The 72089-nt window shown below is 33.3% G+C and overlaps 7 protein-coding genes across 7 annotated transcripts in view; 2 read left to right on the forward strand and 5 right to left on the reverse strand.

The window, feature by feature from the left end:
• Window positions 1-672, reverse strand: part of LOTGIDRAFT_84378 (hypothetical protein) — a gene marked incomplete at both ends in the record, with an annotated part of 735 nt that extends 63 nt beyond the window's left edge. The window contains one exon of the mRNA XM_009062868.1: window positions 1-672. This exon is cut by the window's left edge and continues 63 nt beyond it. Within this exon, the coding sequence (XP_009061116.1) occupies window positions 1-672 (672 nt within the window).
• Window positions 673-1980: 1308 nt separating this feature from the next.
• Window positions 1981-5393, forward strand: LOTGIDRAFT_206941 (hypothetical protein; the record flags this gene model as incomplete). Its single annotated transcript, XM_009062967.1, has 7 exons — window positions 1981-2137; window positions 2327-2361; window positions 2762-2879; window positions 3393-3540; window positions 4264-4370; window positions 5090-5178; window positions 5372-5393. The coding sequence occupies exons 1-7, from the start codon at window positions 2087-2089 to the stop codon at window positions 5391-5393; spliced, it is 570 nt and encodes a 189-aa protein (XP_009061215.1). The 5' UTR covers window positions 1981-2086.
• A 2277-nt stretch (window positions 5394-7670) lies between these two features.
• On the reverse strand, window positions 7671-16081 carry LOTGIDRAFT_126471 (hypothetical protein; the record flags this gene model as incomplete). The annotated part of the gene is made up of 8 exons (XM_009062968.1): window positions 7671-7887; window positions 8414-8548; window positions 9007-9201; window positions 9433-9666; window positions 9931-10129; window positions 11254-11308; window positions 11618-11660; window positions 15672-16081. 8 exons carry the CDS (start codon window positions 16079-16081, stop codon window positions 7671-7673), a joined length of 1488 nt encoding a protein of 495 aa, XP_009061216.1.
• A 6022-nt stretch (window positions 16082-22103) lies between these two features.
• On the reverse strand, window positions 22104-32014 carry LOTGIDRAFT_71933 (hypothetical protein; the record flags this gene model as incomplete). Its single annotated transcript, XM_009062862.1, has 8 exons — window positions 22104-22239; window positions 22577-22711; window positions 23182-23376; window positions 23609-23842; window positions 24783-24972; window positions 25548-25617; window positions 25813-25855; window positions 31605-32014. Coding segments are annotated over 8 exons (1413 nt in total), but the record flags the coding sequence as incomplete, so codon positions are not given.
• Window positions 32015-39318: 7304 nt separating this feature from the next.
• LOTGIDRAFT_234736 (hypothetical protein) lies at window positions 39319-40717 on the reverse strand. Its single transcript, XM_009062969.1, has 2 exons — window positions 40045-40717; window positions 39319-39547 (listed from the first exon to the last, which is right to left on the reverse strand). The coding sequence occupies exons 1-2, from the start codon at window positions 40624-40626 to the stop codon at window positions 39431-39433; spliced, it is 699 nt and encodes a 232-aa protein (XP_009061217.1). The 5' UTR covers window positions 40627-40717; the 3' UTR covers window positions 39319-39430.
• Window positions 40718-40859: 142 nt separating this feature from the next.
• Window positions 40860-41804, forward strand: LOTGIDRAFT_234737 (hypothetical protein; the record flags this gene model as incomplete). Its single annotated transcript, XM_009062970.1, has 2 exons — window positions 40860-40958; window positions 41403-41804. A coding segment is annotated over exon 2 (375 nt), but the record flags the coding sequence as incomplete, so codon positions are not given.
• A 5463-nt stretch (window positions 41805-47267) lies between these two features.
• LOTGIDRAFT_206942 (hypothetical protein) lies at window positions 47268-52227 on the reverse strand. Its single transcript, XM_009062971.1, has 10 exons — window positions 52125-52227; window positions 51538-51703; window positions 51005-51175; window positions 50434-50819; window positions 49857-49999; window positions 49108-49240; window positions 48811-48890; window positions 48258-48430; window positions 47803-47868; window positions 47268-47505 (listed from the first exon to the last, which is right to left on the reverse strand). The coding sequence occupies exons 2-10, from the start codon at window positions 51697-51699 to the stop codon at window positions 47281-47283; spliced, it is 1539 nt and encodes a 512-aa protein (XP_009061219.1). The 5' UTR covers window positions 51700-51703; window positions 52125-52227; the 3' UTR covers window positions 47268-47280.
• Between the last annotated feature and the right edge of the window lie 19862 nt (window positions 52228-72089).

Here is a 72089-nt window from a genome sequence, read left to right on the forward strand (position 1 = left end):
AACTTCATTTGGTGAAAGTTGGGTCTTACAATTACTTGATTTAGACCACGTGTTTATCTTAATTTGGATCACATCTTTCAACGACCACCCCAATAGGCGACGCATATATATGATAGATTCTTCAAAACGTTCAGCAACTAACACAAAATCGAAGAATTGGCCTATATGTTGAAGGTAATCTTTGAAAAAGTCAAGGTCATTGAAATATCTCGTCGGGTATCCAAAATCGCCTGTCATTCTGTTACGAGTATCTGATAGTAACTCTTTATCATAGCTCTTGATATTTTGTAGAAAATTATGAACGAGTTCTGATCCTTTACCACTGACCATGTTCAAGTAATAATTCTTGTCGCCTGCGAATAGTTCTCTATAGTAACAAAACGCCGACATAAACCTGGTGACCGGATTACGTACAGATGCAATATACACCGTGTCGGCAGGTAAGAGAGTTTGAAAAATCTTGTCATTGAAAGTACAGTGGTAGAACAACATGTCGAATGTCTTATTTCCAGGTGGAGGTAAAACGTGCCAGATTGGCTTACCAGAATAATCTGACAGATAATTTCCTCGTGAAGGTAACAATTCTGTCAAGTTGTGATGTAATACATATCTGTTAAAAATGTTTTGAATCGTTGTACTTCCGGTTTTATGAACTTTTAAATACCCCACGTGATTCTTTACTTCCGCTTCTCGATGCTTCATTAATTGATAACGGAATGGATTCTGTAACGGTTGGTTTGTATCTGCGATGGTTAAATGAAAGAGGTATCCAAGTGAATCTCGTTGTCTGCTGTAAATTAATCTAAAAAAAAAGCATGAATTGAAATAACTCGTGGACATGATTTTAATTTTTTTTAGATAAGTTTATTGCGTTAGCACGTGCATGTATAAAACATCCTGCAGTAGCATTATTTACTGACCTATGTAGATAAAATAAAGTAATAAATAAATATATATTATATAAATACAACGATGAACATATTTAATGTAAAAATACACTTTTTATCCAGTAAATTAAATGATTAAGATAGGGCCTACAATTATACGGTGAAATCAAAGTTCTCATTGCAAAAAACAATTCCCAACCTAGCTCTACACCAACATTGGATTCAAATGATTCAAATTCAGACTATCCGAATGAAAAATTGTATTGTGATACCTCTGCAAATTTGCAGACGATTTAAATTGCAGCGAGGCTTTTAAAGATATTGAAAGCTACTTTCTATGCCGATCTATATTTTTGTTGGGAAATTTAAATTTAAATGAAATAACTTACAAGCTACAAAAACATACTACAACTGTCAAAATCAGGAAAATTTTCTTCTTTCCTGAAGCAATTTGACTGACCGTACCTGTAACCATTGTCTGACATGTTCTGGTATTACAAATGATAAAGTCACTATATCGATATTTTAATGAAGCTTCAATGTTTGTTTTTGAATAAATCAACACTTTCGTGCTTCTCTTAATTGCCATTTCCATTTATAGTTTAAATATTAAGTTCATTTAGGCCCTACCTAATGGTATGTTTGTGATATCAACAGCTGGGTTTTAAATAACTTTCTGATATACTGTCAAAGTCAGTCTTCCCTGGAGTAATTAAAGTGTAGCACTGTTAAAGACCACCATTATGATGTTACTATGGATCCATATATTTGGAGAGCGATTTTAAATCCCCTAATTCGAAGCTTAGACCGTTGATTATGTTGTGACCCTTTATTTATATGAACACCGTATAGCCGTACCCTTTCACTTGGCATCATTGTTTTGTACCAAGACACCATTGTGTATGCTATGCAGTCACCTCTACTCACTCTTTGACAAAATATCGTGTAGTTCTGTTGTTGAAGTGAATCGTGGAAATATCTCAAGAACGCCAAGAGCGAATAGATTTCTTTTTCATCGGGTAACTACACTGTTGTACATTTATCAATTACCGTGCAATTATTTCACTGGAAAATAGAGTCTACTTGCTCGTGACAAGATACTGGAAGTAAACAAAAATATTACGTTCACAGTCATTTTTATTAGACTTTTAACTTCGTACAAGCCTTAATTGATAAAGTGGTCAGGTTTTGGAAACAATATGGGAAATAAAGTCACAACTTTTACTGAAGATCAGCTTGAAGCCTATCAGGTAGGTCCCAGGTGTCGAGGAAATTTACTTTCTAAAGGGTGCGTCTTCGTTGTCGAAAATACTCAAATGGGTAGCATGTTGATGTAATGAAAAACAGTATGCTTATTGCCATTTCTTTTCTGCCTTACTGGTTTCTTACTTTTGCCCCCAATAATCACAATTAAAAGGTGATTTCATTTGTTATTTCAGGATTGCACATTTTTCACCAGGAAAGAAATTTTGAGGTAAGATATTAGCCTATTGGCCTATTGAGTATATTTTTAAAGAAATATGTAATCTGTGGATTTCACTTATTCTGTGTGCATTTTGTTAGTCAGTGGTATTGGAATATATATTAGAGATGTGAACTAAACTAACTGAGGCATAATAATTCAATAACTGTACACAAGCTGGGACAATTTAACATCTAAAAAGCATCAAAATTTGGGTTGGCTCCAGGTGGTGTTCTGAAATTATGATTTATTATTATTCCTGTGGTTAAAGATATTATTCTCATGTCCATACTTCGAGACAAGTTCGGAATGTTTGTTTAAAGACATGTGCTTAGGGGTCTGTCTGTTGTTATATTTCTACCTCTATGCACATGCCAATGTTTTATACAATTTACTTACTGATTATCATTAGAGTATTTAAAAGATATCAAGAATTATCACCAGATTTGATACCATTCAATATGACTGGAGATGAAAGTAGAAAAATCAAACTTCCTAGTGATGTGATAGAACAAATGGCAGAATTAAGTGTAAGTATTGAAGTGAAATAAGAATAGAGCTCATAAAAAATCATGGGCCTATGTCAGAATATGTGGGTATAGATCTTATTAGGACTGTTATGTACTTTAGTCAATATTTTTATCCATATCTGTCATGAATATGTAAGGAATCCACGAGAATTAAGAAGAAAGTTCATCATGCATCATGATGTCTTCATGAGGAGAATGAATTCAACTAAAACCCCTAAAAATTTTGTTTGAGGGATGAACATTTTTTTTGTATGGAAAATGACTTCCAAAGCTTCTTAAAATGGTAAAATCTCCCCCTGTACCTCACATGGCCCCCATCATCAGCTGATATTTTACACTTCCTCTATTTTTTATATCACTACTGAGACATAGTACAAAAGTTTTATTACAATAAGTACTGCAAGTACTGTGATGCCAGCTGGGTGTCACTAATGACTTGGAACATGCTCAATTTTCTGGAACAATGGATAGCTATTAATGTCATGTGTTTATTTACACATGTTCTCATTACAGGAGAATCCATTTAAGAGTAGAATTTGCCAAGTATTTTCTGAAGATGGAAATGGTAGCTTGTCCTTTGATGACTTTCTGGACATGTTTTCTGTGTTCTGTGAAGCTGCACCAAGAGATATCAAAACTGCTTACAGTTTCAGAATCTATGGTCAGTTGAAAAACATTGGTTTTATTTCATTTTTGTCTGCATAAAATAATGAATATACCAAAGTCGAATTGTTGTTGATTCATGTTTTTACTAATATTTTCATATCAATGTAAAACTTTCAGTAATGAAATAAACAAATGGGTGCTTGAATTAATTTGTGTGATGAAAAAACAAAATCTGATTTTCTGATAATGTAATAGTTGTAAGAACAGAGTCTGTCTTTGTTCATGAGAATGTGATTTCTTAGTTTAATTATATTAAGAATATGGCTCAGCACATTAGACATCTGTTGACAGAACTTTGAAATATTTACAAATCAATACGTCAGTTGTAAAGTTATAACTTATTGCTATTATTATGATTCTTTCATTATCATACAAGTTCAAGTTAAAGGGATTGTTAAGCTGTTTTCTAAATTTTTTAAGGTCATGGGGACACTGATAGCAACAAATACACCATTCCAATTTTCAATCAGATGTCTCTGGTTTCTGCAATTCCACTAAAACTTAGTGTTTGATGACATCATTAAACACAGAATTTTGCAATTAGTGACGTCATCAAACACTTTATTTTAGTCTTATTGTCACAGACATCTTCTAATAAAAAACTGGAATGGTGCAAATTGATGCTATCAGTGTCCCTGATACACATACAACTTTCAGAAAAACACTTTACAATCCCTTTAAGTATAATAATTATCATATTTTTTTCCAAAATAACCAGATTTTGATGGTGATAGCTATTTGAATAAAGAAGATTTAGAGAAAACCTTAAAGAATTTAACTAGAGATGAGTTAACTACAGATGAAGTTAATTTTGTTGTGGATAAGGTAGGATAAAATAAAGAATATTGCTTGATTTATTATACCCCCTCCCTATATATGGTTGATATATATATCTGCTAGGTTTTACATATCTGTTAAATTATATATATATGACCAAATTTGTTTCTGCTAGGTTTAATTATATTATGACTTGACTTGTATCTCCTAGGGTCTTATAAAATAAAGCCTCATTTATATCTGCTAGGTTTTATATGTTATATAATGACTTGACTTGTATCTCCTAGGTTCTTATAAGATAAACCCTCATTTATATCTGCTAAGTTTTATATGTTATATAATGACTTGACTTGTATCTCCTAGGTTCATAAAAAAAAACCCTCGTTTATATCTGCTAGGTTTTATATGTTATATAATGACTTGACTTGTATCTCCTAGGTTCTTATAAGATAAACCCTCATTTATATCTGCTAGGTTTTATATGTTATATAATGACTTGTATCTCCTAGCTTCTTATAAAATAAACCCTCATTTATATCTGCTAGGTTTTATAATTAATTAGACCTGATTGATATATTCTAGGTTTTATATTTAATTAGACCTGATTGATATATTCTAGGTTTTATATTTAATTAGACCTGATTGACATATTCTAGGTTTTATATTTAATTAGACCTGATTGATATATTCTAGGTTTTATATTTAATTAGACCTGATTGATATATTCTAGGTTTTATATTTAATTAGACCTGATTGATATATTCTAGGTTTTAGAAGAAGCTGATCTAGATGATGATGGCATGTTGTCTTATATTGAATTTGAACATGTGATTTCTCGAGCTCCTGATTTTCTCAAGTAAGTATATAGATTAGGGTTTTGTCTATTGAAATTTCTGAAATTCCCTTCAATACATTAATTCTCGCAAAGTTACCAAATAACATGACTTGCATAATAAACTCTCCCTACCTTTTTTTTTATTGAGAAAGTGTGGCATCAATACTGATGTTTTTCTTTTTCATAATTAATTTTTTGTTATTTTCTATTTCAGCACGTTCCATATAAGGATATAGTTTTTTTACCAACTTGGTTGTTTTGTCTAGTCCCTCCTTTTTTTCCTATGCAATTTATTATTACATATCTTATTAAAGTTGTGTGAAACAGTGCTATTGATAACCAAACAAAGATATTTATGCTCATCAGAGAACAATTTTAAACATGAACAGAAAAAGTCCAGTTTGGCTAGAAATAGTTTAAGTAGTGTATCTGGATTATTTGGTTTCAATTATTATTTATTCTACCCAGAAATATCATAGACTGATAGTTTATATATATATACAAATCACAGAAAAAAATTAGACACAATTAGCATTTCAAGAAGATTGGGGAAACCAAAAAGATGTTCATAGATATCTTCGTCTGACTAAAGCTGTTATATTTTATGATCATGTAATTTGTTACAGGATCCTTCTAGTGATAAACTCTTGGTATTTTTGTCCATTCTCTGCTATTTTATCTTTAAACTGAGATCAGGTCATTATCCCCACATGTATTTGTTATAATATACAATATAATGCTTTCTTAGTGATATCACAGATTCTACAAAAAAGAAGAAATCCATATACAGAGAAATCTATAATTGCTCTTAAACCTAGACCTAAACTGGCCTTTAAACTTGGGTGTTTTGTATTGATCATTTCTTTCTTTAACACAAACTTTCATATATATGTAAAGATGAGGTTCATTTGTTTTTTTTTTTCAATTGTTTTGTATTGTTTATTTTTTCACTATTATTGTTCAGAACTAGTCACACTAAGCATATCACTTGTTTATTTCATAGATATATATATGTGTATTTGTATATTTTGTTTATTCATTTCACCTTGTTGATATTATGGTGAAAGTTGAATTGTGTGCTATCAGCTTTTTCTTCCCCTTAGAGTTGGCAGCTATTCTCCTGGCAGATGTCTTTCCAAGTTATTTCCCTTGAGAGACATCAAGATGGGATACAAACCATTTGACCATTTTCCAACAGGGAATTATGGATTAGCATTGTCTTTGAAACTACGCCATTTAATACCATGCCAAATAACGTCTCTTTGCCATAGACTCATTAGTGTAAGGGTCACCGGTTGGTTATGTCATGTGAACAGTTATCTGGAAAGGAATATCAGTCGTTTTGTCTCAATTTTCTTGTGGTCACATGTTTCCCAATACTAAAAAGTACTAGTCCTTTTAAGCATTGGCAATGTTATTATTTGTTATTAGTTGTTATTACTGTATATTCCAATTGTTATCTTTATTTCTTTTACATCCCAATAAAGAATTCCTCGAGTCCTTTGTTTTTATTTATTTTATTAGCGTATCGTTCGTATCCTCCCGTAGCTGGGGGTACAAACTGTGCGGCCACTGATTCCAACATCCCGGAGTCCAGTTAAGTATATCTAGTAATTAATTTGAATCCCAAAATGGTTCATCTTTTTATTGATATCAATGGCGATATAAAATACAATCAGAGTCTTAATGGATACAGTGTTCTTAACAACCGTTGTGCAAGCTGATAAACCCCAAATTCAGCTATCCATATTTCTTTCTGGAATTTAATCAAGTCATCCAACCAATAGCAATTCGATATGTACCGTGGACATCTTCACATCAAGACCGATATGATCAATGTTAATAAGATCCCCTTGTGATATCGCTGATATTTAGGCTACTATAGACCTGTTAATGCACAGGGTGTCTTGCTCATTGAGCACTTTCAGCTGGTAAGGGGAATATTTAAGCTGCTATACACCCCTTCATGTACAGGATGTCTTGCACATTGAGCACTTTCAGTTGATAAAGCGGATATTTAGGCTACTTTACACCGCTTTATGGACAGGGTGTTTGGCACATCCACTGGTAAAGCGTTTAACAAGGTTTTCAACATATCTCATGATTCATTTTCTGATGTAAGAGAAAATATTCACAGAGAAACAGGTGTTTGAAATCTGCCAGGTAGTTTAGTATTTATATAGGGTACTATATTCCACCAGACATGATTATTTCCAAAAACTATTTATTACAAAAATTAACAATTTCTAAATAAATAAACCTGTTTATAAAAACGTTAGTATGTTATTAAAATCATTGCTGACGATATGGTGATAAGTGGTGGATATGCTCTGATATTTCTTGGATCCGGGATGCAGTGGCGAATCTAGTCCCCCCCCCCCCCCCCCCACCTCCTCCTCCGTCTCAAATTCAATACCATACGTGCGTGGTGCTGTTGGCTTCCCTTGACAATTATGTGTCCCCCACTTGCCCCCTCCACCTAATGCCTTATAGAAACGCCACTGACGGGATGCTCAAAGTTTGGTGGATGGTTCGGAGGTGTATTCTGGGTTGTCTATCCCTGATTTTGCTTTACCATTAGTTACTGGCTTTTTTTCGTCCATTTCCAAATCCAGCGTCTCGTTAATCTGTACCTCTGTTAGGTTATTGAAGTAGTTTCTGAAAACATGACTGAGAATACCAGCCCCAATCGAGTCACCAATAACGTTGATAGCAGTTCTAAATCGATCTCTGAAAATAAAGTCGTATTCATTTAAATAGGCCTATAACAAAAATATCATTTATACCTAATGTGCATCGTATCACGAATACGGGTTTTGCCATGGTCTTAGTAACCCGAGGAAGTATGACGAATGGGGTGTGGTTTGGACACGATGCCTGATGGTAGAACTACATACAGAAAAGTCACCCATGTTTTTGAGCTGACTGATCTACAAACACTTACTGATACAATCCACAAATGTGACAACGGTTCCATGGTAAAACTTTTATGCGAGCACAAGAACAAGTTTACTCAGAATTTCGGGGCATTATTAGTGAACATTCTCTTTATGGACATGCACATTTATCTAGACAGAAAATTTCGATACCGGCGTTTCTAGTGGAGTAGAATATTTCTTAAATTCAATATTATAATATCATATTTTAATATGGATCGCGAAGCTTCTAAAATACTGATACCAAGCCACGATATGACCAGCAGTTGATGCTGAAGTCGCAGAACAAACGACACAGTAAGTAACCAATTTATACTTACAGCAGCCAGTCGATGGCTAGGATGAGCGTGACATCTTTAGTTGGTAAACCAACGGCAGTGAGAACGATTAACATTGTAACTAAACCAGCTTGTGGTACACCTGCTGCTCCGATAGCTGCGGCTGTGGACGTTAAACTATAACAGAGTAAAACAATACATCAGACAGATTTCCTAGGTTTGGTCATGATTGATCATTGATGTTCGACTGCTTATATACCCCACAACTTTTCAGAATGAAAATGTGATCGGTCAGCAAGTATACAGGTGGGAATGGTCAATAGTCATTATTTGCAGGCTGTAATATTCATTAAATTCAGGATTTGATGACTTTAACAATGTCTAAGCTGCTTAAATAATTATTTGTGAAACGTGATCTCAAATGCTCAAAAGCCTGGTCAACATTGTCGGTTGAAGAACTTGGTGTCTGATAAGTGTCCAAATGCCTTTAAGCGATATACGATATGCATTTTATGGAACAACAATCAATGGTTAGTTTTATGCAACGTTTGACTTGTTTCCCTCGTTGTCCCCAGGCACACTGTGGCCATATATTTGTGCCAGATGTCCAGAGGGCGGGGTCATCTTTAACTCACCTAACAATGATAATATCGGCTATCCCTAACGTGATACCATTGGCCTGAGCTATAAATATAGCTGCCACTGCTTCATAAAGTGCTGTTCCATCCATGTTAATAGTAGCACCAATAGGAGCTACAAACTTAGCCACGAGAGGGTTCACACCATTCTTATTGATCAAACAATCCATGGTAATAGGCAATGTTGCTGAACTGTAATAGAGCAATGAAATGTTTCTAATATCAAATACACGTACGTATACCAAAATAATTACTATATATAACATATGGGCTCGAAGAAAAAGACGTGGATTTGGAACTGCAAGGATAGCTGTAAATAACACAAATGTGACCTAGGCCAATGCTTTTATCTAACAAATATCTTAGAATTCATCTTTTGACAATGACATCCCCGATGAGTTGCAGAGACTCCCAACAACTTACCTGGAAGCTGTACCCCAGGCGGTAATAATAGCTCGTAACATTCGGTATAAAAACACGAAGGGATTTTTTCTGGTGGCAACGAAATAGATGAGTGGAAGAATAATAGCACCATGTATAAACAGTCCAGCTATGACAGTACCAAAATACAATCCTAACTGAGTAAACGTCTTCTCTGGACTTTCCATGGCAACAAACTTAGCGGCAATCAAAAACATGATACCAATTGGTGAAAACCTGGGGAAAAAAACAAAAAGATAAAGTAGTCTGTGATTATCTATTTGCCCAGATAGTAAAGTCAATTTCAAATGTCCATTGCAGCATAAAAAGGCTTGAAATCCAATGTAGAAAAAATTCTAAATCGCTCTACAATAACGCTAAATTGAGTACTATTTTAACAGTGAAAATATTTTGTTATGAAACTCATATATACGTTTGCATGTTTACATGCTGCTGTGATTCCTGTGAATACGAATTTTACAACTGGAAGTGACATCTTACCAGATAACAAGTCGAACTAGCACCATAATAACGTCATTTATAGCTTCAAACAGATCACGTAATGGTTTGGCTTTTTCACCAACGTGATTGATGGTACTACCAAAAAATACAGAGAAAACAACCAGCCCCAAGATATTCATTCCACTTTGGCTCACTATCTTTACACTTTGTGTTGTTTCATCTACAACAGTGAAATAAACTTTGTTTTAAGCTAGTTACTATAGTTACTCCACTGATATCCATCCACATCAAATCAAATCGACAATAAACTAGGATAATGTGGCAAATTGCAATAAAGTCCAATCATTCTTGAACGAACAGTCTGATTTTTTTTCGTATGCTGGGAAAGATAGACCAACATCTAAAGCAAAAAGATTCAACTACTAATAACTCAAAAATTATTTAAATGGTTAACCTTAGTAGGTATTGCTAATGCGCGTATTAAAAGAAAATAAACGCCAAATTGTCAAAAAAATACGTTTTCGACTTCTGCTGAAGCTCATAACACCAAAAACCGAATAATAACTTTACTATTGATTAACAGTACGTTTTCAAAACAGATTGATCGAGTATATACATAAAAGTTTAAAGCAGAGAAACCTCTCAGGTATAATTTACAACATTTTTGACAATAAAAACTTTGAATACTTCCTCATACAATGTCATGCATTTGGGCATTGATATGTTTCAAGCTTTGCAAATATAGCCTTTCGTATTTTAACAATTCCGATTGCTATAAAACTTAATACAATATATTTTGTTAAACAGTGCACATATAACATTATATTATGGTTTTGGACAACATTATGTTTCTAATAAAACTTTGAACATGTATTTGAGGGTAATCCTTTGATAGCATTATTATTTGAAGAGGTGTATATAGAAATAATCATATCATATCCTCTCACAAGAAGTAGGGACTAAAATTAGTGGGGAATTTTTTTACTTTCCCTGATAGAAACTAACCAAATAGAAGGAATGAAATAAAACTGATATTGTGCACCAATGTGCTCTGACGTACAATATCCGTCGTATGCAATAAGTGAAAAATCACATATATATCAATGCCCAGTGTATTTTGTCCCTTCAGAATTACTAACAACTTTTATCAAGACATTCCCTCAGAAGTGGAAGTTTTTATCATTTTTTCAATCATCTGTAATAGAAAATTGTAAACCAATTCCACTTTTTTGTAGGTTAACAACTATTCAGCTTCATACGTATACAAGCACCTGGCTAAAAATCTCAATAAATTAAAAAAAAGGTTGAATTAGGATCGTACGTAGAAATACGTACTTTGATAGACTGTTATATTCTCAGTACCATTAGTTATAATTTTTTTAACTTCTTCAGTAGTTTCTGTGTATTGAGTTTCTAACTGAAAAATACATTGAAATAAATTAGAAAGTGTTAGATCTTTCCCCAGTTAGTGTTGAAATTTCCAACGCAGACTCGCTTCTACCACTATTTGAGTGGCAGTCATCGGTTTGTCTGAGTGTTATCAGTGGCGGCGCCCGTCTATGGTACTGGGGGTATATATGGAAGGGGGCAGAGTGACCTAACGGGAGGAGAGGGGGGGAGGGGGAGGGGGGACAACTGTCGATGTTGAGATTCAATATTCGGCAACTACCAGGAAGTGCAAAGACGATCGATGTAATACGATGATCAATAAAGCGAAAGCACCCACCTTACTAAAGCAAGCTTCAATGATGTTTGGTGGAAAACAGTTTCTGTAAGAAAAAAGAGGGAAGGTTATATGAAGAGTTCCGTTGTCGACATTCTTACGTTTAGTAAATGTCAATGCATGACATCAGTGGTAATAATCTAACGTGAGTATGTTTTCTTTTTTAATTCTTTGCGTCCAGACATTTCTGTCAGCAATTCAGTTGTATCAGTCGGTGAAGTATATATTTAGATGGTCATAACCCATAAAGTGTTTTGATTTATAGATTACATTTTTTGTTTAATTCTTTGGAACCAGACAGTTTCAGTTCTGAAATCCAGTTATATCAGACGGTTAGGATATATTTTAATGATCCACAAATATTATATCTTGTTTGTTTATTATCGAAAAGGGAATTCGGTGGATTAGGATTAGTAAAGAGATTAATTTATTGTTTGATCACTGACCCACGATATACATTAATGGTATTTTTGAATCGGTCAGACGGAATGCTCAGTATGGCCAAAAACAAAGTGGTTTTACTTCAACCGGATTATACTTCAATGACCTATAAAAACTGAAGTAGATTTTACGACATGCGGCTCGTGCCCAAATGAACAACTGTATGAAATGGCCAATAACCCGCATAAAACGTATGAGGTCTTTCATCCAAATGGGCTACTGACAATGGGACAATATATTCATTCGACACTTCACTGGGATACTGATATGGGTCTAAAGATTACCAGGTATACTTTCCCATGGGCTAGTGAACCCCTCCCCCCCCCCTCCCACTCGTATTAATCTACCACCTAATAATACGAGGCTAACTAGTGTAGACTGATATAAAAAGCCTCCTTTATTGGTTGGTTGGTTGTTGGTTGGAAGATTACGGTTAAAGTCCGCTTCCAGCACGTGCTGATATCGCAGATTTGATATGAAGGGAGGTTTCGTGGCTATTGATATATATGTACCAAATTGGCTACTGTTATGAAAAGATGATCTGCGACAAACTACACTATAAAGACTGAAATTGCATGAGAGTTATACTTAAGGGGATAATACACAATCTCTTCTTTCGAAATATACACCATCTAGGATGAAAAGATAATATTGTTATTTTCGGTATACAAGACACATTGCATGATATGCGGGATTAAACTATTATCTATATCATTTTAATTTTTGATGCATACAAGAAGGCGAAACTTGCGTGTGAAGGGGATTTTTTTCTTATTATTTAGTAGTAGTACTTGAAACTGATTAGATATAAAGTAAATTGATTCGTGATAGGCGCGGAGAGACCAGGTACGGGTCCGAACACGTGGCGGACATGTGTGACTACATTTTCTATCGATAATACCCCAACGTAGTTCAGATACAGTATACATCCACCTTTGACATGTCCGATACACTGGTACATTGTACAGAGCAAAATTATAGATGCAGTAGAAAATTGTGTCCGCATCGTTACCGAAACCGTTGATCTGTATAGATAATCCAACACCACCCGCTTACTGTATATCTACGTCTACGGACATTTAAGCATTGTCTAACCAAGAATGTGTACGGAGCAATCGATGATTGGTACAATGGGCTGGAATTGGAATCTCCACGAGACAAACATTTTCAGATCCTAAAATTCTGGGTTCGCCTTGTGTTAGCTCTCAACCCTATCATAGCTTTCATTAATTTAATGTCTAATGCCTTTACGTGGTATAGTCAATGACGATACAATTTGGGCAAAAATTGAACTTGATTTCTTATATTTGATATATTGACAGCATTTACTGATGCATGAATCAAGTGACAACAGTTGGATTTAAAATGACCACGGTCATACAGCTCTATCAATTAGAAAATTGCTTATGTTCTACTTGAGTTTTTATAATGAATTGCTGTACCATCCACTGGGCGTCAGAATGAAATCAGTTTCAAATCGGTTCAGTGATCATTAAATTAAATTATGACTGCGTTCATTATGTTTGACCCAAATAATTTCTTTTATCAAAAACTGTAGGTATTTACTAGCAAATTGAAGGGTGTTATCGTATGTAAAAGCAACAAAAGCAAGATCTAATTCATATCAAAGTGACAGACGACGTAGCCTTGACCTAGTGTATATACAAGCATAATATATTCAGTCAACCACGAACACGTATTATATACTGTGTATACCTTGATACTCTTATTATGGATGAAATTGCGCCAAAATGAATCAATTATACAAAGCAGTGTTTCTGAACTGGGGTTGAGATTTACCCCCGGTGGTGAATAAGCCTTTGACGTGGGTGAAAAAAAAGTCTGGTTAATTGAGGGTGAATGGTCAGAAAAGTCATATGATTCGCTCATTGCGTTCACCATTAACCATTGATTCTGATTTCTCAGGTGTTGTGGGCTCACACTAAGAACTATACCAAAATCTGACGATATCGTAATATAAAATTATATTCAATAAATGTGACTTGAATTATTTACTTGATAATTGAAAGGGGTAGTGCAGAGGTAGGTGAACAGGGTAAAAAAAGTTGAGAAGCATTGGTATAGAGCCTATTAAATGAATATTACATCAACCTGTTCTACAACAAGAGCAGGTCGATATTGCGATCAACAGATTCTGGAAGCAACTAGATTTCCATCGACTGTTAGTGACTGGTGGTATCTGGGATATCTGAGTAATCGCTTCATGACGTCGTCAGGGGAGCACAGAGCACACCAGTTGCTCATGTTTAATTTTCTACAGAAATTAGATCTTATCGTCGACATAGCTTATGTGGTCGAAATCTAAGACCATTCATTTGATCGCAGTTGCTAGTTGGTCAACTTCTACATAGTTTCTACACATGTAACAGACTGTAACAGATCTGAGTTTGTCAGTTGACCTTGGATAGTTCGTTTCTTAATTTCACAGAACCATTATGGTGATATACATTTGAAAATGCCCTGAGGAAAAAGGCACGAGCCAAATTTGACTTCTGTGGGTCTTTGCCAAATACAATGAATTATTCCAATCCACAGAATCCAACCCGAAACGCTTGGACCACCCGAGGATTCATATATCCTTAAGATCTTCTACAAGCAACGCCCCACACTTTATTCGGCTCATAAAATAAATGAGTTTTCAAGCTTTACAATTATTCACTTTGAAGAGCTTTTGAAAGAAATTTGGTTTTTGACTTTTTAAACCTAACTGACTTATTAAAACTTAATGTAGTCGTTGCACTGAAATGACTACATTGCATATTCTGCACATAAAACTTAAATTTGTGATGCACAAAAAGAAGATTGTGATCTATAGTTATTTGGAAAATTATTTTAAATTTTAGATGTTAAGATGAAAACATATTATATAAACTGTGAGTGTGTTGGTTAATCGCCCATGCAATTAAAATTGTTAAAAAATGTTTTTTGTTAACAAAAACCAGAGAAACGTGTAACCAAAGATAATATTGTCCTCGGGCAACGGTAAAGTAGCTATCTTATAATCTAGGTTTATTTCATATATCATAAACTATTTCAGTTTAAAGGTTAATAACCAAGCGATGTTTACAAAATAGTTAATTTGAATGTTTTCATGCAATCAACATGAAAACGTAACTACATGGTATGGGGCAAGATATCACAAAACTATTCAACGGCTCAACTAGATGTGTGGGGGTTCGTGGACCTAAGTGGGTTGGGGCCCCCACTCGTTAACATATACTCCCCTGAAGTTTTTTTCTGGGAGTTGGTGTATCCCTTGAGGTTGCGGTAGTTAAGCCACTGAAATTCTGTTTTATAAACGAAAGAAATAGTATTTTCGAATTACTTTAGTATTGAAACTTGATGGACGACCAGAGCCATGAACTAGTCCAGTCGATCCAGTAGTGAAAGGGGTTCGCATACTTAAGGAAAGATCTTTGCCAAGGTGTTTGATTCCACCGATTAGACACTTGTTGAGTTCCAGGAGACCAAATATTATCACTTGACCGACTGTTTTAACAATAGAAAATAAATTCAATATTTTAGTTTAATCTTTAATTTGAAAAATAAAAAAAAAGTAAAAAGAATTTGAAATGCGAAAATAGAATAATATTACCTGATCAGATCTAGCAGAGAATCCAGAGGATTGCTGTCACGTGATGAACCAGCTCTGTCCAACTCATCTGACGAAAAGCCAGGCTGTATAGATACCACCAGAATAATTCCCAGAATGACAGCAATCAGAGTAGTGGTGAGATAGTATACTATAGCACCTAATCCAATCCGACCAGACGATTTGTTATCCATGGTGGCCAAGGCGGTGATGATACTGGACACAATCAGAGGCAGGATCAACAGCTTCAACATACTCAAGAGCAGCTGACCCGGGAACTCCAGATAGAAGATCTTTCGCTTCTCAGACGGTTCCCATACATCTCGTAATCCGAATCCCAATCCAATACCAATTATTACTGCTATTATCATAAAGATGACAATCAGATTATCCAGCAACACCTCCTTGATCATGGACTGTCGTTTAGTCGCCGCCATTTTGATTTTGAAATTTGTTCCTTATGCTTTAATCACCTGAAATGTAAAGTTTGTATTTCCGATACAGATACATTGTACAACCGTTTTCTTGTTTAGTTTTCTCCTGCTTAGATTACCGTAAAAGACCAACCATTGTGATGTTTGGTATTAAAAAAAAATCTGTACATACAAGACAATAGATATGGACTCCTCCAAAGAGAAGTACCATCAGGGGTTTCGAAAAGAGTAAGCATGGTCTGCTTCGCGCACGACACGCGCCACAACCACAATAGTAAAAATCATGAGATACAACCAGATCAATCATGCCTGACCAAACAAATTTTGTTCAGCCCTTGTTGATGAAGCTTTAAAAAGAAGGAGAATGGGCGCTGTTGGCGTAGCAACATCAGTGTGAGTGTCCTATATGGCGTTTATGGTAGTTGCTTGCGTAAGTGTCTGCAACCATTTCTGTTAAACCGAGCACCATGCTTTGGATTAACGATAATTGCAACAAAATTTAATAGCCACTCTTCACCATGTTTCTTAATCGTATCCTGATGTCCTTTTGAAACAAAAGCCATTGGGGTGTTTGACACAGATACGTGTTCCAAGGTCTGTGAGGACCATCGACTGACAGCTCTGGGGAATACCTGATCATGATATTCTTCTTCCAAAAGCAGTAGCAGAGCAGATCTACACAGTAGCGAATATAGGGCTACCCCCCCCCCCCCCCCCGCCTCCTCACCTCGAAGAGACACCTCTCATTTTTTGGCCACCCCCTCAGGAATTTTCTAGATCTTTCTGGATCTTCGCCTCATTATCAGAGAACTGATCTGGCAATTTTATATTAGGGTTTCCTGTTTATCACACTTCGCGAAATGCACGATATATTACTTCTTGGTTTTACATATCATTTAACAATGATTTAACAATTTTCCTTGATATTATAAAACAACTGTTAGAAATTTGGTATTATCATCTATACAACTATAATTATGGTAATTCGAACAGAAAAAATATCCTTTTCAAGTGACAAGCTCGCATTGCTTCTATGCGTCACTAAGAAAACAAATTTGTTGTAATCTAGTCGAGTGAGTTATCTACAATCTCATAAAAGGAAGAAAAATAAATAAACGAATAAGAATTAATTCTAAAAAATGATAAAAAAAAAGAATAAAAACGACTTGTTAGTTTGATGTAAGAGCTTTTCTTGATAGCGTTTCCCAAGTTTTAATAATAATTATATATATTCAGAAGACGTTTTGATAAAGTTCTTAGTCTATTTTCTAAACAGCCTATTGAAGTTATTATAAGGATAAACGAAGGTTGAAGTGTTCTATTAATGATTTACGAAGCGATAAGTGATGGCCCGTACACAGGATAAATGTTTTGTGGTTATATATAACCTTTTCATTTGCTCGAAGCTGGTTTTTTAATTTTATCAAAATTGTATAATTGGAATAACCATCCTCCCAATGTCAGGCCATTACGAACTTCGTCTTATACTTCGATTACAATAGCCCCATTTAAGTTTGTAATAGCTTCACATTCCGAAGATGCCCCTAGCTAGACTTGGTAAACATTTGATATCTCCACTCGTATAAATTTGACTTTTATGCTCAAGGTTACTGCAATTAAATCAAACGCAGTCTGCAATGGAAAAACAGACATTATAAAACTTTCTCTCTCCTCTTCTCTCTTCTAGAGCACGAGATGTACAAAAATATCGTCAGATCATGGATGCCAAGTCACTCTCAAAAACGAAACGCTACATCGCAAATGTTATTATGATTTAGAACTTAGAAATCTTAAAAAAATAAAAATTGGCCCATCATTATATTCCCTTACCTCTCTGTTATGCCATTATAAGATTAGAAAAAGAGTTGCCTATACTTTAAGAATATACGTCAATTCGATTAATCAAACAGCCTTATATCAATATGACGGTTTTATTTGTTTGTAATAGGTGCAGTAGGATATGAACTACTTTCGTTTTGTTTTATTTTTATTGAGTTTCGTGATAACATAAGATAAACAAGGAAAAGATTGACCTAGGTCACATACATTATTAAGTACGGTAGTAGACGAATTTCAGTTTAAAAAGACTTGCTAAATACATTGTATTTTGTCGAAAAGACCAAAACATATTGATGATAAGGAAGGTCGCCTATTTTACTGCACTGCACTTCTAAAATAATTATGCAAAATATTGGCAATTCAGCTATATTCTAAACTATAAATTAGCCACGACGATCCGAAGTGCAAAACGAAACCCGAAATCCAAAACAACATTGAAGCGAAACATTGGTAGCAGCTACTGAACTTTTCACATGAGGAAGCATATCAAATCATAAGTGCAATTGCATTATTAAAATGACATGTAGAAGTCTCCATATATAATTACATGTATTATACTGTTAAATCCTGTTATATCATTATGTTACTCGACAGATTTGTTTACAAATAACGTTATATTTATCCTTATATCCAATTACCTAGAACCATCTCGTCCGTTTTGTGGGTATATTTGTCATTCATTTTAATTGTCGTTACACCGTTTTAAATAGGAGATCCTAATTCTAATAAGTTGGCGGTTTGAAGAATGATGTCAAAGGGCGATATTATTTTATGAGGGAATCAAAGTTGACAAACTCTCTCGACAGTTTCCTCCAAAAGAATTTCTTCCCTCACTGAACCCTCAAAGTCAGCGAGGTAACTCAGAGCAATCTGAGCGTTGACTTCGATTTAGCTACTTCTATGACAGTATCGATAATCCGACATTGTTTTACGGTCCCAATGTATGTCGGATTACTCAGAATATACTGTATTTTGAAGTCGTTAAAGAAAGAAGTCCGATCATCAGTTGCACCATGTAAACATTATGTCTTGTGAAATGGAAACGAGTCCATATGAGAACGAAAATAATAAGCCAATGCTCTTGTCTTAGTTCTGCTCTTGGTGTTGTCGTTTTCATATCCCCGACGGGCTGACTAAATTTGACGTGAAGTATTCTATAAATACAGTTATAACATACAATATAAGTAAAATAACCCTACCTTTACAATGAACTAGTGACAACTGAATACTGTTAAAAGAAAATAAGGATATATTGAGTGTTGGTCGTCACGGTTGACATAACCACTAACATATGTAGAGGGTGGGGTAGTGGACTGTGCATCCCCTACCCCCGCAAGAGTGTGAAAGGACTTTGTTAAAGTGAAATGTAAACCCCAAATTAACCTCAGGCCACTTTGCTTTGACCGTTGGACTTCTGACCTCAGAGAGACACATTCCGTTTTTGCACCCCCTTCTCTAAGAGAAAGCTACTGCTACCATTAAATACCATTAAATGAAATTGTAAAATTGAGTCAAAGTTTTTGAAATTAAGAATTATAAAGTTATAAATGTTTCACAATTTTAAAGTTTTTTAGGCTACAATTATATTACTGTTGAGTTTTATTGTAAAAAGTTTCACATAAAAATTCAAATTCAAATATTATTATCATAAATTGTGAACAATTTTTTCCTTGGCGGCTGATATCACTTAATTTATCCTGTTCAGAACCCGACTTCCCGCATCCCTAGGTAGGTAGGTAGATGACAAGTTAACGTTCGCTTCCAGCGGATGCTGATATCGCAAACTATAAAACTATGCATCCCTATAAAATCAGAACAATTTATACTGTCGTCAGTTCCAAGCTGTTATTTACAGTGTTCTAATGTCTTTAAATAAAGCGCAAAGTAAAGTTTGGATATCATTGCTAAAACAATAATGCAAAACAAACCTTTAATAATATATATATATATACATGTAGTTCATATTCAAAAATAGATTTATTAAAAAAAAACTTGTGTATTGATATGTTTTTTTCCAGGGCACAAGCTCATGTGAACAGGGGCGAGAGCTTCAAATGAAAGATACAACCACGGCCCAATCCAAGTACTATGTTCCCTAAAATCCCTTTTCACACTTGACTGTATATATATCTACCAATGTAATAAATAGTGAACACAGTAAAACATGAACTTGTCATTTTTTCGAACAGATATTTGGTTAATACAGGAAAACATTAGTGTTGGCTAACGTATATTATCTAGCTATTCTGCCACCACTTCATCTTAATATTGTCAAGTTTTAACAAACTAGTTTGAAGTGAACAGCTACCACTATAGTTTCTGAAGTTAATGGTACATTTATATCAAAGAGCATATTCGCCATTTTCGGGTGTTGCTTCGTATCTTGAATATACGTAAATAGTAGTCTTCAGATGTACTAGGAATGTTCGAAAATCGCATAATTCCTTCAAAAATACCTCAGGAACTTGGAATTTCATCTTCTTTTTCTATATATGTCTTTTCTATATAAGGCATATAGTCTTACAAAAAGAACGAGTCGTCCACACACGTGGATTTAGAAGCTCAAATGGCGAAGGTGAGTTGTGAACTATTAATAATAAGCTTAGCCAATAAATTCCAGTTTCTGAGACCAAGGTACGATTGGTCAAACAAATGGCGAACCTATCACTTTAAATTGAAGACGAATATTGAAAAATCGAACTTCAAAATATTCTACATACATTGCAAAAACACAAAACTATTCCCTGCAGAAGTTTTAAAATATAACATACAAAATGTGATCTACTAAAATATTAAAGATTATAAACACGTAAAAACCAGGTTGGAGATATTATAGTATAAATATTATGACTGTATTTCTTATCTTATCATACCAAATATTCACAAAGTGAAACCAAGTATATACCCGAGTCACTTAACAGACAATGGAGCGGATATTGGACTATAGTAGCATTACCAGTTCAGTGACAGCGCCAGATTCACGAGACTGGGGGTACAAATAGGGGGAAGACTGACTCAATGGAGGGACAACTGTCGAGGCTGAATTCAAAATGCGGCAACTCTGTAGTTGGAAGTCTCTTATGGAGCGTCTAAGAGCGTTCTTTAAAGAAATTTTCCAAAAATTTAACTGATTAGGTGCAATCTTTTTTTTTTTTTTTTTTAATATTATTAATTGTGCTCAAAATAAAGTGGGTACGATTGGGGCTGGAAACCAGTTTTTCCAGGAAAGCACATGCCCCCTTGCTACCCCCAATGGCGCCGCCACTGTACCAGTTATGAATGGTGACTGACTTTGATTGATAAAAGAGACCAAAAAATTGAGTTCTTCCACTATCCAATCCCTTGCATGCCGACTCTGTCGTCCACTACTTCTAACCATAGCCATGCTCTGCATCAAGTTACTTGCCGACATCAAGCACCAACAACTGTCAGGAACCAGACAACAGTCAACGAATATAGTATTAACGACTACCTAATGTGGATTAAGTTTGAAAGCAGAACACATTAGGGTCTCTAAACCATGTTTAACTCCAGAACGGTAGAGAAAGACATGAGATAAAACCTTAAGAGTTTACCAAAGAGCACCGAGGCAATGGAGGTTAAACCTATTTAACTACAGTACATTATATCAACTTATTACTATAATTGGCTATACAGGCCAACAAATGCGAATATTTACAAAAACCCATTCCGAGATTCGTGACACTTTTTCAATAAAAAAATTTAAATCGTAATTTTGATTACCTCCCTTGTAAAAAAAAAAATTGCAATAGTAAAGGGAAGTAACTCAGTGGAAAATTCAAATTAAGAAACCGGTACGTCAACACGGTCATTCATGTCTTGATGTTGAAGTCGAGTCAATGATTTAATTTTGTATCAGTGATTAACTCAACAGATTTGTCTGTATTCTGCCAATCTAAGGTTGAATGTATGGTTGACTCACCAACAGAAATGGTTTAACAATATATACATAGTAATAACACCCAGTAGGACGTAGTTTTTGAGACAAGTCGTCCGTACTGGATTCAATCTAAATAAAACAGTGTATATAAAAAGTGCCTGAGTAAAAACGTTTCATCTCCATTTACATCTTAGTTTCATCCAGTATTAAGTTTCCATTGTCATAAGCATGATCTACTTTTCCATTGGTTACAGCTAAATCCTTATCCGCTTCGTCCTCATCCATGGCGTCCTTATCCATGGCGTCCATCTTGGCTAGATCTCCTCTTGATAGATGGGCCACAATACCGGCACCAAATGCATCTCCCAGAACGTTCACAGCCGTTCTGAAACGATCCCTAAAAAGAAAAAAAAACTTTTAACAATCTCAATAGAGGACAAAGAAAATTTACCGCTTTATCAGCTCTGTCAAAACATTCTGAATAAAAAAAAACAGTACCATCGATCCGAACTGTAAAAGGAAAGCCGAAATCTAAGACAAAATATTGGTAATACATTGGTAGCAGCATATGAATTAACAGTAATATAATTGCTTACATGTAGATAAACATAGGATGTATATATATATATATAGATAATCCTTATATAGCAGTCTATACCTGGACTAAGAATGAGTAAGGAAGCGTCGGACAAGGATGATTCATGAAATTTTGGACGACATTAAGAAGTACTTACAGCAGCCAATCTATAGCCAAGATGAGTGTAACATCTTCTGTAGGGAAACCAACAGCTGTCAAAACTATGACCATTGTAACCAAACCAGCTTGTGGAACTCCAGCTGCCCCGATAGCTGCTGCTGTGGCCGTGATACTGAAACAACAAAATTTACAGTTCAACGAAACAGAGGCCATATATATTAAGTCTGTATAAATCTATCCTACCTTTCAGATATTGGATGACGGCAAGATTGTAGACATGAACCCCGTGAACTTTTATTGTTATCCTCGAAAAAATGTTTGATTCTTTCTTTCTTTTATGTATACGGATCTATTCTCGTTCTCCAGATTTGCTGGGAAACCAAGTACAGATTAGCTGGGAAACCAAGTACAGATTAGCTGGGAAACCAAGTAGCTCGCTGTGCAAGAAGAGTACTGAGGACACGATAATGCTGAGCTTCCCAATCAACGATTGATCTAATTAAATACACGAGGTAGCTAATTAGAATGTCTAAGACAAAATGACGATATCGTAATGCTGCACTTAGACCATCTGACTTTATTTCAGTCCACGATTTCATTGAATGATGAACCTCCAGATTAGAAAAAACTAGTTGGTGTTACCTGACGGTGATGACATTTCCAATGCCCAAATCCAAGTTCCTGACTTGTCCTATAAATATCACAGCTACGGCTTCATACAGAGCAGTTCCATCCATATTGATAGTAGCACCAACAGGAGCCACAAATTTACAAACTCTCGGATCCACGCCATTATTTTCTTCTAAACATTTTAATGTTACTGGCAGAGAAGCAGAACTGTAAGTATAATGCGATTTATATTAGAAAAAGAAAAGAACTGATTTGCCATTTGCCAGCTGGGTCGACTGAAAAGATGATTACTTAAGGCCAGCAGGCTTCCGACCGCGATTAGAACTCAAAACCAGCATTGGCTCGACGTAACCAGACAATGGATTTCATCCCAACGCTCTACTAACCGACTGTGCCACAACACGTCTTCAAAAGAAACAGGTTTAAAAGGTTTGCTAACCTTGACGATGTTCCAATGGCAGTGACGATAGCTTGTAAAACACCATATATAAATCTGAATGGATTCTTTCTGACAAACAGGAAGTAAACCAGAGGTAGGGAAACGAAGCCATGTATGAACAGGCCAGCCATGACTGTCAGGAAATAGTAGGCCAGTTGCTGGAAGGTTTTCTCGGGATCATCCATCTCTACAACCTTAGCTGCTACTAAAAACATCACACCAACTGGCGAGTACCTAAAAATATTTCAAACATATTCAACTCATGGCTATTGCTCTTTACCAGATCTAATATATTATATAAGGCCGCCTCAACAGGTTGCCATTGAATATAGTCGAATTCGGGGGATCGATCGTACAAATTTGACTGTACGACCAAAGCCACAAGAGCATTGATCCATAGGTTGAGATTAGCGGCACTGTTTCGCTGGCGTGTTTCACAAAACTGGAATAATTTGACCTAAGTTCTTCATCAAGCTTATAGGGGAAAATCTTCGGCCCTTGAGATCATTAGATGTTCAATATTGTACTTATGGACTCTTGTTTTGTCTTCAATTATAATATATGACTCTCGTATCATGGTGCACTAACCCTAGTAATAATTTACTCCCTACATATCTCTTACACACAAACTAACCCTAAGATTTTGACACATATTTCACTACTTAATTTCTAATAAAGTTCGCGATATCATTGACAATCAAACTTTTACTGCTGTACTTCTGACCAAAACCTTTTGTTAAATTAGAGTTTTAGTCAGCCATAAAATGAAATTTGACATTAAGTTTGGTCAATTCAGGTTATGGCTGTTCAAACTATTAAAACTCAACACTACAGAGTAATCTTACACATAAAACCCCCCATATATCAGATAGATAGTTAAATGAATAACCTTCTCTCCAAAAAGTAATTCAGATAACGATATAAGGATTCCCATGTTTTGATACCCTTAGACAGTTCATATCTACAAAGGTTGGGAGAATGGTTCTTTCGGTGTTTCTCTCCTGTTGAATCATCTCAGTCTTATTGCAGACTTAGTTGCGTTATATTTGATGATATTTCAGACGATTGTCAACGTCATGCAATGGGCAACCTGGACGCACTGGCGCACACTAACCATGCCCTTAACAAATTATATCTACAACTTTTATCAACGATATTGTACCCGAATACTCACCAAATTACTACCAATATCAGTTTTAACGTAGCTTCATTCAGAGAATCAAATAAATCTTTCAGAGGTTTTCCCTTTTCTCCCAGTTTGATAATACAGATACCAAGAGCTATAGAGAATACTACTAGACCAAGTACATTCATTCCTTCCACTGTGGTTACTTTGGGGAAATAAATATTCTCCAATTTGTCATCTGAAATGCATAAATAGTCAAAGTTAACAACTGTCAAAAAGGGAGGTTTTTAATTGAGCTAGTACAAACATTGTCGACTCTTACGTAGAATCTGGTATCTGACGGCAATGGTTCGAAGATTCGTCCAATAGGCGATAGGTTCGTTGGAAACAAATATATGTTGATGAGGGGTTAATAAGGCTAATAAATGCTGGTTCCTCTGCTATTTATATTGATATTGAAGTGGACTTAATCTGCTTAGAAACTGCAAGATTCCGCAGTCTTTCATGGAACCAAGACAGAAAAGTTGAGAAAATGCATTAAATAGCTGATGTAAGGTCTAGTTTCAAAGATGTCCTAAACTAGAACAGTAAAATTTAAACATATGAAGAAAAAGAGAACATCTGTGGCTTCTGCGAGCTGTTCCAGACAATTACGTCTTAGCTCCAGTTAATAGTCTTACCATCATTCATATTAGTGCCATTGAGAGTCGCGTTGATCATGTCCATTATAGCTGTGGTGGGTGGAGACGCTGTGGTCCAGTTATTAGCTGCTAGTGTTTTATTAATTTCTTCAAGCCGTTTTTTCATAGCAACTGTATCTAAGAATTGTTTGGTTAAAGGCTGAAATAATAATGATGATGATAATCGATGAATTGGTTTGACACTACTGGTATAATATATGAACACTTCAAGTGTGCGATAGGACACTGTCATATCAACTTGCAGTAGATAATGAACTGTTTTCTTTGATAAGAAAACTGGTGTGCGACATCAAAGAAGCTTGAAGTTGACTCAAATGTGGTACCAAGCACTTCATTATCGCCTAGCGTACCTTCAAAACGAATTATTTCTCGCTTACCTTTCTGAAACATGCCTCAATCAGATTAGGTGGGAACGCTTGTCTGCAAGAAGAAAAAAAAACATTCATGCTAATATTATGAACAATCCCAGTTCTGTTCCATACTGATCAGCAAAAACTAATTGGAAATAATATGCTGACTTGTCCATTATAGTCATTATATGTCGTTCCAAAAGCCCATAGCAGGTTTCAATTTAATTCTCATGGAGACATTGCAAACACCAATTACCATTTTTAATTGTACTTTTTTTTTTGAATATTGGATGGCTTTGGAGTTAGATTTTCAGTATTAAAGTTTACAGGCAGTAGAAAATTTAGCTATCTCAAATGTTAAAGGAATTATTTAGACGACTATAGGAATTCATGAACAACAGTAATGTTGTAGTCAACTAGTGTTTGGAATGTTGTGAAAACATGCAAATACCACATAATGTTCAACACGACCATTCTAAATACTGCACAAATACAAACTTAATTCAACTGTCAACAAATTGGTTGATGTTTTGATTTTTAATAAAAACTCAATGACACTTCTGATTGCGAATCCTTTTAAAACTTGGCATACATTAAATTTGCCCTAAATTAAAGTATTTCAGACGAATGGCCAGTAAAAGGTAGTCTACATAATGATAACCGATATAAATTATTTATCTACTACCTGTTTATAAGACTTTCTGTTCAAATTATTCACAACTCAATTTCTCTATCTTATTTCTTGCGAAATTCCCATTCTTCTAGATACTTTTATAGTATTATATATATAGTATAATACGCAATTATCAGACTTGCCATCAAAAATTCAAATCTAGGAACATACAAGTTACATGTATGTTAAAAAACGATAACGAAAGAAAAAAACGCAGCTTTCTCGGACAATTATTAAGATCGCATAAAATATGGATAAGTTAAATGTCCGATTGAGCACTCTCTGTCAGAGATACCAAAACCAGTACCAACAAAGTAACAAGCTAAAGGGAGGCCACTGGAAATAAAGTTGAAAATGGATCAATGTCAAGGGAGACAACTCAATAGAAGTAAATTTCATTTAATGTAGGTCAACCCTTAGACTGTATCAATCAACTTCGCAAAGTTTGCATACACTGCCTTTATTTTATTAATACAATTTTGACCACGTTTTGGTGGGTTTAACTGACGTTACGGCGCGTTTAATTGACGTTTTGGTCGTTTGACTATTTAACTATCTCTGCATATTATATACTGTCTTGAAGATGAATGGCCTGTACATAGAATTGAATTGATGAAAACTGATCTTTATTACACATTGATATTGTTGACTTAAAGAATTGAATAACTGTATTCAAGGATTATCTATATATTATTACCATCAAAATACTTTCATTCAACTTATATAGCCTACACTCAGGGATAGTTAAGCTAAGCTTTAGAAAAATTTGAATTAAGAAATGGATGGGTGGATATAATTAGATAATCAACCAAACTGGGAAATATAAATTGCATGAGGAAAGTATTGTCCACTTCTGACTCCACATAGTATAGCTAGGCCCGTAGCTATAGGGGGGCAAAGGAGAAAAATGGTTCTACGGAACGTCAACACCGGTAGATACCAGATTGACTCGAAGATACAAAACCAAACCATCCATCTGTAGCCATCTGCAAACTGATAACCAGACTTCAACGTACTACGAGACTATCAGTTCAACGCCATGAAATGTCGATGCGACCACGTCGCCACAAGGTTGCATGTCCTCATTCAATGCACTGAATTGAAACCTGCTCGTAAGCCACTGACAGAGTACCTGGAAGAAACTGCAGAAACACCAGAGAACATCTTCTCCCCTTTTTGTTGAAAGCTTTTCCCCCTTTTTGATGAAAGCTTTTCCCCCTTTTATTTTTATTTTTCTTTTTCCCCCTCTTTTTTCTTACATTCTTTTTTTTTTTCAGGCCTTCTAGTTTTCCAGTAGTTATCAAATAATCTAACCAAACCAAACCAAACCAACGACCACTATTCGACTACCAATCAACAAGAATTACCATGATCAGAACGAGTTTGGAAGAATTCGACCCGACCAGATCTAACGGAGAATCAACAACCAAACCAACGACACAGAATCATCCAATTTGAACCAATCCAACTACTAACTACTACGACTACCAACACTACCTAGTTTGCGATATCAGCATAAACTGGAAGCGAACGTTTACTTGTCATCTACCAACCAACCTTATTGCGGGAAAATGTTACAATATTTTAGTAACACATTTTCATTCTGATAATTGAGTCTCAAAGTTCACGGGTGAGTTTATTTTTGTCGTGTCAATTTTCAAACAGCTATTATATAGTTTTCAAAAGGTGAATGAAAAGAATATCTTCTATAATCTTTACAACAAAATATACATTTTTGAAATGACATGCGAATCAATGACATGGCAAAGCTAGTGCGACTACCGGAAAAAAACCCCACCTGAAAACTTGCTTGAACAATCAGGTATGGCTACGGAACTGAGTAGACCTATAGCTAAGTATTGATATTTATTAAGTTATTAAATAAAATATTAAAGTCGAACAAATAAATCCGGGTTCGATTCCAAATACAACCCCAACCTGTTCAGTTTATCAGAAATATGTATTGATGAGTGCTTGTGTTAATGTTCTGTATCTCGATTATAATAAGAGTATATATAAAGATGTATCAAGTATCGTCTTACGTCTGAGTCTGTTTATAAAAACGACGCCAGGGATAAAATCATTATATTTTATCATCGATGTGTGCACAAATGAAAAAGAGTATGTGCATTTATTATACACTTCCAAAAAAAAGAGAAGAATTTCATTAATTTCGAATCGAATTATGTTGGTGATTTCAACATTGCACGATCTGATAGTCGAATTAAAAGTATCTTCTTGTTTGAATAATAGAGACGTTCTGTTTTAAGAAAAAACATCTCTTGAGTCAATATGGGATACATTTTATTCAACAATTCCCTTTACCCCAGACATTATTCAAACAGAGGCTTCTGCTATGTCAATTTATCTCTTTTCAATTTTAAATCTAGATTATGTCAACAAAGCAGTCCTTATTCACATAATATTGACTTGAAATAAGTAAGTGAAGTAGAGAAATTTTTCTGTTTTTGTTTCAATGGCTGCTTAAATTACAATGGATTGTTCTACAGGCGTTCTGCTCAGCGGAGGTTCAAATATTTGAGGAGCTGGTTGAGGGCTGCTTTTTGTTTATCAATCTAACGAAATGGGTGTTCCCTTTCAATAATAATTTCTATTTAACATTCGAGAGATTGAACGGTAACAATTATACGTTCTTCACTTCTAGCCAGGACTTCGATTGGGCTCAGATATATTTATTACAATGACTCTTGCTTGGACTGCTGTAAGACCACACATGTATACCCTCTGCTTGAGGTGTATGATTCTGTCAAGTCAATGTTTTTGAGTATGACTAAAGGTTGCCAGAACGTTGAAGGTAACGTTGTTTTAATGAGAGCCTTGCGTTACTTTATGAAGTTTGGGTCAATGCCCGAAAACGCCAAAGCTTCTGTTTCTGGTACGTTTAGTGTCTGATTTGTGACGTCTGAACTCTTGAGATCATTCGACAGCTTCGTCAATTTCTCTAAAAGTTTTAGGAAAATTGAATCTACTTTTCTCCTATACGGATTGACTTTTCAACTCATCGTGTCCAAACCACACCCCATTCGTCATACTTCTTAGGGGTTAATAAGACCATGTCAAATCCCGTATTCGTGATACGGTGGTTTCAACCATGACTGTCTCAACAACAGATCCGGGGCCTTATTCTTAACAAAATAACTTAAGATATTTTAAGTGTCAATCACTAAAATCAAATTAATCAGATTACTGTATTTCTTAAAATCCAGATTTTATTTAATTCAAGTTTTGAAGAACGTCGAGGGCAACATCTGATGAAGTTCACATGTACTGAATCTTTCAATGATTTTGATTCGCCGAGCACCAAGTGCGATTGAAGCTTGTTTTTGTACATAATATACGATGATGACATAGTGCACTTTAATAAGATATATACTATTAAGAATGGTGTTGATATACACCTATTTGCCATGCATGTAGTGTTTTAATAGATAACTTATGATATCATTACAATGTTATCTATAAACTCTTCCCAGCGTCGATACAAATACTGTAGTGCAATACAGGTGAAATATACATACATTGAGGGTTAAAAGACATTATATTTAACAATTAACATGTACATATTGACTATTATTAAGAGGTTTTGATTTCTGTTACTGTATATTATCTTTACACGTGGTAGAAAACATGAATTACGTATATGTACATTTTGGTGAACACATCTTTTGATGTCGTACAAATATTTATCACCTCTAGTTAAATGGGTCGTCTGTGGTTATAGCTAGAAATACAATGAAATGTATCAAGGTGCACCAATTCCAAGGTAAAAGCTAGATAGTCGGTGCATTAAAAGATTGATTTTTGGTAAAGACGAGCTAGTCTGCGCATAATTATCTTCTAAATGTCACTGGTGATATCACAAATTGCTTCGAAACACTGATAAATTAGCTGTCAATCTGTGTTGGTCAGAGGAGTTACAGTGGTCCGAGAAACTGAAATACCAAGAAGAGGGTAGAAGGGATCAATTTTGTGTTACTGAAAGTGCCCATACGACGAATGACAAAGCAGTTACTAAATACAGAGACTAAAACCTTTTTGTATTGGACGAAGTGTTCAAACGGTTGTCTTATATACTCACTTTCATTGGAAAAGTGACCTGAAAGTGACTTTTAGGGTTTCCTGGATAGATGTACGAAACATCTTTGTCGATTATAGACTTGGCACGTCTCTAGAAAGCTCTCAAGTACGGTAATTTCTCGGACTAATTTTAAGAATTGTGGGCCAAGGTTATAAAAAGTAATATTTCTGTTTGTATTAGAATAAGATAATATGAATAATTCTGTACGAAACTGACAATATTAGCTTAGGGAGGGTAGAGAACTCGAGAGTTCGTCGACTTAAATTTATAATTACTTAAAGATGCAACCCCACAATTAAATGAATCTCCCCACATATGTAGTCCATTGCATTAAAAAGGACAGCCCCACATAGAATAGGGGAGCAATTAAATGAGCATGCCAGCGTAGAACTTTGGGTGCAACAGAATGTATGACCATATAGAATAGCTGGTGCAATCACATGAGTAGCCACAAATAGGCTTTGGTTGGAATCAAACGATTACACTCACATCAATAAGAGACACCAACCCAATTGCAAGTTAGACCACCGATTTTTATCTGAAGGGATGAAGTGTAGGCGCATTGAGGAATCCATATCCACTTCAAAAGGTTTCACTATGCGATGGGCTGTCTTTAACCTTCTTAAATCTCTTCACGTGACAATTACCATAAAGAATAATTATTTTATCAGAAGATACTTTCCTTGGACCACAACCACTCGACATATTATTAATAAATATAACCATATACGTGGCTCAAAAACAGAGACAACAACTTAACAAGCCTACTTTTAAAAGCGTGGGGCACATCCAACGCGTCGAGGAAATCGAAATTTTTCTCTTATCACGAACAAGTCGTAACCTAGCTTGCAGTTATAGTTTAAATTTATATAGACGCTTTTCCTATAGAGTGACTTGGAAAATAACCCAGATTGCATTTTTGATATAGCTTAGGATATATTTTAGTGAATGTTTTCGTGCACGTACCTTTCGCCTCTCGTAAAATATTATCTGATAATATAGCAATATCGATTTCAGCAATTTATTGAGATAATCATACTGACTTACCGTAAGAGATCAAGGAAAGTGTCCACTGGATCAATGAGTTCTTTAGGTGAGCCTGTGCTGTCTGGAGTTCCACCTTTCCTGCCTGGTTCTATAGCAACTACCAGCACTATACCCAGTATAACAGCCAATAGAGTGGTAGTCATGTAATATACCACTGCTCGTAGTCCCATTACACCAGAGGATCGGGCGTCTAGTGATGCCATTCCGGATACCAAACTCGATACAACTAATGGTAAGATGAGCATTTTCAGCATGCTCATCAGAAGCTCTCCGGGATATCCTAGGTATAAGATCTGCCGCCTGGTAAACTTTGGTTCTACATAGCGCAATCCTGCTCCGAGAGCAATTCCAAAGAAAAGTGAAAGAATGAGCAAAATAAGCAGCAAATTATTCTTGAAGATTCGTTTTACTTTCTCTTTCATAGTCAATGATTCTTTCGCCTCAATTTCTGCATTAATTCCATCATAAAATTCATCGTTGGCTCTTTCCATCTTGGTTTATTAGAGGTCTTTGAACCTGGATTAGTAAGAAAATGCTTTCACTGTCAATGTCATCAATGTAATGTAAGAAGAATACGGGCTGTAATAGGTGACCCTAGCTCACACCGAGTTATAACATTTAATACCAAAATGTCAACAAACCATATTCAACCAATCGCAAGTACACATTGACATACTGACGGTTTCTTCTGTAAATATGATGACAAATTTTTTTTTTAATTATTTCATTCTCATAGTTGAAGAAAATTGATAAATTCCGAACGTTACGGATTGGTCACGCGTTAGGAATTAGCTATATTTCTCTAATCCTGATCTGTTTCTTAGAAGACAATTTGACTTAACCACAAAAGATGACAGATGACTACAATATGTTATAGATGGTTATGTCAAAATGAATTCTTCTTTATTCGTAAAAGCGTATGTCGCTGTACATAATCAGCGTGGCCGGCTGTTTACTAGTACAAACACGTACATGACGATTATTAATTAACATACCATCATTGGTTAAGGCTTGATCCTATGGCCAAATCTGTGTCACATGTTTATAACTTGTTTTCCGTCTGTCAAAGGTAAAGGTAAAGACATATTTGATACACTGGATGATCAAGTCGATTAGTGATATACCAGCCTTAAAGATATGTTGTTAGTAGATATTTTTTCAGAATCGTTGAAATTAGTTGATCATGATCAATCTGGTTAAAATGCCGATCAGTTATTTCGCATCGCATCATTCCCGCTTTTAACTCCATTGCAATTACCATCCATGAAATTTGAGAATCTGAAGATATTATCATTATCATTAAAATATTCACTACATGGAAGAAACTCTGGGGTATCATTTGGCAGACATTGCAAACTTGTAACAGTGATTTTGATTGGATACCAAAAATTAATTGAATGGAGTTTTGAGACAACTTAAGAAAAAATTCGGCAGATCATGGATATAGCAATCCAGAGGAAAAACGGGTAACGAAACATCTAGATCTGTATTTTAATTGGATATGATTATTTTAGTTGTACTTCCATTGATTAAAGAAATGTGTTTGTTTTTTGAAACAAAATGTGGTGTCAAGCCGCTTGTATTTCTATCATTGCGATCTAGACCATATTTGATAGACAATTTAGAATTTAATATTATAGATAACTAAACTACTTAGGTATACGAAACTACCATACATCCAAACATAGCTTCGTCTGCTACTTAGGGTCTGATCTTAGAACTTACCTGTCCCACACGCTAGTTATATGAGCCACAGACGGTGTGTGACAACCATTGTTAGGACAGATATATTTAAACCACGGATGAAGATTTTCCTAGAAATATGTAGCAATAGTACCAATTTCTTTTGAAGATTAGTCATATGATAAATCTACATGTATTTTGTAATATTTGTAGTACTATACTATTATAACCTCTTTCCAGGTAAAAAAAGAATGAACAATATTTTTACTAACTTATATCCGTCAACTGAAGATAAATAACTCTTATATCCGCCTCGAATTCATTCAAGTATTACGCTCTAAATCCAGACCACAAAAACTGACAAAAATCTTGTAAACGAAACAGTTTACAATGTCAAATATAATCCAACGATTATAGGTGACGTTCAATGTTAACCAAGTGGTCGCAATTCTATATTCTTTACCAACAATTGCCTAGCTGATTCTCCACTCGTTTCTCCCTTTCCAGAAGAAAGTATAATCACTCATTATAGATGTATTTAGCTAATCATGTGAAGGCTACAGACTGATTTTAAATTGTGGCCAATTAAAACATTTTGGTTGATAGAATATATTGACTGATTTAGACATGTCGACTGATTGAAACATGTTGACTGACGAGAATATATTGACTGATTGAGACATGCCGACTGATTGAAACTTGTTGACTGACTAGAATATATTGACTGATTGAGACATGTCGAATGATTGAAACATGTTGACTGACTAAAATATATTGACTGATTGAGACATATCGACTGATTGAGACATGTCGACTGATTGCAACATGTTGACTGACTAGAATACAGTGACTGTTTGAGACATGTCGACTGATTGAAACGTGTCGACTGATTGTAACACTACGTGGACAGTTTGGGATATACTGACTTACTTTACTTTGAAAATGTACACATGACTGATTGAATCCTGTTGACCGACTAGACAGGGGCGGTTTGAGGAAACATTAGTTGAAGGGTTGAACAGGTCAGGGCAGCCACATAATATTTTATCACTATGTAAAATGATAATAAAAACAATTGAAAGTGATTTCCCCGTAGAGGCGCCATTGCGACTGGGATATATTGACTGGTGGTGTATCAATAATTTTACAGACCATTTAGGGGAATAAAAATAATTATGTAATACGGTATTTTAATCTTTTGGAAATGAAGGACTCCAAGTACATGTATTAAACTTTTACTTAAAATATATTTAATCCGGCTTCAATTTACTTTCTTTATGACTCAATACCATTCAAAACTCTATCAATAAATGTTTGTCTTTGTGTATTAGGCATACCCATTTTAAGGTACATGTATTATAGGTCACTCGCTTTTTAAGTAACTATTTCACAACATTGACACCTTTTCTTTATTGTTGGCTCTATTGAAAAGGAACAACGATTATGAATTGACTTTATAAAGATTTGGCCGGGCCATATTTGAACAAATTTAATAACAGTTTATTTGCATATAGTCTATATTTGTAAACCGTTAGCCGGAACCTACATGTGTTAGATCTATTAATGTATGGAAGAGTGAAGCGGATCTGTTTCGATAACAAAAGAACTGTCTCATTTAAGATTTAACAATTCAGTCTTATACAAAAAAAATTGGCTACCTCTGGATACGAGCCCAATTTGGCAAACGGTTCAAAATTACGGCGTTCATTTTCAGAGAAAACAAATTTTCGAGATTGTACAATGGGAACTAGGACAATAACTCTGTTTCTAATAGCGGTAAATTATAAAGTAAGAAAAATACATCATTGATGCGTATAAAAACACTATTATAAGGAATAATAAAAATCAGACCACAAAGAGATTATGTTGTCTCCCTTTGATCATGACTAAAATTGATGTCGAAATGACTAATTAAATAAATTTATCATTCACTGATACACAATAGAATACGGCATTCCCATTTAAATCTTTAGTGTATTAATCAAACTAATAATGGTAGGAAGCGGAAATAAAAGGGAGGGACAGACCTAAGGTCATTATAGCTAGTCTTAAATTATTATAAATATATCTTATATAACCTACATGTTTTTAATTCCAACAAATGTTTGGCTTTATTTATTAGCGACAGTGGATTAGGGACAAGTCCACGGGACCACAATCGTAAGCTTACCCCAACCCCCAGAAAGAAAATACAATATAAATGAGTGAAATAGCATTAACTACAAAATTAACTGAAAATCTTCCATGAACAGGCATTTATTTGAGTTACAGAGAGGTCTTAGAATACAAGGGAGCATATAATTACCGGAGAATGGGTCCCGACCTACTAAGGTATAGGCCTATCATGCAGACCCCACTCATCAAGATGAGCCACTGATGAGTCGTGGATCACTTTCATTTTATAGGAGGGAAATATTGATTCGGAAGAGTGTTACTTTTAATGGTTTAAATCAAAGGGAATTTCAAAGAAAAGGGAAGTTATAAATTGTCATTATAATTTAATTCCTCGAAAATTTCCTATAAAAAGGGGAAATGATATACATTATTATAGTCACGGTTTAAACTAGTTTTATATCCGTTCTCCTTATTGATTGGTTAAATTTGGTTTAATTTTGGTAGATCGTGAGAGAATTGTAAATAGGGTATGAAATATGTCAGATCATATAATAGTCAATCCTCCACTTAAAAATACAATGGAATTATTTGAACGGTCGAAGAATATTAAAATCGTCCGGTTATTTGAACGAATTCAATACGATCGATATAAAAACATTATGTGGGGAATTGCGTGATAAAGTGAAAAACAACTTATTTTTAGCAATGAATCATCAGTCTCGATTATACAAGACATTTTAGTCCTTTTACATTTCCATTCTATATTATAGTCTTTGTTATCCAGACACTCACACCCACGCAAATAAATAACCTAGATCTGCATATTTTTATTCGCGAATTTTTAAGATTCTGTAAATTTTATAAAAAGTTTTATGAAAATATTACCCAACTAATGAATTAAAACTTTTTGAAAATTGAAACTTTCCATTCTGAATAATTTTGCCAAATCAATGTTTGACATTTTGGGTTGGACAAACCTTGCAATACGTGTACATATATTCATGCTGAGTCACAATGCACAAAAATGACATTTGATAGGCTGACCGCATTTCATCATAAATTTGGTCAACGACGCCGTTTAAATTCTGGGTGAGGTAAATTTGCTAAACTTGAAGGGGCATGTTCGCCATCAGTTTCACCAATCGTACCTTATTCTCAGAAAAGGGCATTTTCTAAGCTCAGTATTATAGTGTTCACAGTTGAAATAGGAGCCGTCAAGAACTATCTGTTCAAATGACGACTCGTCTTTTCTTCATACTCCACCACATACAGAAAAGAAGATCTTTCACACATGGTTCTTACACCTGTTCAACTTTGGAACAACAAAACCAAGTTTGTTTCAGTATATTTTTATTTACATGATTTATATATTGCACTAAGACCCATAGCACTATGGATTACTTTTTACAATAATCTGGTGTCTCACACAGATCCCAAAATTAAAATATAAAACGATAGAAGTTCCATCTTAAAACCAAGTAATAGTAGGGAAGCTTCACCTGTATCAGTATACCTAGGAACTATGTCTTATAGGCACAGACACAGGTGACCCCTACAACAGTCTAATTCAAATTAAACCCAAAATTCCGATGCATTCATAATAAGTTCTATTTTTAATATAAGTGAAATGTTATTAAAAATAAAAGCTAATATAAAAACAGAACGAAAGTTTGGTTTAATTTGAATAAGACTGTCCCTACAACATGTGGTATCATCAAAAGTTCAAATTATAATTGGCCTATTCTAACCAATCTGGTTGTTAACTTTAAACATTTAAATTTGTGACTTGATGTTGTTCTGATGTGACTATAGTCATCCAGGATAAGTGTATCTTTACTGTAGAATTCCAGAGAAGAATGGATTTGAAAATATGACCTCGACACTAATAGGCTACTTGTCTTGTGTAATTAGATTTGTTCATGGAGTAGAATTAGTAATAGTAACACTGGCCTTGTTCTATAATCTCCATTGGATTAAGGTTATTACAGTTGAATAGACACCAATAATTAGCTATATCATTACTTCCATGCTGGAGGTCTCCAAACTGGTTCGTTACTAACCAAAACATAAACAATAACACACATATCTGTACCAAAAATAACTTCCAGCGTAATAGTGAATTGGTGATAAAATCTGAAGCCAGTAACCTAAAATTACTAGTGTTGATGAATTTTGTTTACAGCCAAATTTGAATTTTGTTCAAACCAAACATTCCAGTGTCCAATCACATCATTCTAACACAGAACACAGTATCACTACATCATACATTAGATTCCATTATAATTTTACTCTAAGCATCTTATATAACAGCGAAAATACTAGATATAACATCTCTTTAGGCTACTGCTATAATGATTACATTACACCCATAAATTTCAAATAATAAACAATAAGTGCCTATGAAGCGCTACGTTCCATATGTAAGGTTATTTCTAAGAGCTTACATCAATTATAGGAAAGACATATGTACAAAATAATGACGAACTTACAAATGATATACAAATGCTTATATCAATAGACAACTGATACCAGAGTATAAGGGATACCATAGTATAAGGTATATATATTTATCCACTGGATAACAGAACACTATTAAGTGGCTATCATCCAGTATTTCAAATTGTAATCAATTGTCTATGGATACAAGCACCTTCAGATTGTACATTTAAAATATTATAACAGTTCAAAATATACAAATTATGCTTTTACTTAAACTAGCTTTATACTGAATCATTAGTTCATTTAACAGCGAAACATGCATGGTATCCAAGCTCGAAAGACCTCCATTATTTTACCTTTCACTCAGCACAAAACCAGTTTAAGCAGTCAGCTTACAAATTGAGATACTAAGTATCCTTCCCTTCAGTTCACTGAATTCTTGCCCTATTAGTTTAACATGTTAAAACACTTAATAATATTTCACTTCTCTCTGTGGCTATACAGTCTACATAACATATAGTTAACATTGGCACTGATTCATTATATCATAACATTCATTAACGTAAGAGATTTAAGCTAGATAATTTTTGAAAAAAAATATCTACTGGTGCGGAATAAGTTTATACTATTCCAATAATATATATCTTTACAAATCTTGGTACAATATTCTACTCCATCATATTACACTTATATATCATCTCATAAGCACACTTAAATTCTTAAGGGAATTGCTATAGAAACATAGTAACTCAAGTTTACCTTTACATTGGTTTGCTTATATGATAAGAAAATTAATAGCTTTAAACAATAACAGCAAAATCAATCATATACTAAGGACTCTAGTTATAAGTTATCAAGTTCCTAATGATAATCTTGACTGTATATATAATATACTAATATTATATCGCATTGTACGGCAATAGAACCCACAGTAACATAAGCTTACTGATAGTAATATATGAACCTAACTACTGTTAATATAGTCACAAGACAGTACAACAATTTACAATTTAATGTAGGGAGGATTCAACCCTGTAACAAAACCTTAAATACATGTTCTAACAGGGAAACAAGACGGCAAAATAATAATGAAGCATTTGTCACTGTTCGGTCTCATATCTTGCCAACATAAATGACCCAACTAAGATTCTAGTTAGGAATCTCGAGTTCAGATGTCACAACATTTACTAACACATAATACTCCACACTTAATATCATACTTGAAAATAAAAAATATATCCAGGTACTCAGTCAGTCACTCTGTCAGCAATCATAGGCTGTTATTTTAATATTTTCATAACCAGTGGGGCTATTCTAGATGTAAACTCAAATCCAAATTCTTGAGCCATCACAGATAAATTTAATCGAAATAATTGAAGAAGTTAATTAATCAATTTGACCATTTTTAACTGGAATCAAATTGTGACGTTTAGTATCATGATAGATTTATTACTCTTGATATTCATTGTTCGCAAACTAGCCATCAATCTTTGAATACATTCATACACACACTTACGCCACATTTCAGATCTGAAACCGGTATTTTGTAAATCTATAAATATAAAGTCGTACAATGGTTGAAATAATATCTACCGAGAAGCAACGACTGTAGCTAGAGCTCCCAAACCAACTGCTGTAAACAGGAGACCTTTCCATACTTTTTCTTCAAATTCACCATGATCAGGGAAAAATTCCACAAAAGCATCCTGAAATATTAAAAGCTTGTCATTTAATTTAAATTCTTGAATTAAATTAATAGTTGCCTACTCTTTCTGGAGCACTACAAACTAATCAGCATAACCCAAGACCTATTGTGGTTCCTTGTGTATATTGATGAACACCATAGCATTGTTGGTTAGAGGCAGAACGTTGGTTCTTTACATGAAGTAATTTGCTGACAATCTCGATCAGCATTTGCAAGTCTGGTGATCTTGAATAAGTCATCTTCACTCATAGTCATAAACTTCAGTCGACCCAGCTGTAAATGGTTACAGATAATCCGAGAAAGAGAAAGACCAATACCAAGAGGATTGGCCAAGGACCAGCTGGTAGAAAGATTTCTTTCTTTGAGACAAATGGCTTGGCTTATGTATTAATGTAATGAAATTGATTTCTTCCTTTGACAGAGAAAGGTATCCATCTCGCTTTCAATTCGCTATTTTTGTACAGTACTTTTTGTAGTAACACAAGATTAATATCTTACCCAGCCTCCATGGTCTAAAATCCATTTCCCTAATTTACTTCCCACATATTTCCCAGCGTATAAGGAAACCTTTTCTGGGCAATCATTTAAATCTTTCTGGCGACAATAGTTGGCTAAACGAGCTGCAAAAGCATAAACTGCGACAATTCTTCCCCAATTTATTTGACCATCATCAAAAATTTCATCTGCCACATTAACAAATGTCTCAAAAGTACGTCCTGATTCCTCAACTTTGAGCTTGTTTACCATACCCTTGAATGAAATGTCATGTCGCTCTGAGATTTCTTTCACAGTTCTGCGCATTGTTTTGCAATATTTGTTTGTAGCTTTCTTGGTTTCATCTGCACCGAATGTTAATACAACATCATTTGCAATAACTTCTGCATCTCTTCTAACTTGTTCCAAAGGCGAACTGCTCCCTGGCGTTTGTGTGCATTCATCAACATTTCCAATGTCGTTCAAGCCCGCCGCTCCGGGCAGTGATCTGTATTGTTTACTCAATTCAGCAAATAAACTCTTATTAACGATCATATTTGATACTTTAGAAGCATATAAATTACTGTCCATTCCGGTAGTCGACATCTCGACTGAATATTTTACACTACCAATAAAGAAAACAACTGTACAAAATAATGAAACTATACACAGATCCTTCTTAAAATGGCGACAAGAGATGTAAAGAGACAAAAACAAGTCTGGCCACGTGATTATACTTTGAATCAAATGATTGGTCGATAAAAATAGCTTTTTGATGACGTTGCCCTTAGTTTCGCTTACGTATTTAGCCGGAAGTGGAATTTCCTCAAGACGACGAAAGGGAACCCACAAATTAGAAAGATTTTATTGAAAGAAAAGAGAAAAGCAATTTGAGTGTCTAAGAATAGCAAGAAACAACAACTAAAGTATCAAAGATTGTAAGTACCATGTATGAATCATTTATCTGGCGGGAATTAGGTATTTATTTTAGGGCTAAAATCAAACAGATTTAAAATNGGGNAAGGGGGGGGGGGGGGGGGGGGGAATACGGTGGGTACACATCTGCCCTAACAGACTAATAAAACTCTGACCATGTCAGTAAGTCCAAAAAAGGAAATTGTTAAATACCTAATAAGCTCTAAAGGCAAGTTTCACATACCCGGTACTAATTTAAATGGAGTAATAATATACTATAGTTCAGGTTGCAGAGATAAGATTTGAATAGATAATGGATAAATGGTGCCTCTTTCAAGAATAGAAAAACAAATTTGATGTTCATACTTTCATGATGCCATTCTTTGCTTTTCACCAGTTTTATTAGATGAAGCTCGATTCAAAATATATTTCAATATTCTTAGAACTTATTTTTCTTTATAATTTAGATTAGCCTACATGGTAAGAATCTGTTATGGGCTTAAAAACAGAAAACACTGATGGTGAAGAAAAGATGACATCCAAAGAGATAAGCGTGCCCAAGGTTTCTGCTGAGACAAGAGAAAATAGAGATGATGGAAGCACTGATGTAGACTTGATTGGATCCACAGAGAATCTGAATACTAATCTTCCACCAGAATTAGTTCCACCACCACTACCAGTATTGGGACATCCAGTACATGTTAGAAACCCTCAAGACAGACCACATAGTGCCCATGTTCATCGAGTGTGTGGATTGCTGCTGAGAGCTATGGGAGATCAGTATGAATGTAATAGTTGTGGGCGTACATTACGTACTCTAGGAGATGAAATGAGTACCCTGTATAATATGAGAAGAGTGGCTAGTACAAGTAATGTATCAGATCTGATGCGTACACCCAGAAGATGAGACAACTTGTAAACTAATGACGCTGAGATAAATCAACTTAAAATATTAGAATTTTCCTCCACCCACAACACAAACCTTTGCCAAAGTTTCAATTTTGAATGATTGAATAGGAAAGGGTTTATTTTTGGATTGTGAAATTGTTTTTACCCAGAATATCATCCATTCATGATACACTAAGCTGATTGAAGTGAGTCCTTAAAATGTTCATTATTCTAAGATCAACATCAAATTCTGACAGACAGTTGAGATAGTGTAGAGATGACAGTCAAAGCTATCACATACAGAGAGAGGCTGATACAAATTGACATGTTTATATGTCAGATTGTATAATTTAATCTCCTAGATGTATATTTTGTTATATCTATTCTATATGTTTATACTTTTTGGGTTATTTAAAAAGATCTAAGATAAAAAAAATATTGTACATATTTATAATTTGTTGAGCCAAAAATTGTACTGTAAACACAACTGGTAAAGATTCAAGATAAGCTTATAAATATTATACAGGGTAGAACAAGTGGTCAGTCAGTACACCAACAAAACTAAGTCAAACCTATATTGTTTGTTTATTATCTATCTTTCCTTATTATCTATTGTTTATGGGAAAGGTTCAGAACCTACCAGATACAATCTTAGCTACGTTTCTGTGAAAAATGCACTTGAAACCACTTCAGCAATGTGACAACCAATATTTTATGTTTAACTTGGCATCCCTTTTGGAAAACTCACTTTATTTGGTATTTTATGGATAAAAAACAATCAGGATATATTATGATTACAGGAACTTTAGACCTTTGACCTTTGATCTGATTTGATCACCTTTATCTGTACAACAATGATGTACATGTTTAACATAATGTTATCTATTTATATTACATAGAGAATGTTTATCTTGCATGATGTTTCATCTATTGGTTGCTGCACATCATGGTACGAGTAGGTGAAATATTTGAACTTTGATTATGATGTAAAATGGCCACTTATGACTAGTCACAAGATGTAGTAATCTATATGATATATAACATTTATCTGTTCTGATAACTGTATCTATATGAATTCCTAGTAATCTGTATATCAAATAACTTAAAAAATGAAATAATTATCAATATTTTTATCATATTAGTTACTGTTTTGGCAAACATGAGGACATTGACACAGCTTTATGCAAAGAAAAATATGATTTATTCATATATATTATGCAAGTGATTTAATTTATCTTAATTATTATAATCGTATGTACTTAATCCTTATCTATAGGGCATCAAATATGAAAATGATTTGAATTTATTTTCACATTTTTTTTTACATTTTTTTATATTAAAACTATGACTATCTTGAAGGCAAAGACAACACATAAAAGATCAATGTACTGAGAAAGTTACAATACTAAAATATCTTGTTTTATTATGGTTTCCTTTTTAATTTCTTCAAAAAATTTAATTTAACACATTCATTATGATGTAAGTAATTAGAAATATTAAAACAAAACCCTAAAAAAACATGTTGTTGGTATAGGTCTATATATATGTATGTAAGTTACCATGAATTGTAAATTATAAAGTGTTGGATTTTGAATCAATTTTTGGGCATCAAGCTGAAAAATTCTGTTTATATTAGAAGAATTAAGTGGGATTATTGCCTTCAAAATCATATCATTTTAACCGTTAATAACATTGCATGCCCGTGACCATGACCTTGAAATTTAAACCTGTTTTGTATATTTGTTGAATATTTATTTTAAGTAACGAGTAAGCTTTTAGAATGATATGCAGTTCAATGAGCAAATAATCAACACAATATCTATTCTATTATCTTTTTTACACCTAATGACCATAGGCTTACTCTGTGCTATCTATTTATTTATTTTACTCTATGACTACTGTTAACATGTTCCCAGATATTTTTCGTGTAATCTACCGGTCCCTTAAAAGATGTGACTTGTACCAAGACAAAAAGGCAGCCAGGCCTAATTTTGCACATGATTTGAAATAAACTGCATTATAAAAGTTAAAAGCCTCAATATATTGAAAGCCTGTTTAGTGTATTGTAACACAGTAAAGTATAATTGCTTATGTAGACAACGAAAAGAAACCAATTGTACACAGTCAATAAAGCAGAAATGTATTAGAATAGAATTATTTAAGAAATGAGTATTTTGTGTGTCAAATTTTATTTTAAAGTGTTAATAGATCTAGGTATAAGATATAGTTATATATGTAATTAATATATTTCTATTTTAAAGTGTTAATAGATCTAGGTATAAGATATAGTTATATATGTAATTAATATATTTCTATTCCGGTGCTATATGTAAATAATTTATCATAAAATTTCATTGTAGATATTGTTAAGTTATGTACCTACCATATTGTAAATAAATTCATATTCATCCCCAATGTTTTTTCTACTTTCAAATACAAATATCCTACCAGTATGTCATATGTAGCATATAGGATTCAGTGGTTTTTCTATGAATTATAAGGTGTCAAGGGGACCAAAGAGTTTCAAAGGGGGCTAATAGGCACTTATTTCACTATGTAAAATGTTAAAACTGATTTAGATTGAGGAGAAAAGGGAACTGGTTATTTTAAGTAGAAAGACAGCATTCAAGATCTTCTGTATTCATGTTAACACAAATCCTAAACATGGATTAACCAAAACTTTCAATAGTTAAAAATTTAAACAAAAACTGAAACATAATGTTACTCAGAGTTTCATGCTGTGAAATATTCAGATAACTAACCTATTGTCCAAGTTCGAAAGTTTGTCAGATTGTCAGTTATACAGATATTCTATATTTGCTGGCCATCATTCATTTGCATACCAGATTGCATCTTTGTTAATTTAACAATATTTAATGAAATATTTAATTTTGAAAATTTACTAATTTATCAGATATTTCTATTGAAATTTACAAGCTTAGACAAGTGTGAAACTTATAAAGTAAAAAGCTGTTAGACTATGAAAAAAAATTAATTTGAACTTAAAGGTTATTTTCATTTCTAAAAATAGATCCATTCATACTTTCTCCAAATATTGGCAGCTTCTATAATGTTTATAAAGCTGAATCTATATTTGTAGAGGGTTTGAGAAGAAACATTCTTCTTATGTTTATGTAAATTGTGTTAAACTCAAACAGGCTGATGTCAGCTGGGCTTGATTCTATCTTTATGTGTTTATAATCTAATTTCACGTTTGTTTACTAGCTCAGTTACCTATATAGTCAGCTTTATTTTCAAAATCTAAATAATGGATATTTTTTTTTTCAAAATCTAGGGCATGTCATTGCTAATGGAAACTGCATTTATATGTAATTGTCACATGGTCATTCTTCTACCTTTAATTCAACTATTGAATGTAAATTCCACCACAATAAGTAGGTGACGATGCCAACTGGTTTAAACACTCAATCTCTTTTAGAGAGACCACAGATGTAATATTGAAAAAATTGTCATAGTTATAAAATCTTTGTTTGTCAATTATTAGGTCTAAGTAAGAGAGCTATTCAGTAGGCCTAACCATCAATGATGTCAAAATGACTGTAAGGACTTGAGATGTCCAAAAACACCTAAACTATAAAAAGAAAATACCCATTATAAAGTCATATTATATTGCATATTGATGAGAAAGTGTAATCCTACATCAAAGATTATATCATAAATATATTTATATATACATTCTAACATATATCTATTTCAGTAGGTCAAATATTTTTTGGCCAAGAAACTAAAGTAATTTGTCTTCTCTCATCTAAAACCATCATCCTTCTTATTATTAATTAGTCTTTCATAATTAATTAGTCTATTTCATTCATTACAACTTGATAGCTTAAAGATGGCTTTCCACTAAAATACATTTTTGACACAGAAAAATGATTATGTATTGAGGTAATTTCTGACAAAAATGCTGGTGTAATGTGCTCATCATTCACTCGAGGGGCTTTCATATCAATTTAGACAGGACATCAGCATTAGACTACTCTCATTCTGTTTTTAACTATGTAAGGATTTCAAAGTGTTCACTAAAGAGCTTGTATAGATATCTCTTGAACTCCTAGTGCAGACCTCCACTACTTTCTAATCCAAAATATAGAAGCCTTTTCCATATTAGCCCTTCAAAACTGAATCAGTAGAGGAACTGAGGAATCATCTCAATCAATGTTTGGATCAACCCTCTAAGTAAGTTAGCCCTTATCTCGCTATCTTTAATATATCCTAGTCAAGTATCTATCTATCTGTTTACACTATATAATACAGGTTTTGTTTGTGTGCCAAGAACAATGAACTATATTATAAAGATATGAATGGGGGTAATATAAACTCTAAGTTTCACTAGCAAGAACCTGTTTGTATTCTATAAATATAAATTATCATACTATATATAGATTACATTGAAACCAGCTTAAGCAAACTGAAATCATATTTGACATCTGATCTGATTGATTATGTTGAACAAATATAAAATCTGAAAGATCACATGATGAGATTATCTATTCAGTATCCCTATTTGAGAGTTTGAATTGTATACTTATGACAGAGCTTTACCACAATCCTTGCTAAAATGAAATTTCCCTATAATCTTGTCCCAAACAACCACATGTTTTAAAATATTATTTACTTCTAATTCTTCTTGAGAATTTAGAAAATTTGTCTGAGGGAAAATATCACATTTTATGATCTGATCCCGGTTTCATAAATCATTGTTATAAGTCATAGTAAAGGCCATTACTTTTTAAATTCAAATTTCATTTGTTGTGATAAAAAGTTTAAATTATTTCTTTAAACAAAAAGCTTTAGATTAAACAAGGTTTCAGATGATAGATAACTGTTTGAATAATGCCTATGAACTAAATCCTCTCCCATTTTCATGATAAGACATGAATCATGGCACATTTTCTAGGACAGATCTTGATAAGGACTATAAATAGAAAAGGGAGATAATATCTCTAACTGACAGAAGTGAAGGCGGTTATCAGAGGGTCATATCAACATTATTAATTAATATTATCAATAATCACACTGTCAAAATATGTATCATTTATATCCCAAGGGCATTAACTCTTAACACTGACAAATATTTCCTTGATTACCAAAATTTTTGTATACGTATGAACCTCTGAGGCTGACAAATTTAAATGCTCTAGGTGATATTAAATATTTAACACATCACAGAAATGTTTGTTCAGTCCAAAGTCAAATTAGTGAATTCTGACAAAGCAATAGAGCCTTGTCACCGATGGACATTGCTAGTAAAATCGGACAAAGATGACCAATTGAACAGTCTTTTATCCATCCAACTGAAATCACTTTTAATTTGGTGATCATTAAATTACAATTTTTTTTTACCTAATTTTTTAGTTTACCAGTAAACTGATAGTTGTTAAATGGACTAATATTGTCCAATGGATATATCAAAAACTAGGAATATATTTCTATATTTTATTCAGTTTTACTAAAGTTAGTTTGTAAAGGTAATATAATCTGAGAGGCGTCTGAAGCCATCTCACTTCGTAACGTATTGACAGCATGGGACAACTGTAGGGCAGCACTAGGGTGGGCTGTCCCTGGTAACATGGTGCATTCCCTTTCTATCATGGTAGCTATGGCATCTAATAGTTCCAGGAAACCAAATGATAGTGCTGCTCTTCTTATTCTATTCAATTCCTGAAATTAATAAATTAAAACCATATCTTATTTTAATAATAGTAAGATCATATTTAGTAGAATTTTCACAATTAACAGGTGGGCAGGGAGTAAACCAAAGAACCAATACTAACCAGTTGATTTGGTTCTAAAAAAGAAAGGCACACAAGCTCTCTTTTTGACAATATAGTCTAAATGGCATCAATGTACCAAACCAACAGGTTTTAGATAGTTGTTGTCCTTCACAACTGATCATTCAAGCTATATAATAATCATAAACTAGTGTATGTTAACATGTAAACAAAACAATAAACATACCTTATAAAATTGTTGCTGTTTGTCTGGTAATTTACGAGCGTGACGTAAAACTTTCTGTAAATCAGCCTGGAATGAAGACACCTGAAAGTTATTTAACTATAGGCCCTACTATGATATCTTCTCAATGAATTAAAACAAGTTTACACTCTGTCTTACTTTAGTACTCCATACAGTGGGAGATTTTGACAAGACAGAAGTATCAATATTGCAGTGCAGATGTAGAATGCAATAGTAAGATAAAAATATTTATAAAAGTCAAACTTGATATGGGTACCTTCCACAAATCAGTATCTTGCATTAAGACTTATAGCAATTGCCTCCCTTTCAATGAAATAAAATTATTTTTTATCCATTTCACTTCTTTTTAATTTAAAATAGATAGACAGAATCTACCAGTAAATAATATTTGCATACAACAAGCATTAAATCATAAAACAATGGAGAAAAAACGTCACCTGTAAGCCATTAGGTTTGATCCAAACAACACAACTTTGAGCATAACTACGTTTATCTGACGGTCTAATTGGAAAAGGTGTTTTGGTATCATCAGCACCATAGGGAGATTCATGGAAATCTGAGAGTGGTGCCAATTTGTTTAAATCACCCAGCCAGCTCACTGCATGCTTTCCTGCAATAAACAAAAACAGAGGTTTAGTGCTACTTCTCTAAAATGATGTTGTACATGCTACAAGTCGACACGACTATGACTATTGACTATTGACAATAACATAGAATTTTATTTACATCCTTCTCCTTCATACCAAGGACTAATAATGATATAAAGAAATACAACTGAAATCTCTTATAGATCTACACATTAATGGACTCATGTAATCTTGAGTTAAAAATCTTTTTGTACTAATGAAATGAAATGAAATATCTAGTATTCTAAAGAACCACAGTAAGGCAGTGACAGGTGTGTACTGAATAAAGCTTAGTCCTTATTTAGTAATTACTTAGATTAATTCAGGTGCTTAAATCAGTTTAATAAATGAAACTTGAAATTACCTGGTTCAAACAATGCAAGTAATAAGTTAGATTTCTTTTTACTATCAGCCCATGAAAATAATATACCATACCAATCTTCTCTAGAAAGGAAAATAAAGTCTTTTCAAATTAAAACACAGGAATAATGAAAAAAAAGAAATAGTTGCATCTCTGACAATGTTTCTGTTATTGGAAAAATATTACTCAGAAATTGATCAGGGTTTTCCATTTAAAGTGTAAACATTTAACGCCTTCAAAATTTCATTCTTCCAAAAGTATCAAATTGCGCTACATGGTTACAGAATAGAAATGTCTTACCCCACTTTAGTTACAGCCACCATACTCTCAACTTTTAAACTACCATGTAACATGACAGTGAAAGCTGGAACTTTACCATCATCTATTATAGAATCTTCTTCATCTTCTACTTTCACTTCTTTATTTATAGAATCTTTAGGATAAATAAACGACAGCATGACACAGTGCTGTTTTTTTTACTTTATTTTCCTGACAAGAGGGACACACCAGTTCCAATGTTCATGCTATGCAAATACTTTACGGAGGGTAATTAATATGGAAAAATTTTGTATGATTTACTTCTATATAGATGGACATGCAGTCTATAACCTCGTACTATTACATAGTGGTTGACAAACATTTTCATTGTAGACTCTACCATGGGAAGAGACAGGACATAGTCTCAATACATTAGATCAGTGGTTCCCAACATTTTTCAGCCTTCACACCCCTGGAGCAATCACCTGGGCCTTTCATATTCCAAAAATTTGTTTCATCCACATTTCCAGCATGTGATGATGTGAGGTGCTCTCTCAATTCAAAATAAATTCTCCTCCTACACCAGTTGGCCACACCCCTGACACCCTAGTCCCACAACCCCAGGGGGTGTTGAACCGGGGCATTAGATCATATCTTAGGTTTAAATTACACAAGGAACTTCTTCACTCTTAACAAGAATACCCAAACTCAATTCAACCATGACTTAGTCTCACAAATTATCAAATGAAATTTACTGATAGAGTTCTGAAATAAAAGCTAATGTGACCTACCATCTTTAACTTGTTGTTTAGATCTTGGTATAACTAAATGACGAGATATGGTGGGAGGGCTTGATACATCAGATATATCTAAAAACCCACAAATATGTAATTCATGTGATATCATTCTTTCTACCTTCCCTTCATCTGTTTCACTACAAGATACAGCAATTAATCAATTTTCTGATATCAGAGTATCTTTAAAGGCTATAAATATCTTAATCAATGAAATACTACCCTTTATTTAACAGTTTATCTCTAAATGCAAATATGAACTAATTTCTAGCTTTCTAAAAGCAATCAATATTATGCATTTGAAGCATTTCAAAATACAAAGGATGCATTAACAGGTATGTGACGTCACTGCTTCAAGCCGCTAAACTGGATAATAAAATTGCATCTCATTAATGAAGACTTTGGTATAATAATGATTATACGCTCCTAAAACGTCACTCAAATAAAGTTAGTAATTGTAATCCATAAGAAATTATATCCAACACTTTTACTAAATGCCATTCAAAGATCATAGAAGACTTTGGTATTTAAGCCTGAATCTAAATAAAGACAAAAAAGGACATCATCAACTTACACAGTATAAGGTATTGGTGCAGGATAAACATGAACAGCATTCTTAAGATTTCCACAATGTAACATACCATGAAATGGATTAAAGTATTTCTCTGCTAAATTTGAAAAAGTTTGTTGCACTGATTTTAAATTGAGTTGTCCTTCTGGATAAAATACTTCACCACCCTGGCCATTGATTTCTATCAGTTTCTCATATAGAGGTAGAGAGTTTTTAAGTTCACTGTCATTATTATTAGCTATACACACTACATGTAGTTTACACGGAAATTTGAATGGCACAGGAGATTTGGCATTGTTTGTTTGGTCATCATTTTCACTGTATGTTTGTAAAAAATGTTTTAATGAACCTTGACCAATTCCTGGACTACCATCTGTCACTAAGACAACCTGAAGTAAAACAGAAAAATAATTTTTTTTACCAGTCTTATCTTATAATAGGGCCTAGTTCTATACTTATATATCTAAATTCCTCTGTAAAAATTTTCCACTTTTGCAATGTGTTTCTTGGACAAACAGGACAAGCTCACACTTCCAGATCATTTTGTTTTGAAATTGTATTTATTATTCCATACCTGACAAGGAGAACTGTTTCCCCATTCCTCTAATATAATAGCACTAATACCAGTTAATACTGTCTCTATACATGTTTTATTATAAACCTCAACTTTATTTAACGCTGTTTTAATACTATCATAATCTCTTGTAAAACTAACTAACTGTTCATATAGATAGGAAAATACCACCTGAAACATTGAATAAATACAATATATCAATCTACCACTTTCTCGAAAGGGTTCGTGAATATAAGTGAGGATATTGGTAGCTGGTTTAGAAATTGGGTTAATCTGTAGACCATTTCTTTTCATCATCAGCCATCATTTAAGGGTTGGTTAATATTTAAAATTACATTTGCAAATGAAATGGAGCTTACGTCTTACTTTTCCACTCATAAGTAGGTTGATGAAGATATGTTATACCATGTTGTGTGCAATGAGGGAAATTGCATTCTACAATAGTATCAATAGACTACCAAACATACCCAATCAATTTTTCATCATCAAATTTTCATTATAAAGATTTTTGGATAAAACAGTTGGATACTCACTAGTGAAATGAACTCTAATTTACAATTAGAGCTGATATAATCTAATAAAGTATTTATTCCATGGATAGCTAGATTCCGTTTATCAAAATCTTCTGTAGTACTTTCACATTTCACTAATCTACTCATAGACAGAGATACGTCTAATGCAATTATAGTTGGCATTTTCCTGGAATGATAAGAAGCTTAATCAATAGTAGGAAAAGGGTGAAGTAGAAGTCTTAAAACATTTGTGTCCTATAGATGTAACATCACTATAAACTAGTGAATGGGATGGGTTGTGGGGAACATAATTAGGATTTGGAATGAGTTTTAAGTGCTTTTGAAAATTCAACCAATATGTTCCTATTTAGTTATAATTAAACATAGTCACAAAAGGTTTGTTTGAATTGATATATCAACTTTAAACATCAAACATTAAAGTCAAAGTCTAATTCCATACTATTGATATTGTTATATTTCATAACATGAAAATTGAATGCAAAAATAAACTAAACAAAACAAATCAATTATGAACATTTATTTACGGTATCTATTTTAAACCGAACATGCTTGATTGGTGACATTTTCTCTGTTTTATCAATAGTTACCTGATATATACTTTACATGTCTTGTAAATATAAAATCAATAATTAAACTAACATAAATATCAATATGGAAAATCGAAATATATTTTTACAGTCGAACACCCGCCATGACACTAAAATTATGGATTTTTCGAACATACACGAAAAAAGAAATAAGAACAAAATATATATAAAAAGAACATGTTTCATTTTCTTTGTGTTGTAAATTTGCTGAAAAAATCTTTGTTCATTCGAATTCTATCTATAGGAACATTGCTCCTTGAACTGGCTTCTTGTTTCTTAATTAATGAATTCTGCGTTTACAAAAAGAAATTATGTACGAATCCTTTATCTTAAATATCAATAGACGCGATTTACTAGTCTTTTAGTAATGTTCTATTTTCCAGTACTTTTCATGTCGAATGGAAAAGTTATCGATTGACATGAAAAGGATTTTCATACCAGAAGAAAAATAAAATGATGGAAAGGAGATAAAAGACAGTTTAATATCACCATCCAAAACAGACAGCCTTTTTAAATCTAGATTTGCGTTATTTGATTATCCGTAGGTGAGTGTTTACTTTGATTTTTTAATGAATTTTGCTTAGCGTTTCTATGGACGCTTTGAGAATGTAAACGACTCACTTGCGCTCTTTCAAATCGAATTGGTAAATTGATTGCTGATTCAATCAATTGCAATAAAATAATGGCAAGTCCGATTCTCTATATTCATATGCAACATGCCATATTGAAACTGAGAAACAAAAATGATTTTTTTTTACTAGTCCACAGAAATTGTGGTAGGAGTCCTGCTCTCCTCTCTATGAGCAGAGTCATTATATTCTGTCGCGGAGGACAAGTGAACCTCTAGCAAGAGTTCAAGATAGATCAGATCAGTTTTCAAATTTCTTGTCATTATATATATAGGGACAGAATTGCATGTTGCCCCCATTAAAAATTTCTGTGGCCCCCCCTCACCTTACGATTCCTAGAAACTCCACTGCATCAGGTTCACGTGAGAGCCTTGACACCAAATTTCAATATTCCAAATAAAGTGGTATATAGACAAGAAGATAAATGTTTTTCTTTCCTATCTATAAAGTTTCAGTCAGACATATTATATCAGTGTGAGGAATACATTAGGTTCTTGTTTGACCTTGAATTTAGAATTTCAAGGTCAATTATAAAAGAGGTCATGCAAATGCCTGATTTTAAATTTTCCAGGGTAGGGGCACAATCCATTCTTTCCCTGTAAAATGATAATAAAATTTGAAAGTGGGGGGGGGGGGCCACTGGGCACTGGACAAAGCATATCAAAGTATCAGATAATACTCTGTCACAGTTGACAACAGCTATATGCTCATTCTTAGAAAGTGGTTGATAACAACTGGCAGCATCTGTGATTCTCAGTCCAGCAATTGACAAGATTCTCCTCCATGCTAACAGAAAATCAAGTCACTCCCTCAGTCACAAGTCCATCTGAGCCCTTAAAATCCTATTTGTAAAGCAGACGTCATCTGTGTAACCATTATACTCCATGGTAGAATCTGATTCATAATTAGATATACTATAATTAAGATTTTATAGAAAATGAAAATTGGATTTTCAGTAGTGAATCAAGGTTGTAATTAAGGATAGTAATTTGATTAAGAATGTATAATAAGAGATGTGGTCAATCTAACTGTGTTACATATAGTCTGAGGTAGGAAAGGAAGCTCCCTCTATTGATTTACAAAAACAAAATGGATAAGGCTACCATTAAAATTGTAACTGTTTCTTCCAGTGTTTCCAACAACAAAATTTTCTTCTCAGAGAATTTCTTGAAAATGCAAAAAATCACAGCATAAGCACAAAGCATTTTTATTTAAAAGAAGTTGCACTATTGCTAATCGAGCTATTTGTATCTACTTATTACACTGTAACTCGTAATTAGAAATGATAAAACAGAACCTGAAACATGTTGTTACTCAGAATTACTGAACAATGTCAGTTCTCTGAAGATTGCACAGCGTGAAAGTCTGACTTGTTGAAAGTCGACACTGGGCTGACTCTTGGAAACCACTGGCATCAGAATTTGCCTTGCTTGAGGAAAATATGGTTAGCTTTCAGTAGACTATTGGAAACAGAAAATTATTCTAGGAAGCCTAAAGAGAAAATGAAATTAGAACTATTCTTGTAAAATTAACTAAGTGTCGGCCATTGGTAATTGTCGTGCTTTGAAAGTTTTGCCTGTAGACTCGATTTATTATGGAGATAAGTTTTCATTAGTTGTAATACGGCAGTAAGTGTCTGGCTTGGAATCAGACGTCATATTGGGTTTATGTACCAAATTGATTGAATTTCTAAAAGTTGTGTTCTCACGCCTTCGTCCATGAAAATTAATGACTTTTTCTAGATTTTTCCATGCTGATAAAACTTGTGAACATTATTCTTCAGCTTCAATAAATTAAAGATTGACTTAATCTCTTTAATATGAGAGAAAAGAGGAAAATTTATGAGAAGTTTTAAAATTTGTATTAGCTTCATGAAATATTGTTCATCATGAGACTTATTTTGATACAGTTTATAGAACAGAGAATTAGTGGGAGGAAAATTGAGGGAGAAGGTGACTTTGTCTGCAGAGAATGTGAAAAAGGATTAAGGCTATAACCCAGTGGCGTTTCTGTGAATGAGGCTTTATTCCCACAGCCCACCTTCCCATTTTGCCTCTTTTCATGTAGTGAAGGGGCTTGGATTGTCAAGGGGCACTCACAGGGAAGTGGGGAAAATGGGAGAGCCAAATCTAAGTCAGCTTCCCACCTCCCTGTCTATGATTCCAATTATCACACAGCCTTAGCCATCCAAAAGCATAAATAAGTTTCTTACATTTGGTCCAATATTAAAACAATTTGAGTTTTTTTCACCATATCTCAAGTGAAATCTCTGTATTGATATATTTTCTTGAAACGCAACCAAAACAAAGGTTAAAACAAATATCTTGTAATCCGCCTAAATGATGTAATGAAATATATTTATTTGAGTGAAGAGTCTATTTATAGGTTTATTTTTGGTCTGTAAATTCTGAGTGAGTAAAGCTGCAAATAGACAAGGTCTGGTGAACGGTGCACGATATCGATACAGATGAAAATAGAAGAAGTGAACACACAAGTGTCAGTCTGAACAGTGCAGTGATTCTTTCTTCTATTTTCTACTGTATAGATAATCTCACACCCTATACCTCACTTGACACCTCGTCCATTCCCACATCCATGGTGAGTAAAAAAGTTAGACACTAAATTAGAATATCTCAGTTTTGATCAAGATCTTCAGATTTTCGAACTGGTGCATTGAAATAGTTTATCATTTAGCAGAAAGTAGGATTTTTTACACCAATTTTTTTCCAAGAGTTTTGACCTTGAGTTGTTTGCCTGCAAAGTAATTTTGTAATTGAAGCAATTTACATAGATAAAGGTTAAAGATTGTGTAAATTACAAAAATCAATTAGTAATCATTAAAGGTTGATGGAGCCTTTAGGCAAGATGAAGCCTACAGTTGTTTTGTGAAAAGGATGAAATATAAAGTTCAAGCATTTGACTTGAGTTAATGAGTGCATTCTACTTCTACCTTCTATTTCTGTTCTGAGAATCCTTTAGTATTATCTGTTTGTGCCTTTAAGAACCAGGAGCATATCTCAAAAATGCCTTTAGGGCAGGGGAAGCAAAAACGAGAAAAAATTGAAAAATGGAAAGTGCCCATTGACCTTTAACAGGCCTGAGGGGAGGGGGTGGGGAGGCATGTGTCCCACACCCTAGATACAACACTAGATAGAACTTTATTTGTATTAGTTTTAAAGTGAAAATGTTGAGTCTAATCTGCCCACACAATATAATTTGGATATATATTGTTTTTACCTCTGTCCACAATTAATCTCCATCAGCTGCTATAGCAGATATTTAAATACAGATATCTCTTGAAGATTCAACTCTTTCTAATAAGGGTCCTGAAAAAATATTTTTATAGAAAACAAGCTTTTTGTTTGGTTAATTAGAAACATAATTAGAAATAAACTCAAGAACCTTTGACAATACGAAGAAAGTTTTTATTTTTACTTTCTATCAATAGATGTGATCAAATCGGAAATGAATTTCTCTATTATTTAATTACCCTATCACCGTGGTAATAGTTTTTCTTTCAGATTCAAATATTAGCCAGTGTCATTAAGGTAATTGATTGGTGAATTTTCTATGCTCTATCTAATAAGGCTAATAACAACGTTACCATGTTGCCTTCATTTATTAATCAATCATTTTAGACTTAGAACTTGTTGACAGAGACTTAAAGTCTTAAAGCTTGACACTCTTAATTATTCCACTTTATAGCTACTGGAACTTAATTTTACTTACCTTTAACACCTTTCAAAGTGAAGATCTGACTTCTGATATGATTAAATACAAACAAAGTTTCCTATTTGTCAGTAGTGGAATTATATTGGGATTTTCCATGTGGATGCCAATGATTGGGAATTGGATCCCTTTCATTTTTAAATTTGAAAAGCTACATGTGCCTTTTAGAGGTAAACATTAATAGTAGTGGTGGATTCAAAGGATTTTTATACCTAAACATGGAGCACCAATTGCTTGTCAGATGTGATCCAACTAGCTACTGACAGGTGTACATCTCTTAATACTACCTGTGATTTAATCTAGTTCTAAATAGCTATGGATCTGATACACTTCTAATTAGATTTTTAATTCTCTTTTAGAGTAAAACAAACATTTTAGAACAATTAATAGATTATAGCTCCCAGCTGTGTCTCTTAATAAATCTTGATCGTGGATGTGATTTGTCTGATGTTTTAAAAATTAATGACTAATTTATCAAGACATATTTAGCTTGCACTTTAATATGGTCAGACTAACCAATCAGTATAAATATAGATGAAGATCTGATCTAGATTTCACCATTCCGGATAAAATATAATAACAGCAGAAATAGGACTGAAACACAATCTAATTTCAATTTCAATTTGGTTTTTATTTTTTTCTGATATATTTCATCTCAATTAGAATCTTTCATGTTTTCTACCTAAGTCCTGTTCTAATGACGTTACTTTTTAACCAATCAAAGCTTGTGATGAAGGAACAGATTATTCTAACAATGAAGAATTTTGAAATGGAAGAACCAAAAGTAGAGCAATAAGACAGTCTTGGCATCATGATAAATTTTGAAATAAAAGAAATTAAAATATAATAAATCTAAATCTTAATCCACAAAATCTTTTAAAAACTGAAATTCTCCCAAAAAGGGTGTAAGTTTTTGCCACTATCCTTGAATGGCTTAGTGAGAAAAATTCAGTTCTGAGCTCTTTTTAACAGGCAGCACATTCTTTTCCAATTTGTATGGATGGGTCCAAAACAAAACATTGGTAGCGCATTAAAGATGACAAGATTTCGCTGTATATGCTGCAGTGATTCATTCTTTCTTATTATTATTATTATTTAAACAATAATGAAGCAACAAAGTGGGTGAATATCACCATGTCTAGCACACCACATTAATCTAATTATAGAAGCACTGTTTTTACCAGTAGAAATATATTGTTATCGGGCAATTGACCTTTATTTTGATTTATTTCACTTATTTCTTAACAATGATATTGATTGCTTATTTTCTTTACAATTTCTTGGTCCCTTGTGTTCAAATTTATCCATGTTTCCATGGAAACCATTATGATATGTTATATATAAGTTAATAATATAGATTTATTCGGAATTTATTTTCTTGAAAGTTCAGTGATTTTCAAGGAAAAGGTGAAAGGAATGTTTATAACTGTTGGTATGTGGGGGTAGATTTCATACCAGGTTATTGTCATCTTAAAGACGACTATTTTTTGATAATACTTGCATAACTACTGCAACATCATGTAACCTGAGGTCATTCTCCTGAAAATTTTATCCTCAAAGGGAATTTTTTATTCTTTTCATTAAATCAAAACCCACACATTAGTGTCTGAGTTGGTGAATTGAATAAATCTGTATGCTCAGACATCACATGGGTTTATTAACATTCCTGCTAGGTATTATCAACCTGCATATCACGGTTTATAATTAGACTACAGACCACTATAAATTCTGCTTTAAAGTTAAAAGTCCTCTACAGGGTCAGGGAGAAAGAAAAGAAGCTGGTAAGAATGATCTTTCTCCAATAGTTATCTACGACAACCCTGGCCACTGATTTCAGTTTTGTAGCAAAGATTTCTTGAGGCTTGAGGTTTGACCAAAAAATTATTACTGCCTAAATACACCCGTTAGTGCTTTCATGAGGATAGTGCCAATAATAACACACACCATGAGCTAGTACGTATCAATATTTAAATACTTGAAAACTAGGAGTAAATAAGAGAACCTAAAGGTGTTATACAGAATTAGATTTAAGATGCATTATGGCTGAACCAGACAGTTGGGATCCTCTCATGTCAGCAAAGTATGGAAGTTGCTAATGGAAGTGATTTATAAGCTGCTATTTAACACCTAAGTTTAAACCCGAATGTCAGAAAGACAGAATTCAATATGTACTTAAACACCTAGAGGGTTGTAGACAGACAGTGTGTCTTGAATCTTATGACATCATTTTGTCTGTTTAGATATATGGGGTAAGTATTAGTTTAAGCTCCCCTCTCTCTCCTCTCAACACACTTTTGTCATTATACAATGTGAGCAACTGTTTTAAATTAGGGTGTACAAGATAAATACAAAAATTTAAAAATTCCACAGAATCAGTCTTTTTATAGGTGATCCATGTAATTTTGACCCAACTCTTTGATCAATCCAGATGATTTCTTTCTTGAAAATGAAGGTCCTTGGGTTAAAATTAGTGTGAACTATATCACTATATTTATTAGGTCCCCCACTATGTTTTATTTACTGGTAGTTTAATAATATCTACATTAAAGGTATTGTAGTTAAGAGTATCAGAGATTATGATGTATTATTATCAAAGCTTCTGAGATAATAATAATATCCTTGACATATTTCAAATGATTAATGTTCTGTAATTAAAATGTTCCAAACACCTTGATTCTCTAGTTTATAATTATATTGATATCAGCATGGTTTTTCATTGATATTAATGATCTTTCCTCTTTGATTTCCTTTGGCTGTTTCCACATCTCTCATTAATTAAGTGCAAAATGAAATATAACATTTATTTATTGAAGTTTCCCATTTCTTTGTGCACCTTATTGGGCCAATGAAGAGTTGTTATGCAATGCAATGTACAATGATTAGCTAACTATGTTTCAATCTCAGAATGGAAGAGGATCTTAAACATGCATGACGTACAGCACACAGTACTATAGTCTTTCCTACAAATATCTTCATGGTGCCAAGCTATTACAAACTTATACCTTGACTGCAATAGCCACCTTACGTGTATCACGGAATGCAGTAATTTGATTGGATTGTATGCATTGAATACAACCAATCAGAGCCCTCAACAGAAAGATTTTTAACAGATTATTTGTCAAAGGCTGTGATTGGCAGAAAGATGGTTATTATAATCAAAAAATAAGACGAAGTACGTGATAGCTTGACATTGTGAGGATGCCCTACAATAGGTTCAATGATCTGAAGGCAATACCTTGATTTATGTTGGGATTTTGACTTTATTTGAACTTATCGGAAAACATGCACCTAACTCACTGAGCCACTGACTCTTCTGTTATAGAGGAGATTCAAATTATATTGAATTAACACTTCGAGTAGGTATAATATTCATATAGACTCTTCAAACCAACCATATTGATTTTTGTTCAAATATATCTTAGGAACTGTTGCTATTTTGGCGAGATCTTGGTTACAAGAGTATTTGCAGCGCCAGTGAGACAGGGCATTCTGACCCCACCAAAACACAACAAGATGTTTCATCTCAGTACCCAGTGATAAAATGAAAAGAAATTATGTTTTACTTTAGTGTCTTCTTGTCCATATAAGGCTAATCACAATGGACAACTCCATGCAGTGTGTAATGAGGGAAAATTCGTATGGACAGCTGCATCAGTTGTCTCTTTTTTCAAGTTGCATTTGTCTAGAGAAGTATTCACAAAGGTAATGAAAAGAAAGAAACAACCAAGGATCCTTTATACCAGCTAGTCCTTGGCCAAACCTTTTGGCATTGATCTTTCTTGCAATATACATACCCATTTACATGATTCAACAAATGAGGAAAGGTGACTTATTCAAGATCACCAGACTTGCGCAAGCCAACTGAGATAGAACCTATGTCTATAATTTGATAGACAAACTAAACAAATGACATCATGTAAAGTTTTCAACTTTCTGTCAGTGCAACAGAGTCCTTCAATATCTCTGTTTAGAAGTCTGAAGATGATGTAATAAATAGCCCACTGATGTTATTGATACTTATATTGTTTATGATGGATAGATACTTCTAAATACATCACAGGACAGTTTCCTTGAGGTGTCAATAAAACTATCGATAGACATTTCTATTTGCATGGAATCAACCCATGCCTGAGGATCTCTACTAATATGACTGTTTTGTCGAGCAATATTAAAAAGATTTAATGCTTTATTATCTATATCTTTGAGCCAAAATCAATGGTTATATAAATATGGGCGTATTGATCAGAAATTAGGTATATTGTTTGAAATAATTGGATAGTCGTGTCTTGCCTGTATTAATCACAGTTTTAATGAAAGAAATATTTTTCTCTTTTTGTGAGACATACAGATAATCTCGATGGATTAATACCTTTATTGGTAATCATAATATCGGCTTAACTTTAAAAATATTATGGCTGTGATTTTTTTTATAATAGATCAATTCATAAACCTAATAACTTAAATAACATGCAGGAGTATCATCATTGATAATAATTCATTGTATTTATTAAAGTAATTGTTATGTATGTAATATTATCTCCAGTTAATCTTCAGTTATTTAATCTTCAGTTATTTAGTCTTCAGTTATTCAGTCTTCAGTTATTCAGTCTTCACTTATTCAGTCTTCACTTATTCAGTCTTCAGTTATTCAGTCTTCAGTTATTCAGTTATTCAGTCTTCAGTTATTCAGTCTTCACTTATTCAGTCTTCACTTATTCAGTCTTCAGTTATTCAGTCTTCAGTTATTCAGTCTTCACTTATTCAGTCTTCAGTTATTCAGTCTTCAGTTATTCATTCAATTTTTCATTCAGCCTTCAGTTATTCAGTCTTCAGTTATTCAATCTTCAGTTATTCATTCTTCACTTATTCAGTCTTCACTTATTCAGTCTTCACTTATTCAGTCTTCAGTTATTCAGTCTTCACTTATTCAGTCTTCACTTATTCATTCAATTTTTCATTCAGTCTTCACTTATTCAGCCTTCAGTTATTCACTCAATCTTTCATTCAGTCTTCAGTTATTCTGTCTTCAGTTATTCAGTCTTCACTTATTCAGTCTTCACTTATTCAGTCTTCAGTTACTCAGTCTTCAGTTACTCGGTCTTCAGATATTCTGTCTTCAGTTATTCAGTATTCAGTTACTCGGTCTTCAGTTACTCAGTCTTCAGTTATTCTGTCTTCAGTTATTCATTCTTCAGTTACTCATTCTTCAGTTATTCAGTCTTCGGTTATTCAATCTTCACTTATTCAGTCTTCACTTATTCAGTCTTCAGTTATTCAGTCTTCAGTTATTTAATCTTCAGTTATTCAGTCTTCAGTTATTCAGTCTTCGGTTATTCAGTCTTCAGTTATTCAGTCCTCGGTTATTCATTCAATCTTTCATTCAGTCTTCAGTTATTCAGTCTTCAGTTACTCAGTCTTCAGTTATTTAATCTTCAGGTATTCATTCTTCGGTTACTCGGTCTTCAGTTATTCAGTCTTCAGTTATTCAGTCTTCAGTTACTCGGTCTTCAGTTATTCTGGGCCATTTAATATTTTGTATATGTGTGACTGGAGTATTAATCTTCTAGACCAAGCAACTATAGTCTCTAGGTATTGGTAATCCTGACTGATTTTATCCCCTAACAAATGAAACAGTAATTTCTGGTGTAATTCTACACAACATAAGCAGATATTATCGGTAGTTAGGATTCATTAGAGACAATGGGATTATAGCAAGCTTGGTTAATCCTCTTATAGATTATAGTAGGTAAATAGACTGTTTATGAATTATACTGATCTAACCTGTCATTCATTCAAGACAAGTTAGGATTCAGTCTTGTTTTTTAGTTTATGTTATATTTTCTGTTGAGTTTGTGTTTTATGGACTTACATTGTGGTTTATTCAGTTGTATTATGATTTTACAGTAAGTTTTATTATTGTTTTTAATAATAGACTAGTAATCTAGTAAACTAGTAATCTAGTAAACTAGTAATCTAGTAAACTAGTAATCTCCATCTGAACACTAAATGTAAGAATAATCAATATATCTTCCAAGTCATCATTTACAAATAATCATTCATTGTAAATAAAATGCTACTTTGAAATAAACTTGGTCAGGAATTGTAGACCTAAACATTGTCTTAAGCAATACTACTACTACTACAGATAATATATTTAACTTTGGCATGAAATATAATTATTTGTGAATTTTAATCAAAAGTTGGATTTAGATTTGAAAGGATGCTGTGTTTCAAAAGAGACAATGGCTCAATCTTAAGTCCTTTAAACATGGGCCATGGTCCTTCAAAAGGGACATCAGTAATGAGAAGGATATGGAACTTCCATGCTTTGTCATGATCAAAACAATTTTGCCTTTACAACAACTTCCATCATGAAAGAGAAAAAATTGTTGGTGTGAAAATGATGTATCAAACATTAATAGTATTGGAATATGATTTTTTTCCTTTAAACTGTTGATGTTTGATCAGAACTATTGTATGTTTACTAAACACTAGAAATTGTATGTTAAATGCCAGAGGAGAATTGATTGAGTTCCAGGAATCTAGAGATTCTGACCATCCATTTAGTCTGGTCTGGTTATTGAACCATTCTGATAGTTCTTACTATCTCATCCAGTCTGAAACCTGTTGACTCACTTCTGACCTCTGATAGATATTTCAACAGTATAGTTGTCAGTGCTGGAATCGGACAAGTTCCTGTTTTATTTCAGCTCTTTGACAATTAAAATATTCAGGATTCTTAAAAGGATTCTTAATCTTAAATTCAGACTATTTATAAGTATTGAAAGTTTATGGTTCAGCCATACAATTTTTAGCTGTTGATATATTTTATTACAGTTTAATGAACATTTATATTAAGTAGATATATAATAAATTGGGTTTAATTTAATTTTTTGTCAGACCAGGGGAATTACCCTCAAAAAATTACACTTCAAATGATCTGATTGGTCAATCACTAAAATCAATTTGATATTTAGTTTAATTATCCAATCAGCTTGTTGTATTTTTTAAAATATGGATTTATCTTGGTTCAATTTTCCAGAATTAGGCCCTAGATAAGAGACAGCAGATTTTCGAGCTACATCGTTAAATAGTTACGTATTTTGATTGCTTGGTTATTGGTTGTAATATTGATATGATAAACAAAATATAAACCAATGGTTGCCTACAATAGAAAGCTTTCACTAGGTTTTATCAATAATATTAAAGTATTTTTCTGACAAAAAAGGATGATACTAATTATATTCAAAAAATGATCAGAATTATATTTTTGATAGTTCAATTTCTAGCAGAAGTGGGGCGGTTTTAACCATTTGTGTATTCTTGTTCGAAATCAGTTACAAAATTCATGGACCACACAACTCCTTTTAAGGAACTTTGGGGTTGACAGTGGATTAAAAATACATTTGTTATTTATTTACATTAAAAACAATTCCCTTTAATGATTTAGAAGAAGCCTTGTTAATCCCTTTAATAGATTTTTTTTTTATTGATTTGAAAACACTTCTGATTGCTACTTGGATGTCATATCCAATAAGTTTAATTGCTGTATGAATGATAGAAGAAAGCAATAAAGTCTATCAAATATATTGACTGAAAGATCTAATCTCGAGACTATAAAATTCACGTTTTTCTACGGTGGACGTGTTGATATGAATTACAACTTTCTTTTCACGTATTGTTCCATATTGTATTCATATTGACTGTTATTTTCTGATTTTTTAATATGACTCGTTGATCTCCCCGTTAACAAAATATCTTATTAGAAAATGTTATTGAAGTATGTGAACTCACCACCCTTGACTAATATAATATGTAACAATTGTCAAGAGAATTATACTCTATATTTGTTACATTATTTTTTCATATACCTGTATTGTATTGTCAAGAAAAAATAGTTAAAGGGGTTATTCAAAGAATTTTTTACTTTTTTTTTGTGTATCTATATATGTGTAATATACCAATGTTGGGTAAAAAATAGTTAAGGGGGTTGTTCAGAGAGTTTCTGACTTTTGATGTATATCCATACATTTATATCTACATGTTGTCTACCAACCTACCAACGGGAAGTTTTTTCTTTTCTCTAGCCATTAATTTTATAGGACCTATCATTTTCAATGTCCACATTCTGAATTATAAATCAATAAAATATCATATTTAAATAGAGTATTAAGCCATTTATAACTTCTTATAGAATCTTTCCAAATTTAATTCAGATGTCATATGTATGATGTTACTATTAAAAAATCTGCCAATGATATTAAAGGGCTTTTGTGATGGCTTCTTCATATAAACCCACATACTTCTAACTATGAATTGGAATAGAGTAAGTCGATACCATCAGTACCACAGATACACATGAACATTTTGTAAAACCTCTTCACAGTCCCTTAAAAGTGCTTTGAAAGATCCCCTATAATATCTCTTTAAATAGTAAAGGTAAATGATCTGTACAGACAACATGGTTGACTTTAGATCACTTCATAGCTTTACACCTGATTAATTCTATTGTATACAGATTTTTCTGTATTAATAATATTTTCAATATCTATAAATAACAGTTATTATATAAGTTATATTTGAAATACATATTTTAAAGGTTGATAACCCCCATATGTATTTAGAATCATATTGTCTTACAAGTGTAGACTATGGAACTGTTTTCTTTGTTGGTTAGCAGTAAGTTGACTTGTTTTCAAAGTCAAGATATTGATCAGTACCAGCAGAGCCAGCCAAACTTTGTGGGAATGATTTTTAATTCAAGATAAAGGTGCATACCCAGGCCAATGTTGAATTATCCTAGGATTTATAAAAATTGTGAAGACTATGCTATGTTTGCCTTCTGCTCAGCACATGGCTTTGATTTTACTTTTGAAAAGACGTTGGATCTTTTGTGATGATAGATATATACCTGTATAACAATAACTTCAATGCATATTTTCACTTTTAAAATAGTGCTCAATACAGATTGAAATACCACTGTTTAAATAGTGCTAAATAAATCAATTGTAAAGTTTGATATTTCTATTCCTATTTCAATAATTCTATCATAAAAAATATATGTTAAGGCAATATAGAAGGGACTCCATCTTTAAATGATGAATTGGCTACAAGGTAGGGTAGGAATGATCAGCCCATTGTAACCAATTTACTATTGTCATGTTTGTTTACATTTACTGGTAGTTTTTAACAAGGTGTGCCAACACACATTGACTCAATTTTATATGATGAATAGGTAAGTTTCTCTAAATGTGTCAGTCAATTCGATTGGACGGTTTTGATTACAATACTATTGAATTATTGAATTAGGTAATCCCTGTTAATTTTCATTGCCATTACCAATGTATTTTTCTTATTGCTCTTCAAACTGATGTATTGAGCACTATTTTAACAGTGGTAATATTTTGTTATTGTATTATTGCATGTTTTGAATATTACGAAAAAGGAATTATTACAATTTTATGGAATTATTAGGTAAATATTTGCAACATTTCAATTTTTTTTTTATTTGAACTCCAATAAGTATCATTGCCATTTCCAATTTTATCAACTATCAGGTAAATTCTTATTGTTGGAAATTAAACAAGAACCAAACTCCATTGCCTTTTATATCACTTGCTTCTTACCTTGAAAGCAATTAAGAGAGTTTCACTTTACTTCTGATTTTTAAGAATATTTTAATGCATTTGAAAATGTTTTAGATATAAAAAATGATAATAACCATGGTGATATAATATAAATATCATTATTAGATATTACATTTTCAATTTGAAATTGAGAGGTTCGTTTGATTCTCGAGAAGATTTGATCTATATGAATTGGATAGCTAGAAATTCTTTGTAGACATATAAATATATGATAAGTCATAACTTTTAACTAATTAGTTTGAATATAATGATTTGATGTGAAATTTAATTAAATCTAATGAATTTTTGACAACATTTTAATTAGTTTGTTCCTTTGATAAATTGTTCGCCTAAACTATGCCTTATTATATATTCTTTATGTGCCTGATTCTATTTTTTTTTAAAATAAAAGCATAAAGGTGCCCTCACACCGAAGTGATTACCAGTTGTGTACGGTTGCAAATTATGAAAGTGGTCATGAGAATCCAACAATCTCACAACTCAGTAGCATGAAGGATATAATGAATAAATTCTTATGGATTACAATTACTAACTTTATTTGAGCGAAGTTTCGACCAGTGTTCTCTGGTCTTTATCAAGCAATGAATAATATTACAAAGATTAACAAGCATATATATAGGTAAAGAGAAGACAATATAACAAAACAAAGGATTAAGAACCCAATTAAAGTATCTAACATGAAGGATGTTTTTGAAACTATTGACTGCTATCTTTATCCTTAACAATGTGTAACTGGAGTGATCGCTATGGTGTAAGGGCAACTTAAAGTTATGATATTTCAGGCTGAGAATAAGACAGTATCCTCCAATTTGTGTTTGTATTATTTGCAGAGCAAGAGGGGACACAAATTTCCTTGTGTTTTAGATTGGTCTTTGTGTTTTGTTAGTTTCTCCCAATGTGACTCTTGCTCTGACTCTGACTGTCAGCTTTCAGCGTTAATAATCCAAAGAAGGGCAAGATGTGGGTTGATTTGATCTGTAGTCAAACCTGGATAAGTCCCTTCTGATAATGATGCTACACCATAAGATACCAAGGTGTAATAAGTCAATTGACTTCTATGAATTATTTAGGAATTTCTTCAAAGTTCTTTCTAAAATTAGATCTCAGCATCGGAGTAAGCAAGGTGTTTAATTAATTAAAAGTGGTTAATTTTAGAGTGAAATCCAAATTTAGATAACTTGAAAGGATCAGAAAATTAAAGTGGAATTGTTTGTATTCATATAATTATTTTTTCGGCACGTTCTTCCACCAAATCTTCAACAGCAAGTTCTTTATGACAGCATCTTTCGGTTTAGCTATCCGACATGACTTACTTTGATTGCTTGGAAATGTTGTTATAACAGGACTGCGGAAGAAAACTTGTTAGATTACAATGGAGATGAAATTGTAATTTCAAATTTCAAATTTTAATTAGAAGGTATTAAACTACTCCAATGAGTCCAGGAAAGTTATTTTGAGGTCATTAATGTTAATAATGCAAGCTAGCTCACCTATACTCTAGATGTAATGTAGTTACTGATTGATTGAATTAGATAATGATATAATTAGCACAATAAGGGATTATTAATTCTAGAATGGCTCGCTGTGTCAAGAGTCATTTAAAGTATCTTACTTGTATCACCACAACCTTTATCATCAATCCAATATCCAGTAAATAAGTTGAAGAACTCAAGATGAGAGTTGTGTTGAAACTTATGGCTGCTATTGTTATTTGGGACTATACACAACTAGTGATCACTATGGTAGGTCTATGTGGACCCCTTTACAATTATTATTCATTGCTGTATGTCATTAGCAATTGTAAATCAGATATATAGACAAAAGCTTTATGGAATAATCACAGGTTTAAGTTTTGTGCATGTCTCAATATGTTGTCTCCTTGTCTCCAATTATCTAGTGGTCAACTACCATTAGATTGTTAACCAGCTGGTCTATTTAACCTTACGCTTATCCTAGTCTCATAGGTCATTATTAATTAACCACACAGGATATTGTTATGAAAGGTGTTATCCAATAGCTAGATGGTTCTTGTAGTCATGCAAATATATAATTCCATGTTTTCTCTGCATTCGCTGTTTACAGTACTTTTTCCAAATTTAGAATGGTAGTGCTCTCTGACCCCTGACCTTTTATGTCATTTAATATCAGATAATAATAGCTTTGGTTGTTATACAATTACATGTGTTTTACAATTCAATTACATTTCTGACTTCTTTATTCCTTGAAACAGGAAAAAAAGCAGATGTAACATTTTAAAAATTATCACTGGAACTTCTCCAAAATAGGCTATCAAATCTATTCTCTGCAAACAAGATTTTCAGACCACACTCAATTAAATAATGTTATCTCCCCTTGTTTCAGTTGATTGACACCACCTAATGGACTTTCTTTTCATTAATTTATTGATCTCAAATTAAATAGTATAACGACTTAATTATTGAAATTTTTATTATTGAATGGTTGCCGTGGTAATACAACAATGGATAAGTTTGCATAAAAGCTTTAATGACGTCAATAGTTTTGAAATATGTATATTTTTTAAATGTCTATTTTAAAAGGTATGGCATTAGCATTCTCAACCTTTTGTGCTTAAAAAACAACTAAGATAGCTCGCACATATTTTTTTCAATTTGGGATTAACCTTTTTTCTTGAAGATTATGTATCCTTACGTAGGCCCGAAGAATTTTAATATAAAAAATTTATAAAATACACTTATCATAATTAGAACCTGATCCTCTTTGAATGCAATTAACTTATTAAATATAGGTTTTCTATCATTTGAATTGACTTTTAATGAAGATGGGTATTATATTCAAAACGTGTTGAAATAAGCTGACCAATTCAAGCCAAATTCAAGATGTAGGGCCTAATGAGTAGGCATACGTTAGATTCTTACTTGTAAGAAATACATGGTTATGAAAAATTGATATGGAATTAGTTGATCTGACATAATTAATGTTGTTGTAAGATTATCAATAGACGGATTGTATCCATGGAAAACCAGCGTGGTTGGTAGCCAATCATTTAGTATTGATCTAAATACATAGCTGGTAGTTACAGCACGAATGCTATCCATTCTCAAACAGACACATTTACTGTTATACAGCTTTTCAAATCTTTTACAATTTCCTCTCTTAAAATCACCATTTCTTCTTGTGGAATCTAATTCAAATTCAGAAGTATTTTTTTTACCTTCTTATTGAAGAGTCAGAGATAGTAGCCGGGTGAACCTGTTATTTGGATGTTTTGAATATCTCCAAGTATTTGTATGGATTATGTAGACTCAAGTGACAGGTTTTGAGTGTTTATTGACATTTTAGCAGTTATCAAGGAGATTTATGTTCTGTTTTATTTCCTGCTTCATTCTCATAAGAAACAGGTAATCTTCCATATTAATGTTTTTTTTCTTCTTACTGTATAATCTTCTGTATTGTAGAGTTATTTTTTTTATCCTGAATAATTTATTTTTGGTTGTTTGGCCAATAATAGTAACTGAATCCAAGTTATATTGTTTGGTGCTGTTTGTTAACAGTCTGGCTTTCTGATCATTAAGCAAAGTGTTTTGGAGCATTTTGAATTTATGTTGAGATCATGTCTTATAATTGTTAAATAAAGTTAAGGCAAACAAGGCAAACAAGGCAAACAAGGTCGTAAGGCAATCACTAAAGCGAGTGATTTTGGTCAAATAGATAACTGAAATGAAATGGAGTTTTACATCCTACTTTCCTCCACCATGTGGGCTAATGAAGACGGAACTAGATACTGAAGGAATGTCAAATATGGCCTTGAATTAGCTAAAGTTAGACAGGAGGCAGGAATTCATACAGCAGTTTGGGAGTCGAAAATCATTAATCTATTAAAACAGTTTTATAAAAAAACACTAACTGAACCTCCCCTGACCCTCCTATTGATTGTCTTGGTAATATCACATGTCAGCAATCTTTTCATGTTTTTTTTATCCATCTGACCAAAGGCATGTCATGTTTTTCATTTTAAGTTTATCTTTTGGTATTTCTGATCAGGGACTAAGACATGATTGTAATCGCCGATCAGGAAAGATGATTATTTGCCAAAAGTACTCCTTCGAACAATTAGAATACCTAAAATATATTTCATTTAGGGATTTTGTACTTCCTGATGACAAAATTATTGCTGCCGCTTTTTTCAATTATAGGTTTTTGTTGTTGCTAGGTAACACTGTGAGTTTTGTTTTTAATACCGGTATCATTTAAAAGACTAAATATTAGTAACGGGTCAGCATTTCAAATAATCAACACTGTTTCAGATAGACAAAACTTGTAAGTTAACGGAACTTACTAGTGTTTATGTCTGGATACAACATCCTACTCCACCTTCATATCCTTTCATTAAATATGTCTGGTTAACCAGATTCATAAAGTATAGATCTTTTAGCACCAATTAACACCTCATGATACCAGCCTGCTAACTACTCTTGTATTTAATCTCATATTACATAAGGTGACAATCACACTAGAATGGTTGGTTGGTTGATGACAAGTAATTGTCCACTTCCAGCAATTACAATAATAGCAGACTTGGTAGTTGTTGTTCGTGGTAGTGGGAATGGTTCTGTTGGTGTTGAACTTGTAAAAAAACACATGTAAGGATGTTCATTTTATACCAGCACCATGGTGGCCATATGGCTTTGATTTAAGCAAGTTCTGAAATGTAGGGATAGGACAATGAACCAAGGCCCTGTCTGACATGTTAAAGATCTCAGGACAGTTGAATATGTATGAAAAAGAGTATGTTAATGCGGTTTCCAGGCAAAATTTCTTCTGCATGAGTTCAATCAGAATCAGAAAAGTAGGATGTAAAACTCCAGTCATTTCTGAAATGTTTGACTTTGTAGACTGCAGTGCAATAGTAACTATGTCCATGGTTGATATAAGCTCTAAGGGCCATATGCAGCGCTCGTTCTTTACCTAAACTTTGACTAAAGTTAGACTTAAGTCGAACTTAAGGTATGCACCAGTCGATCTTTACGAGAGTCGTTCTTAAATTTGACTATCAAATGAAAATGAAAGCTTTAATCCTAACTTTGTAAAGTTCAACTTTAGTCAAGGTAGGAGCGCCACATACAGCTCTAAATGTTTAACAAAGATGTTTATTACTGATCTGTGTAAGTTTCCAAACATCAACAATAACATATAACGTATATCATAATACTATACTAATTAATAATACTAACAATTCTACATATGGCCGATTTCTATAGTTACTGTTAAAATACCTGTAAATTAAGTGGACTCAAACAAAATGGTTTGAATGTTTATGAATATCTGTTATGGCTAACTGAATTTATTTTTCTTACTGAAATAAGAAAGCAGAAGCTGGATAATGATGAAGATTCTTCAACCTTTTCGATTTCCAGCTGAAAAGAGATCTTAAATTATATACTGTTCATACCAGGCTAACATTGGTGTCACATACAAGTTTTGAAACGTTTCTTCTTTAAATATGTTACAGTGATGGAAATTTTATCGAGGTTTTTACTTGTTTGTCAAGACAGACTTCTAGAATTTCAAACAAAATAGAAGAAAGTACCTATATATATAGTCATAGACAAAAATTATCATTAGGACCATGATTTATAGGATCAAATTGTTTTTAATCTTTGTTCAGAGTTCCTTAGAAGTGTTCTCTTGTCACGCATCCAATGTTTTTGTTGTTGTCTGCCAATCATGAGACTAGCCAAGTATTTTTGCTTTATGTGACTAGTTCAGGCCTTTTTTCAGTCATGTGACTAGTCTAGGTTTGTTGTTTTTTACCAGTCATATGACTACTTCAGAGCTGTTGTTGGCCACTCATATGATTAGTTCAAAGCTGTTGTTTGCCAGTCATGTTACCCTTTTCAGAGCTGTTGTTTGCCAGTCATGTAATTAGTTCAAAGCTGTTGTTTGTCATCAAGTGACTAGTTCAGAGCTGGTCTTTGCCA

The sequence above is a fragment of the Lottia gigantea genome, assembly GCF_000327385.1.
Source record: "Lottia gigantea unplaced genomic scaffold LOTGIsca_54, whole genome shotgun sequence".
Taxonomy (NCBI): Eukaryota; Metazoa; Mollusca; class Gastropoda; family Lottiidae; genus Lottia; species Lottia gigantea.

Bases quoted from the DNA above. Each gene is read 5' to 3' on its own strand.
- LOTGIDRAFT_234736 (XM_009062969.1), bottom strand. From the start codon at position 40,626: ATGTCGACTACCGGAATGGACAGTAATTTATATGCTTCTAAAGTATCA. The intron at 39,548-40,044 runs GTAAGATATTAA...TTAATATTTCAG, and splicing joins TTTTAGACCATGGAGGCTGG to GATGCTTTTGTGGAATTTTT.
- LOTGIDRAFT_206942 (XM_009062971.1), bottom strand. From the start codon at position 51,699: ATGCCAACTATAATTGCATTAGACGTATCTCTGTCTATGAGTAGATTA. The intron at 50,820-51,004 runs GTATGGAATAAT...GTTTTACTTCAG, and splicing joins GAAACAGTTCTCCTTGTCAG to GTTGTCTTAGTGACAGATGG. The intron at 48,891-49,107 runs GTAAGACATTTC...TTTCCTTTCTAG, and splicing joins GTGGCTGTAACTAAAGTGGG to AGAAGATTGGTATGGTATAT.